Consider the following 62,690-nt stretch of genomic DNA (forward strand, 5'->3'; position numbering starts at 1 on the left):
ACAAAGCTCAGAATCTGATAGAACACTTCAAATCCTTCGTTTTGGTTACTCAAGCTTTGAAAACAGAGATCGGTAACGCCTTCGTTTTGCTGTTTGATTCTTAGAACAGTTTATGTAATTAGGGTTTTTCTCTGAAAATTATAGAATTAACTATCTGCAAATGATTTTGATACGAAATAAAATACGGAAAAAGGTTATTTATATTTACGGAATATTAGTATCCCGTTGGATCATTCCAGATATAAAACGGTACGTTTATTTGTAAAAACTGATCCAAACGGTATCGGTTTTCGGGATAATTATCCAATATCAGTACAATTTGTACTGCGGTCTTGGTCTCAGCGCCTGGTTACACGTATTACGAAGTGATAATTGTGATAGTTTAATAAAAAGCTCCCGTTCATCGAAATACGGGTTTTATTGATTTACCGAAACGAATATTGCATCGAAAATGTTGCGCAGGGACCCACGCAGGACAAACCGTACGCCGGATCGAAAAAGTCGAACCATGGAATATGCTCGGAATATTACAATTGGGTTAGAAAGGAGTTCTCGGAAGAGTTTCGGTTTCCAAAAACGTAACAACAGTTGATGTCGGTTGGTTCCCGTTTTTATAAAATAGATTTTAAATACTCGGAAAAAGATTTTATAAATTTCATATGATCCTTATAAATCCATAAATCAACATAAAAATAATTAGGAAGATATGACAATTATCTATGTTTTATTTTCGACATATAAAAATTAAAATACTCAATTAATATTATTTTTGAATATCCAAGTACAGATAACATTTAACAATTAACTCATAGAATAGATACTGAACTCACATAATAATTATTTAATAGCAAAATAATTACACGATATATCCCGGCTATTACAGATACTCTCTTAGCATTGCACTTTCTAACTCTCGAGTAAATCTTCCCACATTGTGGTTCTACCATCAAACTCTGACTAGTTTGATAACCCTTCTCCTAAGCACTTGTTCCTTTTCAATCTATAACCCTTCCTGGTTGCTCCATATAGGTTGCGTCTGGTTGCATGCCTATGCGCTCATATGCCCCTATTTGTCTGGCATCCGAATTATACTTCCTTAACATTGATCCGTGGAACACGTTATGAATTTGCTACATGTTCGGGGGTAGGGCTAGCTCATATGCTAACTTCCCAATATATCTTAATATATCCAAGGGTCCAACAATTTGTGGGCTTAGCTTTCCTTTCTTTCCGAACCTCATCCATCCTTTCCAAGGGAATACCTATAACAGCACTAGGTCCCCTACTTCCTATTCTTTGTCCTTTTGTGTCAAATCAACATACTTCTTATGTCTATCTTGGGCTACTACCAGCCGTCCTCTGATTAGATCTATTATATCCCTGGTCCCTTGGACTACTGCGGGTCCGAGCATCTTGCGCTCTACAACTTCATCCTAACATAAGGGAGATCGACATTATCTTCCCTCAAGGATCTCATAAGGCGATATCTCGATACTAACATACGATCTATTATCGTAGGAAAATTCAATTCACGTTAAGTGATCATTCCAAATTCTTTCAAGTCTATTGCACAGAATCTCATCATAGCTTCTAACATTATAGCTTTTGCTTCTCAATACCCATTATTTTCCAGTTCATAATCGCTACTATCTTCCGTTCCTAATATTATACTGGTTATACTTTTGCTCGTTAGCGTTCTATATCCTTTTAATAAATGCATAAACCTTAGTGTCACGAACGCGTTAGAATCGGAATACCACCGTACTTGGTACCACTTCATCTCTAGCTGCCTCCATCTTCAAAAGCTTGGTCCTTCATATAGAAGTAAAAGAATTTATTGAGAGATTATTATGATCATGAACACTTGTTATGTCGCATAGTTAGTACAGAAGGTGGCCAGCCTTTAGTACTTGACAAGCAATTAATCAACATGTGGTATCCTACTAGGCTTCTATCACACAGATAGATAGTCATTCGGCAATACCTCCCCTTCTGGAAGGGTTGTTCTTCTCAGCTTACGTGCAATGAAAAGAAGAGAAAAGAACGAACTGAAGAGAATTGTATATATGTAAAAATATACTGCCACAAAATATCTGTCTTGGAATCTACCTCTGAACTATAGAGGTTTGTCATAGGAGAACAAACCATATACATATATATATCAACATCAAGTATTATAGCATCGTATTTCATGCTCCTGAATATCTACTATTCCGTCCACCGTTCTATGGTCCCATGCTCTTGCTCGAGCTTATAAACAGTCACCTTTGAAACTCCCTCGACATCGAAAATCGAATCTGGGATTTCATTCTAGACATCATCGTTATTAGAATTCTATGCTTGCATCGCAACCATCCTCGAATAGTAATACGACCCTCTATTGATAAGAAGGAATAAATATTCAATAAGTAGATAACCGACTTAGTTAGTCCATAATGATAAATTATACATCACCATGACCCGATTAGTGGTACTCAATCTCAACATCCATTCTAATACAACTCTCACGGTTGTAATTGGCTCATTATTCAAAGAATCATTAATGCATTACTATAGTCCACCACATACCTACTATAGTCATTCGTTTTCCTTGGATCTTAATAGTTAATCATACGGAGTCCATTCCTGCCGTACCGAAATCTTCTAGAGAGGAAACATAATCTCCATTCCATGATTCTTGAAGAACACTCACGGCTTTAACCGTCCTCACTGTATTCCTCTAGCACGAGCGCCGATAATTTTCGTCTTACACTCAAAGTGTCGGTCACCTCATTGGCCTTTCCTAATAGTAATAGTTCCTTATAATCAATGTCATTTTAACCACCTTCAACTAAATTTTCTACCTTATTTCAAAATACTGCTTGTGTGAAAATGCTCTTCCTTAAGCTTTGGTGAGAAAAAAAAATATATCATAATTTTCCCATAATTTATTTCCTCGGTCTTTGAATGTGAACATTGTCACGACTGACTCTCGTTCATACTTTGGACGTTGTTAGATATATTTGATAATGTCATGGCTAATATGTTTTATGTTTAGCTTTCAGATCTTACTTGAACAGGATAAATCAGTACTTAACTGTTGATCAGTACTTATACTGGAAGTCAGGACTTAAGGATATCAGTACTTATGTTATCAGGAGATAATCATCAGAAGGTAGATATCAGAACTTAAGTGCTGAAGGACAATCAGATAAGGACAGTAGTTGATTAAAGGAAAGAAGATCAAGATAAACATAAGAAGAGATATGCATGAAGAAGGAATTCCGTAAAGAATGGAATACTTGGAAGAAAAGATATCTGATTGATATATTTTAGGAAGCAAAATTATATTCCATATCAATTAGCGATTATCTTGTAACTGTGTAGTATATAAACACAGACATAGGGTTTACACTATAAGTATTATCATTATTAGAGAAGATTATTCATTGTAACCCTAGCAGCTCTCGTGATATTTGTTCATCACTGAGAGGTAACAGTTCCATACTGTAACAGAGTTTATTGTTTCAATAAAGTTTGTTTTCTGTTACTTAAGTTCTTAAAGTTCGATTTGAGTGTACTATACACTGTATTCACCCCCTCTACAGTGTGTGTGTGACCTAACAATTGGTATCAGAGCCTTTCTGTTAACATACATACAGTTAAAGATCCAAACACAATCATGTCGGACATAGAAACTCCAACTAAGCCTACCAAAACTGAGGAATCACCAAGGACACAAATTCAGAGTCGGTATGAGACCATCAGAGTTCCCATACTGAGACCATTTGAATATCCCATATGGAAGGTAAGGATGACCATGTTCCTGGAAGCAACAGATCCAGAATACCTTGATAGAATCAAGGAAGGCCCTCACAAACCAACCAAGCTTGTTGTTGCAGTTGCAGGTGAAGCAGCAAAGACCGTACCAAAAGATAAGAGTGATTATACTGCTGAAGACATAGCATCAATTGCTAAGGATGCTAAGGTACGACACTTACTGCATAGCGCCATTGATAATGTAATGTCAAACAGGGTAATCAACTGCAAGACTGCTAAGGAGATAAGGGATGCTCTGGAAACAAGGTGTCAGGGAACTGATACAATTAAGAAAAACAGGAAGACAATACTCACTCAAGAGTATGAACACTTTGACTCAAAGACTAATGAGTCATTGAATGATTTATATGATAGATTTGTCAAACTTTTGAATGATTTGTCATTGGTTGATAAAGAGTATTATCTTGAAGATTCAAACCTAAAGTTCCTGTTAGCTCTTCCTGAATGCTGGGATTTGAAGGCAACGACAATAAGAGACAACTACAATCTTGATGAAACAACTCTTGACGAAATCTATGGAATGCTCAAGACTCATGAGCTGGAGATGGAACAAAGAAGCAAGAGGAAAGGAGGAAAGTCAAGGACAGTTGCTCTTAAGGCTGAAAAAGAATTCCCCAAAGCAGCTTCCTTAAAGAAAGACAAGGGTAAAGCTCTTTTCATAAAGTCTGATACTGAGTCATCAAGTTCTGAGAGTGATGATGACTCAGATTCTGAAAGCTTGCCTGAGACTGATACTGATGAGGAGATGATGAAGCTGTGTGCTCTTATGGTGAAAGGAATCACAAAGATCGCATACAGGAAGTTCAGGAAGGGAAAGAAGTTTTCCAGGAAAGGCATAAGTTCTAATAAGAAGAATTTCAGAAGATCTGAAGGCAGAGGAGGAAAGTCTGACAGAGGAGATTACACCAATGTTAAATTCTATAACTGTGGTGAGAAAGGCCACATATCTCCTGACTGCAAGAAGGTAAAGGGTGACAAAGGCAAGGCTCTAGTCACAAAGCAGAAAAGCTGGACAGACACCTCGGACTCTGAAAGTGAGGAAAACTATGCATTGATGGCAAATGCTGATAAAGAAAGTGCTGAGAGCAGTTCTGAAGCTGCTGAAACAAAGGTACCTCAGACTACTTATGCTTTTCATACTGATGATATTAATGATTTGAAAAGATATCTTAAAACCATGTTTGTTAGTTATAGAGATCAAACTTTATCATGTGAAAGATTAACTTCTGAAAATCTTGCATTTAAGAAAAGAAATGATTTCTTAGAAAAAGAGTTAGTCATGTTCCATCAAACTCAGAAGGATAGAGATGATGCTTTTTATGTTAGGAATGAAGTGCTAAAATTAAATGAATCTCTAAAAACTGAGTTAGAAAAGGAAAGAGAGATTATCAGGACTTGGACTAACTCTGGCAAAACAACTCAAAATTTGTTAAGTAGTGGAAACTGGAAAGAGGGCTTAGGTTATGGAGAAGATAAGAAAGATAAAGGAACTGAAGAAATTAAGTTTGTTGATAAGCAAAAGCCAAAGTTAAAACCTGTTAAGTTTGTAACTGTAAAGTCTGAAAATGAAAAATCAGAAGTTACAAAGAAATTAACTTCTGACAAACTAAAACAGGAAAAGACAGCTGAAGTGAACATAGGCTTAATGACAAAGAAGCAGCTTAAGCATAAGCTGAAAGATGTCAAGAATGCAAACAAGGTAAAATCACCTAGGAAAAATAGGAATGGAAAGGAAGGTGTGAATAAAAGCAATAATTATAAACCTGTTCCTGATGCTTCTAGGAAAACATGTCATAACTGTGGAAGTTCTAACCATCTGGCTTCTTTTTGCAGGAAGAATAAGAATATTAACTCCTTACCTTCAAAGTCAGGAGTTAAGAGTCAGTCTATTAGATATAAACCATAAAATCCTTGTTTTCATTGTGGTAGTTTATGGCATTCCATTTATACTTGTAAGGAATATCATAGTTTGTACTATGATTATTATCAAATAAAACCTTCTTTGAAGAAAGTTTCCATTGTTCCTTCTAGTGTAAATTCTGATTCAAAGTCTGATAGTGTAAGTTCTGATAAGAAAAATGTTAACATAAACTCTGATGCTAAATCCGCTGCAAATGTTAACAAACTTAATAAGGCCAAAGGATCCAAGCAAGTCTGGGTCCTTAAAATTAATAATTAGTGGTCTTTGTGATTGCAGGGCAACAGGAAAAATATTCTAGTTCTGGACAGTGGATGTTCAGGACATATGACTGGAAATAAGGCCCTGCTATCAGACTTTGTGGAGAAAGCTGGCCCAAGTGTTTCTTATAGAGATGGCAACATTGGAAAAACATTGGGATATGGCAATATCAATCTTGGAAATGTCATAATTAAACAAGTAGCTCTAGTCTCAGGACTTAAACACAACCTACTGAGTATAAGTCAAATCTGTGACAGAGGTTATCATGTTGATTTCTTTGAAGAACACTGTGAAATTGTGAGTAAATCTAAAGGCAAAGTTGTTCTGAAAGGATACAGGCATGGTAACATTTATGAAGCTAAGCTTTCAACAAGTACTGATGGTTCTGCAATCTGTCTGATGAGTAGAGCATCAATTGAAGAAAGCTGGAATTGGCATAAGAAACTCTCTCATTTAAATTTCAACAATATAAATGAACTGGTCAAGAAAGATCTTGTGAGAGGATTGCCAAACACAGTATTTGCTCCTGATGGTCTTTGTGATTCATGTCAGAAAGCCAAACAAAGAAAATCTTCATTCAAGAGCAAGACCGTGTCATCAATTCTTGAGCCTTATCATCTTCTACATGTTGATCTATTTGGTCCAGTAAATATCATGTCTATTGCAAAGAATAAGTATGCGTTGGTCATAGTGGATGAGTTCACCAGATACACATGGGTGTATTACTTGCATACAAAAAGTGAAACTGCATCAACCTTGATTGATCATATCAAACATCTGGATAAAATGGTCAAAGACTCTGTGAAAGTTTTAAGGAGTGATAATGGCACTGAGTTCAAGAATTTGATAATGGAAGAGTTCTGCAAAAGCCATGGAATAAAGAAGGAATTTTCTGCTCCTGGAACTCCACAGCAAAATGGAGTTGTTGAAAGGAAGAATAGAACTCTCATTGAAGCTGCACGTACAATGCTTGAAGAAGCAAAGCTTCCAACCTATTTCTGGGCTGAAGCTGTGCAGACTGCTTGTTTTACTCAAAATGCAACACTCATTAACAAGCATGGAAAAACACCATATGAGATGGTGAAGAAAAAGAAGCCAAATCTGAAATATTTTCATGTATTTGGATGCAAGTGTTTTGTTCTCAAGACTCATCCTGAACAGCTATCAAAGTTTGATCTAAAAGCTGATGAAGGAATCTTTGTTGGATATCCACTTTCCACAAAAGCCTTCAGAGTCTATAATTTGAGAACAAAAGTGGTCATGGAATCTAATGTCTCTTTTGATGACAAAAAGATTACTGGTCCTGAAGATTTCATTGACCATGATCAGCTGAGATTTGAAAATGAAGCCTCAAATTCTGATACAGAAAATCAGTCTAAGTCCTGATACTGTAAACTCTGATGGATTAAACTCTGATGTTATTGAAACTGTGGAGACTACGTCAAAGGAAGATGCACCTATGCAGGGGGAGCATACTCAAGATCCTACCACATCTCAAGAAATATCAGAACATGCATCTGGTTCTTCAAGTTCTGATTCGTCAAGTTCTGATAAGCCAAGTTCTGATAGTGCTGAAAATCTAAATACTGAAGAATCCAACTCAGAGAGCATAGTTTCAGGGGGAGCATCAGAAAATGAAAATGAAAATTGCATGGATCATGGGGGAGCATCAAGTTCTAGAGAAAACCTTCCATCTGCAAGGAAGTGGACAAAATCACATACACCTGATTTGATAATTGGAAATCCTGATGCAGGTGTCAGAACTAGAACAGGTACTTCAAATGAATGTCTTTACAATTCTTTTCTCTCTCAGACTGAGCCAAAGAAAGTGGAAGAAGCTCTTCAAGATGCTGATTGGGTGCAAGCAATGCAGGAAGAGTTGAATGAATTTGAAAGAAATAAAGTTCGGACCCTAGTGCCAAGACCAAAGAATAGATCTGTTATTGGTACAAAGTGGGTATTCAGAAACAAAACTGACAGTGATGTCATAATTACAAGGAATAAGGCAAGGCTGGTTGCAAAAGGATATTCTCAACATGAGGGAATTGATTATGATGAAACATTTGCACCAGTTGCTTGGTTAGAAGCCATAAGGATATTCTTGGCTTATGCTGCTCACAAAAAGTTTATTGTCTTTCAAATGGATGTGAAAAGTGCTTTTCTCAATGGAGAATTGGAGGAGGAGGTATATGTTGAACAACCTCCAGGTTTTGTAGATACCAAACATCCAGATTATGTCTACATGCTTGATAAAGCACTTTATGGACTTAAGCAAGCTCCTAGAGCATGGTATGAGACTTTAGCTCAGTTTCTTCTGGAAAGTGGATTCAACAGAGGGACAATAGACAAAACACTGTTCTACCTCAACCATGGAAAGGACTTACTTCTGGTCCAGATTTATGTTGATGATATCATTTTTGGATCTACAAATGACAAACTTTGCAAAAAGTTTGCCAAACTAATGCAGTCAAGATATCAGATGAGTATGATGGGGGAACTTAGCTATTTTCTGGGCCTTCAAGTCAAGCAGAATGAGGAAGGCACTTTTATTTGTCAAACCAAGTACACCAGAAACTTGCTGAAGAAATTTGGAATGCAAAATTGTTCCAGTGCATCCACTCCAATGGCCACTGCGACAAAACTGGATAAGGATACCGGTAAATCAGTAGATATTACTGACTACAGAGGTATGATTGGCTCTTTACTCTATCTCACTGCTAGTAGACCTGATATCATGTATGCTACCTGTCTTTGTGCAAGATTTCAAGCAGATCCAAGAGAACCTCACTTAACAGCTGTAAAAAGAATCTTTAAGTATCTTAAAGGAACAGCTGCTCTGGGATTATGTTATCCTAGAGAATCAGATTTTAAGCTAATAGGTTACTCAGATGCAGATTTTGCAGGTTGTAAAATTGACAGGAAAAGCACAAGTGGAAGCTGCCAATTTCTTGGAGGCAGATTGGTTTCTTGGTACAGCAAGAAACAAAAGTCAATTTCCACATCAACTGCAGAAGCAGAGTATATTGCTGCAGGAAGCTGTTGTGCACAGATTCTTTGGATGAAGAATCAGTTACTGGATTATGGGTTAACATATTTCAAAATCCCTATTTATTGTGATAATCAAAGTGTTATTGCTATGACAGGTAATCCAGTTCAACACTCTATGACAAAGCACATCAGCATCAGGTACCACTTCATCAGGGAACATGTGGATGAAGGTACAGTGGAATTGCATTTTGTTCCCACAGATCAACAACTAGCAGATATCTTCACAAAACCACTGTGTGAAGCTACTTTTACAAGATTGGTAAATGAACTTGGAATGGTTTCAGGTTCTTTCTCTAAATCTGCTTAGTCTTGTTCTGTGTTATCAGACTTTATGCTCAGTATTTACAGAATTAATCTCATTGTGTATTCTGTGCTTAATTGATAAATGTCCTTAAGTACTGACTGTTGTCTGATATATGTTTCTAAACTCTGATAAGTGATATGTCTGTTCAAGTACCTATTCAATCCTATGAGGATAACTGTGCTAGATACTGACCTAGTAGTCTTCAATAAACAAATGATTCCATGTAAGAAGTAATTATTTCAGTGGAAACCCTATGACACTAGCAAATTCTGATATTTGAGCTTAGTTAAGTTTACTTTGTATATCTTATTACTAAGTCACAAATTAGAATAATGTTACTCATCTGTTAAGTTCTGATACTAGTAAAACTGCTGAATGTACTAAGTGCTGATAAACCTCACTTATCAAAAGAAAAAGCAAAAAGATCAAAGAATAAAATCAGGTACTCCTTTGAGATCTAGAGTAAAAATGTGGAAGGGACGACCCAAGTGCATTGATGGTATTAAGTAAATATGCATTAGAAAAGCAAAATATTTTCTTGGTGACTTTTCACACTCTATGATTACTGGAGAAATACTCTGATAATAGCATAAATTCTGATAAACAGTCGTGACTCACTTACACTGAGAAGCCACTGTAAAATAGAATTTCAAAAGATGCATAAAATTAGCACAAAACAGTTGAGATGGACTCAAGCATGAACTCATTCATCAGTAGGTTTCAGGACAATGACAGCTCTTTAGCAAAATTTTAGTTATGCCTTATTTCTAAGATGTACTGAAGTGAATCAGACTTTACTCTTTGTCTGTTATTTAACTTAATGCACACACTAATCACTCCATATGAATGATGAAAATTTCTGTGGTGGTCTATGTTATTTTAGATAAACAGTCATTGTGTCATTATTGCACAAATTCTGAGGACAAGTTCTAGTTACACGTTCTGATGATTAAGTTCTGAAGTCTATAACTCAGAACTTGTATGAGGATTTACTAAGATGGGCATTCTTTTTTTTCGAGTTAAGAAATTATGTTCTGATGACTGTTAAGTTCTGGTATAGGTCTAAGTTCTGATTTCTCAGTCTAATCCTTTACTTGGCTTATCTGTGAATAAAATTTGATAACGGTCTCAGTTCGAACCAGAATATGTTGAAGTGGAAGATTAATAGTCACTATGATTAGGATTAATGGTATTCGTACTTGAACAGTCCATTGTTTCTTGTTTCTTGTGCATTTTAAACCATGATTCCTCTTTCCAATGAATGTTATTCTTTTTCAAAGTCTAGGGAGACGAGGTAGAATTAATTCTACCTGTCAGCATTCAATTTCTTTGCGTCTCCTGGCATTCTCTTGCCTATATAAGCAGCCACTTCACATCAGTCTTTCCATCAAATTCTTCTCACACACTTATCTTCATACTTCTTCTTTCAAAAACACAATGGTCAGATACAACATGTTTTTGAACTACCAAAACTTCAATATGGAGCTAAGCTGTGCCGAGTGGCAGCAGGAATGGCATGTCACAGCCATTCCTGAGGAGATATGGGACTCTGTCCCACAGGAGGTACTGACACACCTTCTGTTCTTCTATATGGACTTCCATCGCCATCTGGAGCGATTGGAGGAGGAAAGGCTGGAAGCTCTCCGCCAGCAAGAGCGAATCATCAGACTCGTCATTCTGTTTGTCGAGAGTAGGAAGAAGAAGATGACTTAATCTCGTCTTCTTCCTATTTTTCTTCATCATCAGCTTTGTCAGGCTTCTTAGCTAGGACTAAGGCTGTTGATTTTAGGTTTAGAAGCTTAGGGAAAATCTTGTATAAGTATTGATGTAATTTCCATTTCATGAATGTATTGTCTTGATATATTAATGAAAGTTGTTTTTACTTCAAGATTTTGTCTCTGAGTTATTTTATCTTGTGTTGATAAATCCTGATTGATATTCTGATGACCATATAAATTTTGTTTTATATTAAGTTCTGATTCATTTTCAGCACTTACTTATCTAATTTATCTTGGTCATTTTCATGTGATGTATTTTCAGAATATCACTGATACAGTGAAAAATAATTCAATCAGTGATAACGGTTTAAATTTTGAATTAAAACTGTTTCTCTTGATAAATGGAACGGTTTTTCCTTGAAACTAGGCAAATGGGTAAGTAATGATTCCTGTTTTCTCGAGCCCAGTAACTGTCCGTTATTACTGCATGTCTGACAGGTGTCCAACGGTAACATTTTTGTTCAGAGTATAAGTACAACAAAGAGAAGATTTCTTTAATCTTTTATTCTCTTCATATTTTATCTCTCTCCTTACTTTTACTCTCTTTCTCTTTATTTCTCACGTTGGTTTTTCCTACAGACATTAACTCAAACACCTAACAGGCATACTTGAATCTCATTTTTTTTTCACATGGCACCAAAGGATTTAATCATTGATGGAGCTAAGTTTGTCCCCAACAACTATGCTGCAGTTCTTGATCACACTGAAGCTCCATCTGAATTGCACTTTATGCAAGATCTTCTTGCACATAGTGAGGTTGGGTATGCATTAACACAGCCTGAATTCTTTTCAAGCCAACAAGTTCTGAGGTTTTGGAGGACTGGACTTTTTGATGATGGTGGTCAATGTGGAACTCCCAGTATTATCTTCCAAGTGGGTGAATCATCTTTTGTAGTCACTCCTGGTACTGTACGCAGGGCTTTACATCTTCCAGAAGATTGTACTTTCTCAATTCCAGAGGACTCAGTCCTTCGGGAGTTAATGGCTGAATTGGGATATGAAAAGAGTCTGACGAAACTTGGACAGTTGAAATGGGCTAATATCTGAAGAGAATGGAGTTTCTTCTTTGATTGCATCACCAAAGCTTTTGGGAACAAATGTTCAAATTTTGATGCTATCCCAATTCTGAGTCAGCACATAGGGTATGCTATTATTCATCAAACTCATTTTGATTTTGCAACTGGAATAATTGGTTTATTGGGGATAGGATGACAGAGAATCGAGATGTTATTTATTTTGCTAGATTCTGTCAACTTATTTACACTTATTGTACTGATGAACCTCATTTAGTCAGCACTCAAACCCCACATTTTAAGGTTGCAAAACGATACTTTAATGACCTGGTAAATGCTGATACTAAGAAAAAAGTGGTTAGACCATTACAGATTCCTAAGTCTGTAAAACAGATCCTGGTAAATGCTGATCCTGATACTTATAGATCTGTTTACTCTGATGTCCAACCAACTCCAAACACCCAATATCCATCAACCTCAGTACCTACCTCTCATTCTACTCAACCTACCCTCAGAACATATCTCAAATCCTATCTCTCCACTTCACAGCCTGCTCGACCTTCATCTTCAGCACCTACTGTGAAATCTTCATCTTCCAAGCCAAAGAGGACAAAGAATGTTCCTCAAACATCTCAAAAGAGAAGGAGGATTACATTGAGCGATGAATCTGATTCTGAGGAACCGGTTCCTGCTAGAGAACCTGTTGTATCTGAAGCTGAGAAAGAGATTTCTCAGAAGGATTCTGAAATTGGGGGTTCTAGGCTTCTCAAGAGGCTTAGACGAATGACAGTTCCTGAAACTCCCAAGGAATCCAAATCAACAAGGAAGTACAAGAAACAGAGGGCACAAAGGCCAGTTTCAGATGATGAAGAGGAAGCAGCTAAGGAAGGGGATCAGGAATCTCTGATCTCACAAGATAAGGAATTTGCTCCAGTCACTTCTTCTCCATCAACTCCATCTCAGGAAGCTGTATCTGACAAGGCTAACTCACCATCTGTGTCTCTTGTTGATCCAGGCACAAGTGCTGATATTGATGTTCAACACTTGGTTGTGTCTGAAGTATTTCTCTTAGAAGCTCCAACAGCAAATAATCCTTCCACAACACCTGTTACTGATGCTGTTCAAACTCCAGAGTTATCAACAACACCTTCTCTGCATCAAGATGCTAATGATCAGACTTTAGGTGAGCATCAGGATATGGCTGTTGATCAGAACTTAGTATCAGATCAGCAATTAGAGGATGCTGAAGCCTCCATTGCTACTCACACTGTTGTCTTATCAGAAGATACTGATTCTTTAAGTTCTGATGCTGCCAATGCTGGAGATACTGGTGATGCTGCTCCAACTGTAGATGCTGATGAAGCAGGTCCTTCAGGACATACTTCTCAACAGACTCTTCCTAAGTCTGAACTGGTAAAGAAGTTTATTACCGGGGCTGCACCAGTACCTTGGAGTGAAACTCCTGCAGGTCATGAGTGGACTAAGGAATGGAACTCAGTTTCATGTGTTCCAACTGCAATACATCTTGCTGAGCACTTGACTAAAGCTGATGAAATATTAAATTCTGATGATTTAAAAACCCAGCTTAGAGTCACTGCATTGAGTACTAAACATCTACAAGGTCTTCATTCAACTACTCATGCAGAGCTACACAAGATTTAGGAGAACTTTCTCAAACAAGAACAAGTTTGGAAAATTGATAAGAAAAAGTTCTTTCAACCTACCATTGACAGGATTGCTTATATTGAGAAAACTCAAGAGAAACAACAAGCTCAGATTGATGACATTCTGACAAATCAAGCTTCTCAGCAATCGCAACTTACTGAAATCCAATCCTCAGTGGAATTACTTATCTCTCTTTTACTACCTGCTGATGCCAAAAAGGGGGAGAAGGTAATTAAGTCCAAATGCAACACTAACAAGACACTGCAAGGAAAGGATGATGGAAATGATGATCAAGGATACTCTGGAATGGGTAGCGGTCATAGTCAAGGTAGAAGGTTTACATCAAGACAAGCTAGTCACAGGACAAGTTCTGATACTGGGAAAAGAATAAGTTCTGCTGTTGGTAAAAGGATAAGTTATGATGAACTTCTATATCTTGATGAGGAAATGTCAAGACAGTTATTTCTTCAAGAAAATCCAGGAATGGACTTGGAAAGTTTAAAGGAAGAAGAAGCTAGACTTAAATCAGAGAAAGTCACATCTAAATCTGAAGCTTCTGGTAAAAATTCACTTCCAAAACTCAAAGGCATTGTGATCAAAGAAAGGACACATACTGAAGCAACGTTGGCTAGATCACAACCACAGATAGATCCAAGATCCAAGGGTAGAGAAAAGGTTGGTGAACCTATCAAGGTTTATGTACCTCCTGAGGAAGAAGAAATTACTGATGAAAAGGATGATCTTGCTCTGACTTCAAGAAAAGTTCTTAAAACAACCTCTGACATGGCTCAAGTTGTTCAGAGTCAAGAAATTGTAAGTTCTGATATTCAGAAGAAGCAAGTAACCTCTGACAGAGCTCAAGTTAACTTGATATCAGAAAATAGATCAAAGACACTCTTACCAGGATTCACTAAAGCAAAACAGACTCAATCTTTGAAGACTACTGCAAGTGGTTTTGAAGCAAGAGTAGTTACTGGAAAGGAAGCTAGAGATAAAACTGGGTTGGGAAGTGCTGATGAAAGAAGAGTACACAACACTACCAATGATCCAACTTCCTTGAGTGAACCAGGTATTGGAGCAACTCCTGAGAGATTGAATCAACTGGAATCTGTACATATGGTTTACCATACCTACTTGAAAGAATACATCATGTTGTATTTCATGACAGATGGTAGGGTTTATTATATAAGACAAAATGCCATTCCATTGAAGTATTTTGAAGAATTGGAGCATGTACTTTTCTTACTTCAAGTGGATGACAGAATAACAGAGACTGCTGCAACCTACTTAAAAGAACAGATTCAGAGACAGAAAAGGCTTTATTCTGTTAAGTCTGACAGCATATATGTTCCAAAGTACAGAGATCACAATGGTGATATTGTTGATATGAAGCCTAATACTGCACAGATTAGAACATATCTTGGTATTAAGGGACTTGAATTCAATCCGGAGTCTGACAAAGCTTATGTCATAAGACTAGATCAGGAGTTGAGAAAAGCAAAGATCAATGATCTCAGAGCTGCAATCTTTCAAACTGGTGAAGATACTGCAGAGCTTAAAGATGTCAAAAGGAGAATGATTGATGAACTAAGATATGCTGAGAAATGTTTGTTGAAGAACTATCTCAGAACAACTCCTGACATCAGAGAGATCAGAAAATGATGAAGCCAAGTCGAAGATCTACAACTGCTTAAATACTGATATTTATACAGACTGAAGTTGTTATCAGAAGTTGAAATTGGTAAAAGCTTTAAGGACTGTAAGTTGTAGTTATCTAGTCTAATTCTCATGCATTTGTACTTAATGTTTTTGACATCATCAAATATCTGTTAAACTTGTATATTATGTTAATTTAAAAGTTGGGAGAGATTGTTAGATATATTTGATAATGTCATGGCTAATATGTTTTATGTTTAGCTTTCAGATCTTACTTGAACAGGATAAATCAGTACTTAACTGTTGATCAGTACTTATATTGGAAGTCAGGACTTAAGGATATCAGTACTTATGTTATCAGGAGATAATCATCAGAAGGTAGATATCAGAATTTAAGTGCTGAAGGACAATCAGATAAGGACAATAGCTGATTAAAGGAAAGAAGATCAAGATAAACATAAGAAGAGATATGCATGAAGAAGGAATTCCGTAAAGAATGGAATACTTGGAAGAAAAGATATCTGATTGATATATTTTAGGAAGCAGAATTATATTCCATATCAATTAGCGATTATCTTGTAACTGTGTAGTATATAAACACAGACATAGGGTTTACACTATAAGTGTTATCATTATTAGAGAAGATTATTCATTGTAACCCTAGCAGCTCTCGTGATATTTGTTCATCACTGAGAGGTAACAGTTCCATACTGTAACAGAGTTTATTATTTCAATAAAGTTTGTTTTCTGTTACTTAAGTTCTTAAAGTTCGATTTGAGTGTACTATACACTGTATTCACCCCCTCTACAGTGTGTGTGTGACCTAACAGACGTCTCTTATCTTCGGTACTTCTCGTTGTCACCAATCTCGACCCTCATTGGGTCGATCTATATTTTCTTATGGTTCAATACGTGCCCACCTGGAATTATTATAATTACGCCATATTTCCTTTATCAAAATTTCTATTCTTGAGAACTTTGAAAATTACCTTTCTCCTTGTAAAACCTCTAAGGTTATCCTTGAATCGTTCCTCCTGTATTCCCTAGATACAGGGTATATCAAAATACCATTTACTAATACTAGAACCATTGTCTATGTACTTCTGAAAAATTTCTCTACTGATCTTTAAAGGTTGTTGTTACCTTAGTCCTTGGTTCCATACTACCCAAACTCATAATGTCCCTATTAAGGGTGAAATGCCATCCTTTATGCATCCCCCGTGGTTCATCTCAAGCTATTGAGGTTATGTCCTTAATTCCACCTTTTAAAAAGGTACTTGTATCCTTACATGGATAAATCAAGTCATATATCCCTGATAAGGGTATCTTATTCAATCATTCCTATCTCGATAGTATATGCCTAATTTCACAATACCATATGTATTCAATGTGAACTTCTTTTTTTTACTAAATCCTCATTTACTTTTGTTGTTTATCTCAACAGTCATCTCAATGTTGAGATATCTTCTATACTTGGTGTCTTCCTTTTTGGGTATCAATTCACATGCGTTACTTACACTTCACATTCTTGAAGGTCACTTCCTTCATCCAATTTTCCTAATTTCTTACTTTCTTGTCTCCTCAGTCTATCCGCGTCTCATTATTTATCCTTCGAACTATCTCAAGGTTTCCTCGAATCCTCTCAACTTAAAGGGGATAAAATATATGTATCTCTTATGCCTTCAACCGTCAACTTTAACTCATGGTGAATCACCCTCATCCTGACGATCATATACTTTTCTATTTCTATTACTATGAGTCTTTAGGGTTTCCTCAAACCCAACTCCCTTATCATTCCTCAAACTCTATTGCCTTTATATTCCTTTCCACTTCAGTTTCTTTTTATTTTCCTTTCTCTTACAATCATTTCATGAACCCGCTAATCATTTACTTCAAACATCAAGTCGTTCTGGTATTTGTGTCCTCAGGATGAATCTTGCTAACTATTATAACTTAGATTCATAACTCATCATACTCGTCCACCTTTGTTCTGGCTCTAAAGCTTTTACACTATCTCTATAACCTTGGGAAGTACTTTCCCGAAAACAATTGACTGAACTTTAATCGGTTTATTATAACCTCTGGCCCCGTGTCTTTCTTCGCCTTTCACCAGCGAGTGGCCTCTCTCTTAGGAAGGTAAGTGACAAAAATAGTCTGTTGCGCTTCATCAATCATTTAGAATATAAAATCATTCATCTATTTTCTTTGGCCAAGCTCTTGCCTCGGCTAGGTCAGCTTGTTCCTTGGAACTCTGAGAGCTTAGTCACTTAAAGGTCCTAAAAGAATTTCCCACCGCATTGTTTCCTCAGGGTGGTGTTTGGGAATAAAAGTATAATTTTTGTTTAGGCAGGTCCATGAATTTCCCCATAGGAGTACCATCCCGGTTCACCCTATCTTGCTCGACTTCTGTTTTCTCAGTATGAAAAGTTTCATCCTTCTCCCATAATCAGGGTTATCTTATACGTTAAAATCCTTGTTTTCCATTTCATTATGTTATGGGTTCTTTCTTTCTTGATGGCGACCTCCCTGACTATCACATTCAGGGTTTGCCCAAAATCTTATTCCTCGAACTATGGCTTTCATCTAAGATCTCGTCCTTAAGCTCTTGAACGTTTGGAACCCAAATTCTGTAGGAATACCTCATTATTCCCTTATTATCTTTCTCGGTATTAATCTCTTCTCTATTTGTTGGCTCTCTGCCTTCATTCATCAATTTTTCTTGGCACAATATGATCTTTTCCAATAATTCGGGTTGTATTGCAATCTCAAACAGCTTTTCGGTACCAGCTCCGGTTACCTTCACTTCTATTTCCATTTTCTCAAAATCTCGTATCAACTCTCCCAAAGACATTTTCATCTTGAGTCTCTTCTTTATACTAAGGGCATTTAGCCACCATTTTGACTTTCCCTGGATGATAAAGAATCTCATAATCGTAATCCTTGATTAGCTCTAACCACCTCTTCTGGCGCATGTTGAGCTCTTTCTGCGAGAAAATGCACTAGAGCACTTATGGCTTATGTAAATCTCGCACTTCTCTCCATACAAGTAGTGCCTCCAATCTTTAGGGAAAAACTATTGCCACGAGCCCAAGCTCATGGGTGGGGACATCGAATTTTATATTCCCTTAATTTCCTTGATGCGTACGCGATTACCTTGTTGTGCTGTATAAGAAGCACCCTAATTCCTTACGCAAAGCGTCACTACACATCACAAAATCTCCTTTTCCATCCGGCAACGCCAAAATAGGGGTCGTCCCAACCTTCGCTTTAGTTCTTAAAAGCTGCTCTCGTATTTCTCTGTCCATTCGAACCTCTCAGTCTTACAAGTAAGTCGCGTTAAAGGGGCTACTATCTTTATAAACTTGAACGAACCTCCGGTAGTGATCGACCAATCCTACCTCTGGTAGTCGACCTAACCATGGTCATCAATTCATCAGTGGTCCTTTATTCATTCTTGTCAGGATCCTCCATGGGATCCTCCTCAGCAACTATCCCTTCTAGGACAACATCCTCAACTGCTACATCCTTAATATGAACATCATCCGGTCCCTTGTTAGGACGCTCTATCGGATCCACAATCTAATCTCCAATAAGTAATAAAACATCATCGCACTATTACTCCTCAACCTCAGGGTTCAGAGTCCCGCTACCATATACGATAACGAACTACGCTCCTATCACAATATTTATAAGGGTTCCCGTAAGGGTTTTAACTGTCAGTACTACGTTAGGTAGTCCGACTATGAACTTGGCAAGAGTTCTTATTATCTTAGTGAACTTATTATTTTAATGTCACATCATCTCTGAGGTTTATAACGCTTAGCTCTGATACCATTTCTGTAACACCCCCAAATCCGGGGTCGGGGATTCGGGTTATCACGAGTTCCATTTCCCTTATCCATACTTAATCTTAACAGTCAACCAACTACTGCATACTGTGACCCCACAATATACACACACACACACCACAAGTTATAGTCTCAGAGATGAATACCAAAATAACACAAGTCATTTTATTCCACAATTATAAACCATTTCACCTTAAAAAGGGTTTCTGAATAATTTACATATTCTTTTCCATTATTACAATTCATAAATATACATAGTCCGGTACATCAAAAGTTGAAAGCCTAGCCTATTGGTAGATCCTACCTCAGCTACAATGGCATCAACGCCTACAGGAAACTAGGGAATGTTTCATATCCGCTCACGAATTGGGAGCTTGGTCTTGTTCATCTTGTTTATCTGTTGTTGTGTGATGAAAGAAGAAAGCAAGGGTGAGCAACAAGCCCACCAAAATAATATGTATAATAATTAACAATATATGAGCATTCTCATAGTACTCATGAAAGTCTTGGTCAAGAAGAATTGAACCAAGTTGATATCTTAACGCGACCAAGTCACAAAATATTCAGTATATATGTATATATACTTTTCAAAATCTTGGAAGTCCTCTTCCATGCATAATATACACAGAGTTCCAGTTTATAACTGTATAAAAATATCTTTATAAGGTGATCTCATATATCTAACCTCGTCTCAATGTTTTTGTGAAAATCTTTGGCATGCATAAGATAATCATTAACCAGATATAAGTTGAAAAGATGAAGTTACAAGATACTCCAATATACTTATATCTTTTCCGAATACTACTTGAACTACCACCGTTCAAGGTATAATCAGTTTCAAAAGTTCATTACATAGATGAGACTACAAGATAAGATTTGAATAGATTCAATCTTTGAAATATCATTCAAAATAAATGAAGTTACGAGATACTTCATTAAGTCCCGATATATATATACACCTATATATATCTCATACTTTCCTTGGAAACCTCTGTTATGAAAAGTATAAACAGAGTTATAATATCCAATGAATTTGGAAAGAAGAAAACCTTGGCATAAACCTGATATCTTGCTGATCAGGAAAAGATACCAATAAGTAACCTTTTCTACTAGTAGATGGACGAATTCCCCACTGGTCATCACCCTGGCCGCATTAGGACCTATGCTGGACTGCCACTCAGCCACTTACGCATTGATGGACTCCCACTGAGCCACTTACACTTTCATGGACGCCCACTGAACATATGTTGCTTATGCCGACTCAAATAGATGGACTTACTTCCCGAACGTTGGGCAAGTAATCAAAATGTTTTCTCAAAACAGCAACCTTATTGCGAATATAAAATACACCACAGAGCCAGATCCCTCAGGTTTTGAGCGAGTATTTAAATCCCCTTTTAAAGGAAGATCTGAAATATAAAATGAGTTTTGGGATCCGCTCTAACTTTTAAAATCATTTTGAAGACTCGAAAACATTTTTAAGAATGTTTAGAATAATGCTGATTTAATAAAATAAATTAGTCCCGATATGTTGGAGAATATCTGAATATTATTATTTAAATAATATTCCCATAAAGGATAATCTCTATAAAAATAATTGAAGTAGAAGTTTTAAGACTCATACTTGAAATGAATAATAAATAAGCAAAGATATACTTATACGAAAGTACGATCTTTATTAGAATAATCAAAAATAAGTTTGATTATCGAAGCATTATTCTTTAATAAAATAAAGAATATTATTTAATAAAAGAAGTGGAGTCATAAGCCCTCGAATGAATATTCAAAATAATATTCATTAAATTAAATAAGCGGAGTCATAAGTCCTCAAATGAATATTCAAAATAAAATTCATTAAATAAAATAAAGTTATCGAATAAACCTTATTCGATTAATAGTTTTGAAAACTATATCTATATATATAAATATATATATATATATATATATATTATACTCGGGAACATCGACTCCCGGTTTAGAAAATGTTCACCTTTGGATCCCCTATACTAAGGGTATACGCAACTACTGCTTATCTTTAGCATAGGTATTATGCAACTTATAAGCATTTGAATCAACAATTAGATATCAAGATTACGAAATAGGCATGCATATAAACCATATCAGCATGCTCCAATATATCGCAAGATTTGCTAATAACCATCATGCATCTATCACAAGATAATGCATATACATATATACATCACAACAATAGTATAACGGGTAGAAAACTTGCCTGAGTGCTCCCGGACAGACTTAAGCTTAGAGTGGGTCCGATAACCTATGAACAATAACATAAGTCGGAATTAATCCCTGGTCGCTTAAGAAACTAGACTTTAACCAATTGAACCCTAACGTTCGCTTATGGTCACTCCTACGCTTAACGAATCACATAAGTCTTTTGAGTACCCTCGGCTCCACCATTTTTAATAAATTAACCATTAAGAATTTTAAGGCGATTCTTTTGCGAGTACTCTACCAACTGCCTAATCCACTTTATATAATTGTTTCATACTCCAATTAGTCATTTAAGGGCCTTAACCAAGGTTTCAAAGTAAGGCGAGGGGTAATGGTTCGTTCGTGAAATGTCGTTACCTAAAACGGTCGTTTCTCCTAAACCGTACATCGGATTCAAGCGAACCACATATCAAAACGAAGCTCGTAACATGAACTATCTAAAAATGGAAATGGTCAGAATCTTACAGTGAGTTCACAAGTCCTGAAGTTAAGAACAAAAACAGTCTAAGGTAAATCGGGCATTACGACGGCTATGTTTACGCGATTACCAAAGTTTATACCACTCCGATCAATCCACAATTCAACCCACAATCAACATTACAACCAAAATCCCTCCAAACCTCACCACATCAGTCCATTACTTCATGTTTTATCCAACTCATTCAATCACAACAAAAGCTACTAACCATACTAAGGTTCATTAACTAATAACCAAGATTCAACCATCAAAATCTCTACAAACTCAACCAAACTTTAAACAAACAAGCATCATGCTTCTCATATACTATATCAATCATAACCATTCCTAAATACCCAAAACTAAAGCTAGGGTTTGGAGTTTATACCTTCTTGAAGCTTCTTAACACAACACAAGAGCTTTGAATGCCTAAAAGAACCTTGATCCTTGCTTGTATAACCTTAAACTTTCATAAAAATTCAAGAAAACTAAAGTTATTTTTTGAAAGTTACTATTCACCATCTTCTTCCTTGAATTATTGGAAGAGATTGTGAAGTAAATGGAAGCTTAGATTCATGGGATAGCTATATCTATGTATAAGGAACCTTGGATAATTACCTCGTGATTTAACAATGCTTGGATCTTGGATTTTGATTTTTTTTCTCCTTGAAAATGAAGGAAGGCCGAGAGCTTTCTTCTTGAAATGGGAAAGTGAACTTCTCATTTTGTGTTTATGATATTTTGTTGGTTGGTTGCTTCCTTTGTTTGTTAATTACTTTTTACCATGGTAATTTTTGCATGGCCAAGAATCAACCAACAACACACTTCCTTTTTGTCATGCTTAGGTCATCATTCTTATGTCATCCAATTGCCACATGTCTTCTCCTTGTAGTGTGATGACATCATCATCCACTAACCTCTTTGATTAACCCTTAATTACTTGGCTAATGACCGGTTATTTGTTATACGGTTCGCTTAACTTTCGTCCTCGTTTATCATTTGAGAGATCATATCCACGATCTTATTACTTGGGTTCCCCTAAACCCCTCTCAATATTTTATATTCCTTTTATGATCCTCTCTTATAATCCTTGAATTAAAATCCTTTTAATCATGTTACCTTATATTCAATTCTTTCGGTATCTGGTGGATTTTCGGGAAAAATCAAAGTGTTCGAATTTGGATTCTGACGATCTTTACATACACTTATATACCATATAGAGTACTAATAAGATCTCAGAATATCAATAAAAGAACCCCTACATAGTGTGACATGAAAAGTTTTCTTATTCAGCATAATCAGCAAAATCACTATTCATAAGGGTTACAAAAAGTCCAAAATTTTTGGGGTTATTACAGATTTGACCTAACTTCTTTCAGTTCCTTCACAGAGTATCTCAATCTTTTCCCATATTTGCTTGGCAGTGTCACATTTGATAATGTTGTTGTACATCACATTGTCAAGTGACTCAATCAATATTAATTGCAGGCCACTATCCAGGGAAACTTTCTCCTTTTCAGGCTCAGTATACTCAGAAGGGTCTTTTGGAGCATAATGACCTGGAATGACCATATCACCATCTGTTGATTTTTCAACTCTAACCATAGGAGTGAAGGGCCCATTTTTGAGTATCTGAATATATAGTGGATTGGCCATCCTGATAAACAGCAATATTTTCTTTTTCCAAAGAGTGTAGTTAGCTTTGTCAAATGTAGGAATTTTGATGCTACTAATTTTCTATGTATTTATTCTTCCAAGATCTTTAATCTGTTTACTTTCAGATTTTACTCTGATACCACTTGTTAGGAAATGAATAACACACAGAGGGGGGGGGGGTGAATGTGTTTTACTGTTTTTAAGCTTTTCTTGAATCCTTTCGGCTTGGTTGAACAAAGTAAATTGAATCTTGTAATGAAATGTGTTACTGCAGAAATTAAAACATGCAAGAATAAGGAACACAGATCTTTTCAAAACTCACTTAATTTTGTATTAAAATTAAGAATATTTTGCTACAAAATTTCTAGGCTCTTTGGTGTTAAAGAGCTTAGCTTCTTTCTTGAGAGTGTTACAAGATACTATCTAAATTGTTACAACTGACTAAAGGACCAGTGTTAACTTTATAACTTAGTTAACTGCTGGTTTACGCAATGTACAATAAGACATACTATTAGCATTTCTAAACTGTCACTTGTCATTTCTATTTATAGAAAAGTAGATCTTCCATTTCTGGCTTAGCATATCTTGGTACCCCGCGTTCACTTTAATCTTCCTTTGTCAGTTAATCTTCACCATTGATCTTGCACATTTTTCAAGCTGCTTTTTGTAGACTTGTCAATCCAGCTGTTTGGATTGTTTGTTGATTGTTAATCTTGGATATTGAACTGATCTGCAACTTTGTATTTTGAGATTTTACCTCGAGATTTCCAGTTTAGGCCTATAGAAAACTTGACATCTCGATAAGTATATTGGCTTACCGAGATCTTTAGTACTCTATATTTAGTTTGGCTTGTAGAGGTCTTCAGTTCTCTATAAGAGAATTTAGGCTTTTTGAGATCTCTAGTCTTCACATCTTCACTTTGACTTATCGATAACTCTTAGTTCTCTAGTGGCTTCTTGACTTGTCGATATCTCAGAGTTCTATAGTCAAATTTAACTTGTCGATATCTCAGAGTTCTCTAGTAAATTTTAACTTATCGATATCTCTGAGTTCTTTAGTCAAATTTAACTTGTCGATATCTCAGAGTTCTCTAGTGAAATTTAACTTATTGATATCTCTGAGTTCTCTAGTGAATTTTGATTTATCGATATATCTGAGTTCTCTAGTGGAACTTGACTTATCGCTAACTCGGAGTTCTCTAATGAATGTTGAATTATCGATAACTCTGAGTTCTCTAGTGAAAAACTGACTTGTCGATATCTCCAATCTTCATGTCTTCAATTTGGTTTGTCGATATCTCTGAGTTCTCTATAAGCTTTCTAAGTTCTCTATAAGCCATTCTGGAGTTCTAGAATGACTTCTTTATAACATTAAATCTGTGACTTGTAGAGATCTTGACTTAGAGTATTTTTCCTAATACAGAATTATTCAACTCCAAGCTTCTTCATAATTCTTCTGAGGCATGATCTTCTTGATCTTCTTCCAGATAGAATTCTTAGGTTTGACACTGTTTATAGAATAAGGCTTCAGTCTGCTCCTTTGACATTTTTATAGACTTTAAGTGTTACAAGTACAAAATACAAATTAAGATAACAATACAACTTACTTAGGGTTGACAAAATGTCTTAGTCTTGTTAAAGTACCGGCATGTCTTTTACAACTTCTCTATAGGCCAAATTGACTTCTCTACAGGTAAAGTGACTTCTCTACAAGTAAGGAGACTTCTCTACATGCCAATTTGACTTCTCGATATAACTTGATCTGTGACTTCTTGACATTTGACTTGGAACATTTTTCAATCTACGACTTTATTCTCCACCAAGCAGTTCATCTTCATTCTGAGTCATGATCAGACTTGATATTCTTCCAGAGATTTATTCATAGCTTGTTGGCTATATACTGAAAAATACTCCAGTCTAGTCTATTTAAATAATTTTACAGACTCAAGAGATATCATTACAGATTACATAAAACTATAAGTCAACTAAATCTCAGGATTGTTAATGTGATTTAGTCTTGTTATGTTAAGGCATGTCTTGCACAATAAAGTCGAACCGCCGAAAAAATCGAAAAAAAGAGATTTAATAGGTTTAGTCTGGTCCAATTCGGTCGGTTTGATTTTTTTTTTGCTCAGCCTTAGCTACAGCGAGTTTCTATTTGAAAGAGTAGTGGTATTTACAAACCCAAAGTTTTCATATCAAAAAATAAAATGACATATTAAAAAAAATCTCCAAAAAAAGTCACTACTTTTTTACTAATTGCTCCCTCGTAAGTATAACGAGTATTAATTGGGAGATGGTCCTGACAACGGTTTGTCAAGGAACCGTTATGAAATAAACAAATTTTTAGCCGTTACATCAATCATTCAACACTTGTGATTAAAAAAAATAGCTACAAAGATCGTGGACATTGACCTAAATTAGACTTCTATTTAATAAGTGAAAATAGACCCTTTGCATTAACACTAATATGCGATTTCAGTTCCCAACCCCAGACAATATTCACGATCCGTGACGGGGCAAAAAGATAATTTTTCCGGACATGCGGTCCGTGCGACTATTTTTTAATCACAATTGTTGGATCAACCATCCAACGGCTAATCCCTGTAATTATTTTTGTAACCACAATAGTTGGATTAACCATCCAACAACTCAAAATTGTCGCATAACACGTCCCTAGCAAACATTTGGTAGGGACCTCATTTTTAATACTCCCTTCATCCCATTTTACTTGTCACATTTCCTTTTATAGAAGTCAAATTGACGAATTTTTAACCAAAGATTAAACTTTTAACCAAAGATTAAACATTACTCTTATATTATTTCAAAAAATTAAAATTTATATATTAAACTAGATTAAATCTATTTTCCGATGATGTAATTTTTTTTATTTCGTTCAATTATAAAATATTAATAAACTTTGGTCAAACTTTAATCAATTTGACCGGGTGAAAGTCAAATATGACAATTAAAATGGGACGGAGGGAGTAATGTATTATCAGTCTATTAGCAAAAACTAAATTTATGGTTTAGTTATAAAAAACTCTTTTGCATTAAAAAAAATAAAACACGGAAGTTCTTTTAACAAGTCCTGACTAATTAGCGATTTATGGAGGAGTCGTGGATCTCTGGTTAAACAATTTTGACACCTAGAACGTGCTTGTCGGTCATACAAACAATTTAGAAGTTTTAAATTCAATAAATCTAATTTTTGCATGACTTTTCTTTAAACATAATCGAACTAGCTAATTATTGATAGCGACATCATTATTATTTTAGTTCAAATGATAATATCTCATAGAAACTTTTTCATATATGTATAAAGCGTTCAGTGTAATTTTGTAAAAAGATCCCGACAAAATCGCAGTAATTATAAATTAGAAGATTTATTATATAAATAAATGAAGAAAAATATATATAACCTAGATCAATTCCAAATTTAGGAGGTGTATTCATTTCAGATTTTAAAGTATTGATAACAATTAATGGTTTTTAAAAAAATTTCGTTAATTTTACTTGTTCGTGGATTTTGACGGAGTTAATAAATAGATCTTGCATAGTTCTGATTTTGTGAAGTTTTCCGGAAATTCTTTAAAATTTCATATATTTTAAAGAGATTTCAAAAAATTAAAAATGAACTAGCAAATACATAAAAGTCCACCACCTTTTTCAAATAAAAAGAAATCTATGGAATTTTGAATAGCAGCAGATTTTGATGATTTTTTAAAAATTCAAATTGAATATCGCCAGATTTCAGCAGATTTTTTAAAATTTAAATTGAATACACTTAAATTTTTTTTAAAAAATTCTAATCTCTTTTTGAATACCATCAGATTTTAAAAAAAAATTCAAATTAAATACTTCTTAATTTTAAGAATCCAAAAAAATCTTTTCTTAATTTCAAACGTTTTATTCTTGTTACGTTATTTAGAAATAAGTAAATATTAATATAAATTTTATCACAAGAACCTAAGTTTTTTACTTTTTATTTATTTAATTAAATTAAATGCAGGTATATTTTTTGATCAAAGTAGGTCAAGGGTCAACGCTAGCTCCCCTGCCGGCATCAGCTAGTGTCTTTAGAAAAATGCATACACTTTTAACTCAAATCACATTATTCTTACACATACCTATCTATTTCTCCATCTTAGCACCAAAAACAAAAATAATCTATTTCTCCATCTTCCGGCACCGATGTCGGTGAGTAATTATACCCTCCTTAGCTTTGTATCTATATTTTTTATGCTGTATATATCTATTCCATCTGCATATCTATATATTGTTAGTTCCGATTAAGTTTGTTGTTGCTCGTATTAACTGCTGATATTGTAAACTAGGTATTAGTTTTATAGCTGCTCTGCTTATGAGATCTGTTTATTTATTTATTTATTATTATTATTATTATTATTTGTATCAGTTTTTTTTTTACCTGGTAAATGATGCTATTGCTTAGTTGCTGATATGTAACTGAATTGAACTCTAGTCTACTGGACACATATAGTTCTTAGAGTATGTTTGATATTAGGTTGTGTTTTGATTATGAGGAAAATGAGTAATTGATGATACGGTAATGTGTGTATTTTACTAGGTGTTTAAATATTTGGAATTTGAAAAATGGTAAGATGGTTAGATCGAGTGCATATTTCGTCAAATGTTCCCAATATCACAATGAATTTGAACGTGGATTTATTAGACACGCAGTTTTACCAATTTAAGTTGTTTATTTCCAATACATTGAAAAAGTTAGCTTCGGGTGCTTTCTCAATATTATATTCATTGTAATGTTGCATTGTTTGCTGCTTGGAATTCTCGATTCTCTGAAAGTTAATTGTTGAGTTATGGTAAGGTATATGCTGCCACTTTGTGTTGTGCGGCAATGTTTCTGTTTGGTATACTCGTATAAATATTATGTTAAACACTTCAACTTGATGAAATCAAATAGGTTTATTCATGTGTATTAATGATGTGAGGATTGAACAGGCCTTGTTTAGTTAATTGCACATACTTCATTCTACACCTCAAGTCGTGTCATCTTTGCAGATTAGAAGTGTAAAAGTCAGCAACGTTTCTCTAGGAGCCAGTCTGCAAGATGTTCAAGAGTTCTTTTCTTTCTCTGGTGATATCTTTTATGTTGAGATGCAAGGGTTAGTAAATTTGATGATTCAAATTCCTATTAAATCTTTCTAAGGTTCAGGGGGTGTTGTGACCTTAAACAATCATATGAAACATATGCAGTCATGATGAGCGATCTCAGGTAGCATTTGTCACCTTTAAGGATGCCGAAGGCGCAGAAACTGCAGTTCTCCTTTCGGTAATTACCAGTTTGATCATTCTTTTTTCAGAGCTTTAGCATTCTTACATTTTTTTCCAGTATGGTACTTTATTCGAAACACCTTTTGACATTGTCTATCATTCGGGAAAGGAACTCATTACATATTAAGATTTTAATGTATGTAGATAAGTTTATGTGCCAAATTGAGGTAGCATTATATCTTGAAGTCTGTTTCCGTCTCTTGTCCTTCATAGTTGAACACTTGAACCACCTCAAAGGGACATGTTTCTCTGAACAAACCAATGAAATTTGGATCTATGTCTAGCTTGCCTGGTTGGGACTTGGTAATATTGAAAAAAAAATGAAGACACTCTTGTATTAATTATAAGAGCACACACCACTTCCTAAGAGACAGATTTTGCCCCCTTCTTTTCATTTTGTTATTCAACAATTAATCTGGCAAGTTGTAAGGTATACATGTGATTGGACCTTTTTGGTTCCGGTATAGTTGCTTTTTGAAGTCTAGTTCACTTTAGTTGGAACTTCCTAAGATAGATACGTGTTTCAACATTTATGTATTTACGGAAGGGTACTTGTTACCTCATTTCAGGGGGCAACAATTGTTGATTCAACTGTTACTGTAGCTTTGGATCCTGATTACAAGCCTCCCGCTGCTGCTTTTGTTCCCCCTCCTGTAAGAACTATTTGCATCGTTAAATTTTTTTGTACTTAATAAGAATCCTAAGGTTAATCTTAGGAAAATTTCCTAAGGTAATGGTTGACTTGAGTCTATTATATTTAGGGCTTTTTTGAAAAATACCCAAGTCTAAAAACATTTTTGCAAAAATACTGTCATTTTTAAAAAAAAATTGCAAAAATACTTTTTAATTTGCAAAAATATTATTTTTCAAAAAAAATTGCAAAAATACGGTTTTTTGGCAACTAGAATCAACTGCATGCAACCTTTGACGAGTTTCTGCAATTACATGCAACCTTAAATCAACCAAAAAAACTTTATTCAACTAGTTGCATATCTGGTTGATTTTGGTATATTCCGTATTTTTGCAAAAAAAATCAGAAGATAGTAAAATCGCAAAAAAACTTAGAAAAATTAGTATTTTTGGTAAATTCTCTTATATTTATTATCAAATTGCTTACTTTCCTAATTCAAAGACATGTTAAATATATGGTAAGTAAATATTTAATAATTAATGATTATGGTTCCTTGTTTACATGTATTTGTGGTGATCTTAAGGAAAAGTATCCTAAGGTTAATCTTAGGATCCTTATTATCGTAAATGAATATATGTGGCCTATTAACCGTTCAACTTTTTTCAGGTAACAAAGAATATTACCCCAAAGAGTGGTGAATCTGCTATCAACAAGGCAGAAGATGTTGTTACTAGCATGCTTGCAAAGGGTTTTGTGTTAGGTAAAGATGCTGTTGGAAAAGCAAAAGCTATAGACGAGAAACATAAGTTGACTTCCACAGCATCTTCTAAAGTTTCCTCTCTTGACAAAAAAATTGGATTCACCGAGAAGTTAAGCATTGGCACATCTATTGTGACCGATAAAGTCAAGGAAGTGGATCAAAAGCTTCAAGTTTCTGACAAAGCAAAATCAGCATTTTCAGTTGCTGAACAGAAAGTAAGTAGTGCTGGTTCTGCTGTAATGAAGAATCGTTATGTGTTTAGTGGAGCAACATGGGTAACTGGTGCTTTTAACAAAGTTGCCAAGGCTGCTGGAGAAGTCGGGCAACATACTAAAGAGAAAGTGAGCATGGTTGAAGATGAGAAGAGAAGGAAGATGGTGGATGAGTATGCTCAAGTTCATTTATCAGAGTCCCCAAAAGCTTCTGAAGCCAGTGAGCACAAGCCTTCCAAGCCTGCACCAGCAGAAGGCCTGATCCTCTGATTCATTATTATTGTAAATATATCTTTTACCAAGACTCTGGATGCTGTTATCTTAATTCATTATTAATATCCCAGTCATCAAGAAAGTAAGAACTTCGTATGTAGAACACATGCATTTATATTTCTTTCAGATCGCGGCTTTATTTGGCACCAAGCTGTTAAGTAGTGTTGGGTGTTTAGCTTTTGCCAGAAAAATTGGTTACCAAGAGCAACTCCAATAAGTTAGCTATTCAAGATCTTAAACTAAAATTTAAGGAATTTTGTATAAAATAGAGTCCTAACAGCATTCTGGTGCTTACTTAAAAAATTAGCATCATCCACTCATGTCTTATTTATAAGTAACTATTAGTGATTTCTTACCTTTATTTTAATAATAAAAAAAATCATTTCTCTCTTCTTCTCCATATCAAATGCATAACTAGAGTTTAAATATAATATTAAAATATTACTAGAATACATTTATAAGAAATGTTGTTGGAGTTGACATACAATTAAAAATCCTAAAACACTAGCATTCATTTTTATAATAATATTTTTAAGTAATATGTTAGGACTCTATTGGAGTTGCTCAACTCCAATAGTATCCTTACCTATTCCTTAAAAATAATATAAATTAATAGGATCCTAATTATTTAAGACATTATAAGATAGCCCAACTCCAAGAATCCTTATTTTGGTTCCTTACTATTATTATAATATTAAATTCAAATAATATTCATATTTTTTAAAGAAGAGAGAGAAAAAGGAGTGTGAAAAAAAAAGGAAATGAATATTTAATTAATAAAAGTAAGATAGAGAATGATTAAGCATTCCTTATCTTTAAGGAAGCAAAAAAGGAGCTTAACTTTTTTAGGGAACTACTAGGATGTTGTTAGAGTTCCAATTTTAACTAGCATAATAACCCGTGAGAGGCACATGTCATTTTCTAGAGTTTTTTTATGCATCATGCAATTATAATGTTTGTAAAGTAACTCCAACAATATCCTTATATAGGCTCTTGGGTCAAATTTTGAAAAAATGAAGATAAAATTTCTCTCCAACAAGCTCCATGTCCCCCTCTATAACATTAGGAGTTTCGAATGCTTCCTCACTTTTAGGAGTGAATATCCCCTCGACTATTATTATATTATATTTTTCTTACCCGTTATTTTATATTTAATAAATGAATATAAACAGGGTAGTAAGTGTACGTTTAAAACGAAACGATTAAACTTAATTTGTATAATGCCTTTAGTATGTTTACAAATAAAAAGCTACAAATTAACATATATGTTGAATACAGAGTTGACCAAAATCTTGAATTTTATTTAAATAAACTATATGTATTGCTCTATATTATTACTAAGTTAACTACTAACTTACAATTAACTTACTCAATTTAAAAAGATAAAAAGTGCATAACTGAAGTCAGAATGACATGCAATCATAATATACAATAATATAAAATTTACATTATTGTTAATATTAAAGTTGATTTTAATGAAAAATATTAGTTTTTGAAATTCAACGTATGTATGTATGGGAAAATGTTAGTTTTTTATTTACACTACAGTTAACAAAGTAAGATTAAGTTATATGTGTGTGTGTTAGTATGTGAATTATTGTATGTTACATCTCTTAATAAATTATGATAGTTTCAATTATTTATATGCTAAATATCTAATTTATGTACATGTATAATTGTAACATCCCAGTCCCACATCGAGGAGATTTGGGACTTCTGTTCAGTTTATAAGGTAAAGTACTAATACTATGTGAACCAACAAATCATGATCATTTGGGGGCCTGTGGTGGGCTTGTCGTAACCCAAGTTGGCTGCACTCGGGACAATATGCTTCGTCTTATTTCATACTCGTAATCGGGACTTGACCTGGTTTTCGAAAAAGGCTCGGGATTTGATCCGGGTTGTCATATATGGTATCAGAGCCGACTCTCGAAAGTTTGATGCGTCAAGTTGCCGGAGGTGGGGACATGAAGGCTGGTGGTATTATCCCACAATGGCAAGAGGTCCGGAGGTGGGGAGACGAAGCCAGCCGATATTATCCCACAATGGCTAGAGAGGTACGATCTTGGTCTTATGGGATGTCTGTTCGGGCCTGACGAGGACGTCAGGAGTTTAAGTGGGGGAGTTTGTAACACCCCAGTCCCACATCGAGGAGATTTGGGACTTCTGTTCAGTTTATAAGGTAAAGTACTAATACTATGTGCACCAACAAATCATGATCATTTGGGAGCCTGTGGTGGGACTCGGGACAGTATGCTTCGTCTTATTTCATACTCGTAATCGGGACTTGACCTGGTTTTCTAAAAAGGCTCGGGATTTGACCCGGGTTGTCATATATGGTATCAGAGCCGACTCTCGAAAGCTTGATGCGTCAAGTTGCCGGAGGTGGGGACATGAAGGGTGGTGGTATTATCCCACAATGGCAAGAGGTCCGGAGGTGGGGAGACGAAGCCAGCCGATATTATCCCACAATGACTAGAGAGGTACGATCTTGGTCCTATGGGCTGTATGTTCGGGCCTGACGAGGACGTCGGGAGTTTAAGTGGGGGAGTTTGTAACATCCCAGTCCCACATCGAGGAGATTTGGGATTTCTGTTCAGTTTATAAGGTAAAGTACTAATACTATGTGCACCAACAAATCATGATCATTTGGGGGCATGTGGTGAGCTTGTCGTAACCCAAGTTGGTTGCACTCGGGACAGTATGCTTCGTTTTATTTCATACTCGTAATCGGGACTTGACCTGGTTTTCAAAAAAGGCTCGGGATTTGACCCGGGTTGTCATAATAATCATTATTAACATCCTGAGATAATTGATTACTTAAATAACATGCATTTATAATTATTCGAAAATTAAAATTATGTAATAAATAAATTGCTATAATTTATATATGGTATTCACATTATCACTGACAAACAATCCATATCTATTTTTTACGCAACTGGGTATCAATCATGGTTGTAACATAAAAATGAATTATATATTTTTAAGACTTATTATTGATATTCATGATTTTTTTTCAAGAATTCGAAAGAAAAATTGTATTTATATCGTATTTTAAATCGTTTTTAAGTTTCTTTCATTACGACTCTAATATTCCTTCATATAATAACTTGATAACATTTTATACTATTCTTCTAAAATTAAAAATTTTCATTTCGATAAAGTTTTATAAATATCAGTTGAACTGATTAATTACTTCAAATTATTGAACAATATATGTTTTTTTCCTTAAATAATATAAAACGTATTGAATCAAATGCTACAACATAGTATAGATATAACTTTTATTTGAATAATTCAAAATATTAAAATAATTCAAAATATTTGTACAATATTATCTTGATCAATGAATATTGTTAATCTAAAAGAATTCTTTTTAAAAAGTTAGTTTTTTTAAAGTGAAAAATGAAAAATAAATCGATTTAATATATAATCGTAGTTTTAACAAATCTAGTGAGATCTCATTTCAAATTTCAAATATTCTTAAAATTGAGACAAATCCCAAAAATAATAATGTGTTACCAGTGAAGTTAGTAATTTTAATATAGATAATCAATTGACTTGATCCTATAAAGACCTCAAACACATTAATTTATATTAACAAAAAATATTAAAAAAATTCACATTATTGGTAAGATATTCTCGCCGAACTTGTAATTTAAATTTACTAAACGTAGAATGTGACGATATTTTTCGGCTGGGTCATGTAGTCAAATTTCGAGTATTTTTTGAACAATGGGCCAAGTTCTAAAATGCACTGACTCATTATAATTCGAACTTATCTAAATATGTAATACCAATATAGATAATTTATATATAAGCGATTCTATATTCAATATTTTAAAAAATATATATATATATATACATTTTAATTACTTTTTATAATAAAAAATATGTTAAAAATATATGAGATATATTTTTAAACTAAAAAATGATTAATAAATAAGATAATAATTCATTTATGTACTATGTCTAATTTTATATCTGGAATTCAATTCTTTAAAATTAACTGTACAAATATTCAACTAACTATCTTTTTTTTGCGGAATTCAAGTAAATATCTTTAAATTTAAATAAAATATTCATTTAGTACACTTACATATTATATGTATAACAAAAAGCACATGTGACAATATAATATAGTGGTGAGAGATTGTACAGTTGAATGAAATAACTTGAGTTCGATTTCCACAAACCACATCATTTAGTTTTTTCAATGAGAATTTTTAATTTCATGAAATTATACCCTTATTCTCCTATTATATATAAAAGATATTGAATTTTTTTAATTTTAGATAAGAATCCTTTATAAGTAAAATGTTGTAGTTACTCAAATAGTTTAGTTCGGCTTGAAAACCCTGATTTTCTTATATACCTTAGATGAACCTATTAACTATTGCTTGAAAATTCTTCAGTGGGCCGATCTGTAATATGTGAATTGCTGGGGGCAATCTTTTTGGTTCTGGAAAATTTCTGTAATAATAGCTGGAAAATTCCCAAACTTATAGCCTACGCACCAAGAAGTGGCGCGACTTAGGGGTTGTATTTCCACTGTCAAATACTATTACAAAATAATTTTAATTTATACTCCCTTTGTTTTCTTTTATACGTCATTTGACTTTTTTGCGCACAATTTTAAGTTCATTGACCGCATAGATAAAATAATATTTTTTAAAATTTTCTTTTTTTAAATTAAAATTTTAGTTATATATTTTTATTCATAAAAAAAAATTAAAAATTATTCTTCTAACTATGCGGTCAAAACACTTAGAAGTTTGTGCACAAAAGTCAAACATCATATAATAAAAAACAGAGGGAGTATTACATAATGATCATTTTTTCAAAAATAGATGTAATATTATAAACATACTAAATAATCACAAATTAAAAACTTAAATATATGATGTATTAAATATATACTATTAAAAAAATCAATTTATAAGTGGGTAAATCATATTTAGTAATAAATTACATTTATATAAGATATTAATAAATTATAAATTGATATATACTTAGAAATGTAATGAGTTAAAAATATAATTATATTGGAGTTTTAACCAAATACCGATCACCGATTATATTCAGGTAAGATCGTTTTATAGAAAAAAATATGAGACATAATCTGAGCAGGTATATACGTGCTCGTATACGGCATCATATTTTATTATGCTATATTTTTTATGCTAGATTTGATCATATTCAAAATATATATGACACATGTATAATATTTTGAGCCGAATATAAGTCGAGATATCAAATAATTCGGATTAATTTACCGCCAGACTTTTATACATTCATTTTTCATTTGTATCTTAGTCTTTCTTACCTATATTCATTATCATCACATTGTTTTTAATTCTTAGTCAATTGTACAATTTAACTATATGTGTAATTTTATCACATTGATCCTTATACATCTATATATAATCAATTTCAATGTTCTTTTTTTGAAAACTTACTGCCAGTGAAAGTGAAAGATTCCATGAATCATAGTATACTCGTACTTTTTTGACATGTAATTTTGGTATTAGAAAGAGAGACAAAAAAAAAGACCCTTTGCGGCTGAAGTGTTATATTTTCCTCCCTGCCCGAGGTGAGGCGGTGAGCATTTGTTCCTCTAAAAAATGTTGACCCCATTCAACCCCTAGGGAATTTGAACCGCTAATAAAAATAAAAAATCCCTTCCTCTCTACTTAGTAATCACCGTGCCAAAGTTTAAAAACAAAAAAACTACTTTTCTATTTCTCAAATGATTCATACAATCTCCCCCAATTATTGAGATGGCAGTGAGATTCTCTCTCGGTCTCCTTTTACTTGTGTATTTCATCTTGCATGCAAGTATTGCTCACAATGATCCAGTCATACAAACTATGGAGGAATTTTCTGGGTACCCACCGATTGAAGAACCCCCAGTTGTAGTCTCAGAAGAAGCTCAACATAACCAGGTATAACTATAACTTCTACTTACTAATATTTTCTTTTGGATAAGAAGTAGTTGCATATATTTAATCTCTGAAGAAGCTCAACAATACCCGGTATTACTATAACTTCTACTTAGAAATGATGTTTTTTGGATAAAAAGTAGTTGCATAAATTTAAATACTCGTGCATGCGTGCTTTCACCGGTGGCGGGACTTTCAAATTGTACTTGTGTTAGAACTAGTGGTGGCCAAACGGGTGTGCCGGACGTGCCGTGCCGGTTTTTTATCGGGCCGAGTTGGCTATATCTTAATTCGTGAACAACACGTCTAGATATACGGTTCGTGGCGGGTTAGTGCCGGTTCGTAAAAGTTGAACTCGTGTGTAGCTCGCGGTTTATACGAGCTGAACGGGTCAGGAAAGAGTATAAATAACAGACAGAAAATGGGCGCGTGCAGCAGGTTATTGTTTACGGGGCGGGGCGGGGCGGGGCGGGGCGGGGCGGGTTTACAGGACGGGGCGGGTTTAAGCAAACAATACAAGTATACAACTTGTAACTGCAGAACCTGATGTCATGATTGCAAGCTTTTTTAGATATATATTTGTGCATATTTTAGTTATAGTATTATAACAATCATAGTGATAATTGTCTCATTTTTATTTTATATTTAAAATTATAGTAAATATTCATCTGAACTTTACCTGCTCTGTTAAGCTACAAAAGTAATAATAATATTATTATTATTATTTGCGGCTAATAATAATAATAATAAATAATTATGTTAAATATTTATCTTTTTTAATATCAACATGTGTTAAAATAAATAAAAGAAAAGAGGACGGTACCTCTATAAATTTTATTAATTAAAAAAATATTACAATTGATTTGAGATGACTCCTCTCTAAAAAACGGAACAAACCGCATTTTACATTTTGAACAAAATACAAATTAAAAGAAAATTAAAAAATGCAATATTAAAATATTCTATCATTTTACTATTTCATTTATTCAAATTCTTCTTCTTCTTGTTCGGTTGTTGACATGCCTGATTCCGATGATGTGTCCATTGTCATCCAAACCTCTTCTTCTCCATCCGAGTCGTCTTTTTTCCTTCCTTGTTGTCTTTTCGCGGCTTGATCCCAATCCTTTTTGCAAACACATATTTTTACCACATCCGGCGATAGACTTGATCTCTTCTCGTCCAACACTCTTCTACCGGCACTGAAAGCGGATTCAGAAGCAATTGTAGAGGCGGGAACTACTAAAATGTCCCTCGCAATTTTAGCTAACACCGGAAATTGGTTCTCATGATTTTTCCACCATGTTAGTATTGAAAAATGCTCATCTAACTCATAATGATAAGAAAAAAACTCTCTAGTCATGCTAAAAGAAGTTGTAGGTGCAGAAGAAGTAGTGGAAATTCTACACTTTTGTTTTTTAGTTAGGATATCCCTCACTTTACTATTGAACCTACTACTACTATTACTAGTCTTAGGTAATTCAAGATTTGGAGTTTTGGGAGTATATACATCTATAAGACGATGTAATAAATCTAAACAATTAGTTACATAAAGAATATGATTATATGAAACTCCTAACACCATGTAATAATGTTCTAGGATATTTTCTAAACCTTCTTTTCTAACACCAGGATCTAGAAGACATGCAACACCATAAACATAAGGAAATTCAGTAAAATATTCTATCCACTTAATTTTCATATCAACAACAATTGAACCAAAATGTTGATCTTTTTCAAATTCTTTTAAAGTAGTAACAATATTAACACACTCAACAATAACATGATGTGCATTTGGTTCGTAAACGTAAGAAAAAATCTTAGTAGCATGTGCATAACACTCAAGCAAATCACGTACCTTAATTGCCAATGCCCACTGAGATTCATCAATTAATCTATCCTCCACTTGGTTTCTTGGATCAGAATTATACAACTCCGTGATAACTACCTTATATTTAATTGCATCACATAGTAATTTATAAGTTGAACCCCATCTCGTGGGACAATCAATACCCCACTTTTTGGGTAGTAACCCGTTTTCTCTACATAATTTTTTATATTGTCTCTTTAATGTGTGTGCTATACGTAAATATTTAATTATTTTTCTAATGGGTAATAAAAAAGTTGTTATTTGTGAAATCCCCTTTTGTGCTGATAAGTTAAGTATGTGTGCACAACATCTAATATGCAAGAAAGCGCCATCTAATACGGTAGGAATATCTTGTGAAATATAATAAATAGCTTTATCATTTGCCGAAGCATTATCCAAAGAAATCGTAAACACCTTGTGAAATAAATTAAATTCGTTCATTGTTTCCACTATTCTTGTTTTTATGTTATAACCGGTGTGTGACTCATCCATAACATCAAAAGCAATTATTCGTTTTTGTAAAAAATATTCGGAATCAATCCAATGAACCGTAACACAAATAAATGGTTCACCTTGACTTGAACTCCAACAGTCAAGATAGAATGAGAGAGGAGAGATTGTGAGAGTGAGATAGAATGAGAGAGAGAGTTTGTGGCCTGTGGCTGTGGAAAAAAAATGAAGCTGGTGCAAATTTTATAGGGAGAAAATTTTAGCCGTTGGACTTGAGAATTAAAAAAAAAAAGACGTTAGAGGCTCAGGTTTACGTTAAGAAAAGAGACTGAGTTGCAGAAGTTGCAGGCATTTGTTTGCAGAAGTTGCAGACTGAGTTGAAAGGGAAGAACGCGACAGCTTTTGAACGTCCAGGCGCGTGCGTGCCGAGCGGGTTCACGGGTTCACGGGTTCACGGTTCGAACGGGTTCACGGGTTCACGGTTCGAACGGGTCGAACGGGTCGTACGAATCGAGCGGGCGTGTCGGGTCTGTTTCGTGCCGGTTAACAGTGTCGTGCCGTGCCGATTATCGAATCCTGAAAACTGAACCCATAAACGACCCGTTATTTTTTGCGAATTGTGCCGAGTTTGATTCGGCCCGTTACGAGCTGAGTTGATACGGTTTTTTTGACGAGTCGGGGCGAGCCGGGGCGGGGCTAACCGCCCGTTTGGCCACCTCTAGTTAGAACTGATAATCATGCTTTATACAATGAACTTGAATTGTAAATGTTAACAATCTCCATTGACAAACTTAAACTCTGTATACAAATCTTCAAGATCAAGTTTTATAATTGTGATCTTAAAATGTAATAGTAACTCACTTACTCTACTAACAAAGAGAATGTATTTATTCTCATTTCTAGATCCAGAGTCTTGTAACAAACTTTTAGGCGGGAAGAGACTTGCCAGCTAATTGCTAGCTCAGCCTTAGCCATACACCCAAGCCTAGAGTACTCGACTTGCTATTTACTAGACTAGACTTGTTATTCAACATCCCCCTCAAGTTAGAGTAGAACAACTCCTAACTTGGACAAAAGAACACGCAAATGCGCTGAAGCTAAAGCTTTAGTGAACAAATCTGCTGGTTGATCATGAGAAGCAATGTCGTGAGTAGAAATCAAACCAGTCTTGAGTTTGTGACGCACAAGATGACAATCGATTTCAATGTGTTCAGTGCGTTCATGAAATACGGGATTAGAAGCAATATATAAGGCATATTGGTTGTCACAAAATAATGGAACTGGAGTAACATCACAGATTTGTAGTTCAGATAACAAGGATACCAACCAGTAATTTCACACACAATATCAGCCATACTGCGATATTCAGCTTCAGCTGAAGACCGAGAGACAACATGATGTTTCTTGCACTTCCAAGCAATGACCGTCCCTCCAAAAAGAATGCAGAAACCTGTCAATGACTGACGAGTCAAATGACAACCACCCCAATCAGCATCACAGAATGCAGTCAGAACTGGATTAACTGTGGCAGCATAAAACATGCCTTGAGTGGAAGTGGTTTGTAAATATCTGATGAGCTTGAGAGCAGCATGCCAATGGATTGATCGAGGTAAATGCATATATTGAGCTAGAATATGCACTACATAGGATAAATCATGACGAGAAATGGTTAAGTAGATAAGTTTACCCACCAGTCTTCGATAAGCAGATACATCTTGAAGGAGAGGACTATTAGAGTCATGCAGCAATTCATGATGCTGCTCAATAGGAACAAGGGACTGCTGAGACTTGAGATGAGCAAACTCAAGAAGTAAATCAGATGTGTACTTCTGCTGAGTCATAAAAATACCATCCTTATTCCTGGTTACTTGAAGCCAAAAAAAGTAATGCAATGCACCAAGAGCTTTGATTTTGAAATGAGAACTCAAGAAATCAGTTATCTGAGCCATAAGAACGACGTCACTCCCGCTCATAACCATATCATCTACATAAACAAGTAGATAGACAACAAAAGATTCCTTAGAGTAAACAAACAGACTGGGATCTCCTATAGTCTGAACAAAGCCAAATGAAATTAAGGGCAAGTCATATACACTTCTTCATCTAATAGACCATGCAAGAAGGCATTTGTTACATCAAGTTGAGAGATATCCCAGTTTTTCATAGCTGTCAAAGCTAACAATAATCTGAAAGAGGTCATCTTTGCCACATGGGCAAAGGTTTCAAAGTAATCCATACTGACAGTTTGAGTAAACCCCTTTGCAACTAACCTGGATTTATACCTGTCAACTTTACCATCTGACAAGTATTTGACTTTATAAAGCCATTTACATCCTACAGCCTTTTTAGAAGAAGGTAAGGGAACCACCTCCCATGTCCCATTGGCTTCCAAAGCAGCTAACTCTAAACTCATAGCTTGGCACCATTCTGGAAGATCAACAGCTTCCTTATAGTGTTGAGGTTCAGAGATTTTATCAGCAATAGAGACATTTGAGATCAAATGAGCTGGTAAGCCAGTATAATCATTAAACTTGACTGGAACTGTCTTCTGTCAATGGGGTCTAACCACAGGAAGCTCACATGAAGGTGTAGAAGTTCTGATAGACTCATCAGAGCAAGAAATATCAGTTGAACTAGAACAGTCAGTGTCTTGCACTGTTGCATCAAGGTGGGAATCAGACAGAATTGAGGTATCTCTAAAATTAACATCAAAATCAGGATGTAAGGGATCATTATCAACAAAGAAAGATGACTCAGGAAACAACAAATGTGGAGACTGAGCCTTTATAGTTTTAAAAGGAAATACGTTTTCAATAAACTTGACATCCCTGCTAACAACTGCCTGTTTGGTAGTAAGATCAAGAACCTTGTAACCCTTTTTTTTCATACGGGTAACCAAGAAAAACACCTTTAAATGACCTAGCAGCACATTTATCACTTGATTTTGGTACCACAGTTGCATAACACAATGATCCAAACACTTTTAGCCGCTCATAATCTGGTAGAGAGTTAAAGAGTACCTGATAAGGACTTTGATTATTCAAAACTGCAGTTGGTGTTCTATTGATTAGATATGCTGCTATAAGCAGACAATCTCCCCAGAAAACGATAGGCAATCCAGCATGAAACCTAAGAGCTCTAGCACAATTTAGCAGATGTCTGTGCTTTCTCTCAACCAGACCATTCTGTTGAGGAGTATACACACAGTTAGACCGATGAATAATGCCAGCAGCTTTCAAAAACTGATTCACCTCCTGATTTATAAATTTTGTACCATTATTTGTTCTTAGAACTTTGACTATTTTAGCAAATTGATTTTGAATCAGTGCTATAAATTCTTTGAGAACAGAAGGAACAGTTGTTTTATTTGGTAGAAGATACACCCAAGTAGTTCTAGATTTGTCTTCAACTAATGTAAGAAAGTAATTACAATTTCCATGAGTTTTAAACCTATAGGGACCCATACATCTGCATGAACAAGTTCAAACAACTCTGAACTTGTAGAGGTACTAATAGGGAAACTCAATCTAGATTGCTTAGCGTAATGACAACTATCACAAACACCTAATAGTTTGTCTGAACATACTGGGTAACTGAAAAACTATATCAGTGGGTACATGACCCAATCTATAATGCCAAATATCCAAACTTGACTTATTAGTTGAAGTAGAAGCAGCTACAGTCTTCACAACAATGTTACTCTCTGTCTGATGTTTCCGTAAAATGTCATTTGTCAGCATATACATCAGCATATACAGTCCATTCTCCTATTTACCAAGTTCTAGAGGTATCTTCCATGTATGATCCTGTACATAACAAATATCAGTTTCAAATACTACTTGATATGAGGTATCCTGCACCAGTTTTGAGATAGAGAGAAGATTATATGTAAATGAAGGAACACACAACACATTTGTAAGTGTAAGATGAGCACTAAGCTTAACATTCCCAAAATGAGTAATGTCAGCAGTTGCTCCATTTAATAGCTGTAAAGTAGCAGTGCAGGGTTGAATGTCTTGAAGATAAGACATAAATGGTGTGATATGATCTGTAGCACCAGTGTCTATGATCCAATGACACTGGTTTGTAGCCTGAATCACACTATAAACTTGAGGAACAAAGTGTCTGTTATCTGTCATTTGAACAGTATTCACCGAGTGATTAGAATTCCAGCTTGGACCATCATTTAAGGGAACAGATGCAGTATTGGATTGGTTTCCAGATAGAGACTGTTGTAGCATTTTGATCAACTGATGACACTGCAAATCTGATAGATTGAGAGGAGGAGATGAATTAGAGTATTGAACTCCTGCACTGATAGATGTACTAGTAGTGGTTGTATTTGCAGTTATGACATCTTCAGGAGAATGAACCTAGAGCTGGCAATTCATTCGTTTCGTGTATTTTCGTATCGTGTACTTTCGTGTTTCGTGTCATGAATGTCTAACCCAAACCCGAACCGTTAAGGATTCGTTTCGTTTTGTGTTCGTGTACCTTCATTTCGTGTCGTGTTTCGTGTAATTTAAAATTAATAATAAAAATAAAGATAAATAAAATATATATTTAAATATTAAGTTTTTATTAGTCGAGTTTTAAGTTAATAAGTTATAAAGACTCAAGTTATTCAATTATTATGAAATTTAAATTTGAATCTATTTTATGTATATATTATATGTAAAATATTATTGTAAGATATATGTATTCATATAATTTTGATAAATTTATTTAAATATTTATTTATTTCGTGTACTTTCGTTTCGTGTCATGTACCCAAGTGTAAACCCAAAACCGACACTAAATTCATCCGTGTACTTTCGTGTTCATGTATTTTCGTGTTCGTGTACAAAAAATGTCAAACCAAACCCGTTATTTTCGTGTCGTTTTCGTGTCGTGTTATCGTGTCGTGTACGAAATTGTCGGCTCTTTATGAACCACAGTAGCAACAACTGAGTTTCTAGGAGTCAGATTTTTAGGCTTTGGCGTTGGTTTTCCAAACAATCTATGCCAACTGGGATAACCATGAATACAATAACACTTCTCCTTAAGATGTCCACTCATGTGACAAAATTCACAGATAATTGCTGCATTAGAACCTTTCTTGTTGACCTGAAATCTTGCTTGTAGTTTGAAAGGATTGGACTGAGTTTTCACAGACATAGCTACATTGTCATTAGTAACACTCACAGCATTATGAATGTTTTTCTGATTCTCCTCTTGAAGAAGAATAACATAACTCTGATTTAGAGTTGGAAGATGCTTCATAAGCAAGATCTGGCCTCGAATTACAGTATATGTATCATTCAATCCCATGAGAAAATGTGTAAGTTGAACATTTTGCTCACTTTCAATCAGCTTTGCATTCACTTGACAAGTACACTGAGCACAAATACATCTAGGTTTATTCACAACACTATCAAGCTCATCATTAATAGTGCGAAACCTTGTGAAATATCCAGAAAGTGACAGAGAACCTTGCTCCAGGTGAGATAGTTCTTTCCTCAAATTAAAGAGTTTAGGCACATTACTCTGAGCATATCTGACTTCGAGATCTAGCCAAATATCTCGAGCAGTTGTGATATACACTATACTATTTCGTATATCCACAGAGACAGAATTCAAGAGCCATGAGGTCACCATATCATTACATCGCATCCAGTGCATCAAGAGAGGTGCATTTTGTGCAGGTTTAGAACAAGTTCCATCAACAAATCTGTATTTTAGTTTTGAGGATAATGCAATAGACATAGATCTACGCCACTGATTGTAATTAGATTCAGTTAATATAACAGCGACAAGTTGCATTCCTGGATTATCTGATGGATGAAGGTAGTATGGATGATTACAATCAAAGGTTGAAGAGGTTGAGGTGGAACCTATGATAGCAGTTGAGTATGATGCAACTGTAGGCATGATATACTAGATGCATGTGAACTTTGATCAAACAGATTGAATGCAATTAAATCGATTGAGATAGCAGATCAGATTGCAGAGTGAACTTACACAACGAAGATGTGATTAGCTATACGTGAGAATGAAGAGATTTTCAGAACGAACTTACACGAAAGTTATGTTTTGAAGATCAGCAACAAGAGATTAAACAAGATTGAGAGAAAGAGTGCTTCGATTCAACAGCGGAATTTTGAGTTCTTCAAGGCTCTGATACCATGTTAGAACTGATAATCATGCTTTATACAATGAACTTGAATTGTAAATGTTAACAATCTCCATTGACAAACTTAAACTCTGTATATAAATCTTCAAGATGAAGTTTTACAATTGTGATCTTAAAATGTAATACTAACTCACTCACTCTACTAACACAGAGAATGTATTTATTCTCATTTCTAGATCCAGAGTCTTGTAACAAACTTTTAGGCGGGAAGAGACTTGCCAGCTAATTGCCAGCTCAGCCTTATCCATACACCCAAGCCTAGAGTACTCGACTTGCTATTTACTAGACTAGACTTGTTATTCAACAACTTGCTAATAACACAGAGAAAGAATTAGATTTTGATATATTAATTTTGGGTTAAAAGAGTCAGGATTCAGGAATGTATAAAGAACATGTTGGATTATCTCTTTTCGAAGATGCAACATTTGGAGACCTTTTTCTGCTTGCTTTACTAATTTTACTTTGCATATATATGTTTTAAAGATACCATGTAGTTCGTAGTAATGCCTGAAATCAGATGCAACAACTTCCCCGGTTACTGTGTTTTTTAACTGCAGATCAGAATTGTTCAAGTTAGGAATCTTTCCTTGTGGGCCTCAACAAGATCCATCCTGATGTTCTTTTCCTCTTGCGGGGAAATTGAGTATGTTGAAATGCAAAGGTTTGTGCAATGTGAAATGTTCTTTCTTAGGTTTAAGCATTCCTTTCGGCTTTCTGCCTTGTGATAACTCATGTTCTCCTATATTTTCTTAGCAGTAAATCTGAGCAGTCTCAGATAGCTTTCGTAACCTTTAAACACTCAATTGGAGCAGATTGTGCCATTATGCTTTCGGTAACTTAAACTTCTCAAACACGGTAAGGATAAGATTATCCAATAATAATTCTGCACCTCTCCTAAAACAGGTTCTGTGGTTCGTCATATAACTGGTCACTTCATAATCCTTTTAAAGATAGATTATCCAATAATTATAGTTATACACCTCTCCTAAAACAGTTTTTGAGTAAAATTTTAAAGATAGATTGTCCAATAATTATACTTCTTTTAGTCTTCACAATATGCTTCTATAGTGTGGAATCTGTAGACTGTGATATCAATTTAGCACAAGACTTGTCATCTATTTGTAGTAGTAAATCATTATTACACCTGTTTTAGCTTACACACATAAGCACATTGTCATTGACAGGAGCTCATAGTAAGAGTTAATGACATGATAATGGGAATATCATGTTTAACTTGTGGACATCGAGTCATTTTGCAGTATCAATGATTAAAATTTTGGGGGACCAAAAACTGTCTTAAACAGCAGTTCTTCATTGTTATAAGCAAAAAACACAATGAGGGTACTGTATCCAAGTCAAAAATGTTTGGGGGGCGTAATCTGCTAACACTGAATAGGAGCTCTTGGGAGTCATTAGACTGTTATCCACAGCAGGCTTTCAGGGACTCTCGTGTGTGTGTTTGGGGGGGGGGGGGATTATATAGCTTGGCTGCGAGGTATAGGAACTCGCTGTAGGACAAACCCTGTTGCAATTGTTTGCTCTTATTCATGAAGAGCTTTTTTGAAGATACATTTCCCTCAGAAATTGTAATAGAAGGGTTGAGCAGTTGCCTTTAATTTAAGTATGTTCTGCATAACAATTTCCATGGACAACCTTTGATATGCTGGACGACACAAACAAATGGCTACTTTCTATAGACTTACCTTTCCTTGTTATGACACATTATAATATTCCAGGGTGCAAAGTTACTGGACCTGACAGTAATTATAACTCTAGCTCCCAGTCGCGAGATTCCAAGCACTGCTTCATCCCCATATCCAGTAAGGATTTAAAATTTCTTGTGCACATTAACCTCCCAGATTTCGTTCTTAGAATTCAAAACCTACTGCAATTTGAATTAGGCAACAGGAGAGAAAGCTACAGATGAAGCTGAATCTCATCTCTTAACAACAAAGGATGTATTTAGTAGCATTTTGGAAAAGGGTTATGTTCTAGGTAAAGCATTTGCTGTTGGAACTTCTGACAAAGTCCAACAAGTGGAGCAAAACCTACAAGTCTCCAAGAAAGTTAAATCAGCAGTTGCTAAATCTGCTGTATTGAGTAACCAGTATTTATCTATTGGGGCTTCCTGGGTAACAGTTGCATTTGACTCGGTTGCCAAGGCTGCTGCAGAAGTTAGCCAATATGCCAAGGAGAAAGCAGCAATTGCAGAAGAGGAAGAGAGAAGGAAAATAACTGCTGAAGAGGAACAGACAGTTGCCAAAGCTGCTGCAGAAGTTAGCCAACATGCCAAGGAGAAAGGGGCAATTGCGGAAGAAGAACAGATAGGGAAAATGACTGCTGAAGAGGAACAGAGAGTTGCCAAGGCTGCTGCAGAAGTTAGCTAACATGCCAAGGAGAAAGCCGTTATTGCGGAAGAGGATCGGAGAAGGAAAACGACTGCTGAAGAGGAACAGAGAAGGAAAACCATGTAGTACCTTGTTAAAGTTCATGCATCCAACCCTTGTATTTAGAAACTTCCTTTACTTCAGCTCTTTTGCGAATGCCATTTACTGATTGTGTATGTGTAGCTTACAAACTTCCTTGGATTCAGCTCTTTTGGTAAATCTCCTTGTCGCTTGTGCAAATGAAGTTTCGCTTGGATCGGACAAGAAGGAACTACTGATTTCTCTTGTTGGCCATTTTCAAAAGATTATTGCTAACAAACATCTTGAGTTGTAGTTTACCCAATATCATTCATTTTTCTTTCTTGTTTCTAAGTTAAAATGTGCCCGTTTTGCAAACGACTTGAATTTGCCAATGTTGGATGAAAATTTACTAGAAACTTTTAAGGTGCTGAGGAAAAAATTACCATATGATGAGAACTTATGGTGTTGAATAAAAACTAGTCATTGCCTTAACAATTAAGAAAATTAAGTTTTATTAAATCACAAATGAGCAGATGATTACAAAAGAGAACAGGCTGTATTGTAAACAAAAACAGAACATTATTTCTAAAGCTCATTGACGGGACTGGATTTTGAAGGCATGGCAAGACCCAATAATTTGATTAGATAGGGTCAAGAAAAAGAGCAAGAGAGACAATCAGGTAGTGACAGTGTATATATACTAAGGGCCGTGGTCCCTGCCTCCATGGTAAGTTGACTGCTGTGTGGGTTTTGGATAATCAATCATTATGTAAAGAAAACGTTAGATGTTTGCATCTTTAAAATTCTTCATCACAAAATCTGAGTTTACTTTGGGCATCACCTCTACTATCTTAAAGTCATTCAGTTATATATTAAAGGTGTTTGATTCCGCTATCTCTCGGATAATAAATAATTTCGAACAAAGAGGCATAACATGGAGTATTAACTATGATCAAGCTAATAATTAGTAGAGGCGGCATGTAAACAAATTGCTTATGTGTGAATATGTGAAGCAAGATGAATGCAAGTAATTAGTAATGTAATGTGTTTGTAATAAGCAAATAAAAAAGGGGAAAAGAACCAAGTATGTACGTGATATATTCGAATTACTGGCTATTTGCACCACTTTAAGCTTAGGCGTCAGTAACGGTCCGAACAACACAGTTGGACTCCAATTACCATCCCTCTTCTGCAATTCATCATTTTAAAAATGAAATTAAAAATTTATTTTTTACCAAGTGGCACTTTCTTTAGCAAAACAACAATGTACATGCATTCTTCGATGGCAGCAAAATTAGAATTCCACGTGCGAACATAAAACGGTGAAATTTGAAAATAAATAAGAACAAGCTTTTAAGATTTATTATATTTTTATTAGGCGAATCCAAATTTTATGATTTTGATCAATATGAATGAGAGAGAGAGAGAGCAGAAAACACGGACTAGATATAGCCGAGCTTCCGGTGAAGACGATTATTAGGACTTTGCTTGTTGTTATGAAACTCCTCCTGCAAGTTCCTGCTGTTTCGTAACGCCAAAACACCGCTCGCCGACACTACCCTCATATCGTCAATCTCCCTTGAAATTTCTACATATACAACCATAGTCAAACACTTGTATATGCAATTATAGGAAATACATACAATTTCAATACAATCCGCATTTCAACCTACCCGTGGCCTTTGAATTCCGATTAAAGTCTTTCAAGTTATTAACACCTACAACAAAACACTACAAAATAGTTACAAAATTTACCGTTGATTTAATTACTGAATTATATATATATATATATATATATATATATATATATATATATATATATATATATATATATCGCTGATGGAATATTTTACACACACATATTATATTATGTAAATACCTTTTTGAGAAGGATCGTGAGAGGTTAGATAGAGGATGAGAAAGCAGAAAATGATGAGCATCGGAATAATATGAACGAGCTTTTCTGTCGATTTATGAGGCTTTTGGGACTTCCGGAATTGTTCGTCGTCGCCGGCTACGAGTTGAGAAGCTAGCTGTTGCTTTATTTTGAAGTCGTCTGTAGTGAGTAGTTCGATGTTATCATTGTCTCCATTGCTGTGGAGCTTCGAGTTTGGGGAGCCTAGGGATTGTCGGTGCATTTTCCAGAGAGAGACCAGAGAGAAAGCGCGTGAGCCTAGAGGTTTTCACTTATCACTTATCACTATTATGGATTATCAGGTTAACCTCTATATTAGCATCTCTCTTTTAAGTTTTAAATGGTGGGCAACTCTCCTGGGCCCTGTTTGTGTACTTTATGTTACTCCTTTCCTCCCGTTAAACGATATCTCTTTTGATTTTTGTTACTGTTCACGATAAGCGATTGTCTACCAATTTACATCTAAACTATAATATCAAATATAGTCATGAGTCCAATTTACGTCTAAGCTATAATATCAAACACAGTAATGAGTGATATCATTGGATTCATATTTATCACTACTTTAATACAGTGAAATTTTTATATTTAATACTAATACGAAATTAAAGATATTAACAATCAAAAGTGTGCATTGGCAAACGTGTCCAACACAAATAGGAAACGTTTTTAGGGACGGAGGGAGTAGAATTTAAGTACCTCAAGTATAACTAGAATTAATATTTTTTAAATTTTATTGTGAATAAAAATTATAATTAAAATTTTAATTTATAAAAGATATTTAAATATATTAATTTTAACTATAAGATCAAAACACCTAAAGATATGTGTCAAAAATTAAAGCGTAAATTATTAAAAAATAGAGGAAATACCGTAGTTTGTAAATGCAATTCGAAATTACTAAATGGTAAATTCATATTATTAAATAATCTCTTCATTCTTTGTGTTTAGTCCCTCCTGATTTTTTATTTACAAAAAATATATATTATTAAATAATTTTTTCATTTTTTTTCTAAAAAAATTAAATGTGTAATAGAACAATTTTAAAAGAAATAAGAATATTAATCATTCAACTTAAGTGACATTTTAACCCGTTTTTTTGCTGAAGATCGTCATTTTGTAATAATCTTGGTATGATATTCCAGAGTTAAAAAGCCTCTTATGTTTTAGAATCAATCTGCACTAATATTTATTGGTTTCTTGTTCTTCCATTCCACCTGTTTTCTAATTATTTTGTGTGCAATATACGTACACGCATTTTTTTAATTATATTTTTTGGCTTGTCAAATCTTGCATACAATTACATGATGCACCCCTTAACCATAAAGTAATAATATCATAATGTTAAAATAATATCGGCTGGCTGAAAACTTCTTCCAGCCGGTTGTATTGTGTCTAGCATACTTCTTGTACATGATTAACTTTTGTAAAAACGACATAATTGATTGATTAAATAGGGCCCCTTAATCTAACTTTTCCTGATTGTTCTGTCAATCAGCTAAGAGAGTTTTACAAAGACGTGTTTTTCTTTACTAATCCTAAATAAAAAAAACGCCCCAAATGTTATTATTGGGTAGGGAATGATCATGAATGTCAATTTTGAAAAATACGGTCTCAAATATTATTTGAAAACGTAATATTAGGTTTTGTTTTTTTATTAAAGAAAAACGTAAATGTGTTTACCTTTTTTTTATTATTTTTTTAACATCTAAAACATGATTTCAATTCATGTTTTTATTGTAAGAACATGAATTCAATTCACATTTTTGAATATTTTTTACTGTAAAAGCATGAGTTCAATTCACGTTTTGAACTTTTAAAAAGTAAAAAAAATAATAATTAAAAACGGCAATTCATATGGAGTTAATCTTCAAAACCAATTTCGAAGCTCCGTTTTGATACTAAAAACAAAAGCTGAAATTGTGTTTTGAACTTCTAAAAAATAAAAAAAATAGTTAAACACCACACACAACTGCGTTTTTAGCGAATAAAAAAAACGCAACATGAAATTTTATTTTAAAGAAATAGTGACATTTGGGGCCAATACCCTCCTAAATCCATGTCCTTCTTAGCAATTAATCATTGTCTATTTAATCAATATTTTGATTTATTATTAATTTCAAAGTTGACTGAAATTTTCATTTTTAATTATTTTTTAATATATTCATCTCTATACTTGTCTATTCGGAAAATTTAAAGATAATTTTATAAAATAATAGAATTTGACAATAACTTAATTTTTTACAACTATTTATGGGCCTACATTAAATTTTAATTCATCAACAACATAAAATCATAAATTAAAAAAACAAAATAAAAAATGCACATATACCATGGAAACATCCACACAAATATAGACAAGGGCGTAGCCGGAAACTCTATTCAATGGGGGCTAAAAAATTTATAAGATTATAAGATAGTAGCTCATGTTACAATTTTTCAGTATATATTTAACAACATTATTATTAACGGTCTATCTCCTATCATGTTGTTAGGAATATATGTGTATTAGTTTGATGATAAGTTAAACAAAACACTTAAGTCGAAATCTAGTGTTTGTAGCCTCAACGGATAAGACCACTTTGCCTATCCGTTGATGGAGTAGCTTTACTTAGAAATAAGTTTAGTATTGTAGCACATTTCAGTCTCAGCATTTGAGTTATAATTCTTAGAAGTTGTGGGAAATTATAAGTCATGTTGACTACTAGTGGATATGCAAATAGGAGGGCTGATTGTAAATATTTCATGCCTTGTAATTTTGTATAAATGAAGTAGTATCAACTGATAAATTAAAGGCCTTCAACGGATGAGAAACAAAGCTTCAACGGATATCTCTAAAGCTTCAACGGATAACATTCATCAATGGATGAATGCTTCAACGGATAAAGGTTCAACTGCTAAAGCATCAACTGATGTCACTAAAGCATCAACGGATAAAGCCATCAACGGATGAAAGATTCAATGGATGCTCAGTTCTGTAGCAGTTGATAGTGACAATTCATAAGCTGACAGAGGCACATGGGTTGACAGAGACAATTGAAATGTGGTAGCCTCTTGGAGGAATCAAGAAAAAGCAGCATTTCCATTCTGGTGCAAACAAGGGAGTATTCAAAGATTCATAGATTATCTTAGATTGTATTGGATAGAGAAATGAAGAAGAAACATGTGAAGGACTATTTTATAATTGTATTTTATATTTGTCTTCACTTGAAAAACTTGGTGATATATAAACCAAGTTGCAGCTAGTAATTAGGTGTGAATTTTCAAGAGCTGTTTAGAAAAATTCAGAGAGAAAATCATCTACTTTGTACTAGGAAGCAGCTGTGAATAATTCTTTGTATCACAGATTTTCTGAAATACACATCTCTGGTGGAACAATAAATCCACCAGAAAAGTTTTTAAAGCCTCTATGTTCTTTACATTTATGTTTTAAATATACATCTGTCTGCACTTGCTTAAAGCAATTCACACACATCTGTTCATCATACACTTAGCTTTTGAAACTGCTCAAAAGTTGAAAAAGTTTTGAGATTTACATTCAACCCCCCTTCTGTAAATCTCATTGTTAGTTCCTTGAGAATAACACATGTATATTAACCTCTCTTTTTAAACATAAAAGATAAATTTATGTATGTTTTGCAAGTTATATAGTCAAATACAATTTAAACGGGATCAAAAATGTTAAGTAGGGTCAAAATAGTTACTTTTAGGGGTCAAATATAAAATAAAATTAACTTTATATCTCCCAAGATAAGGCCTATATGGGCTCGCCGGAGGATAAAAGAAGACGAGTAAGGGACCCCCCTTGAATATAGACTATATGCACATAGGCAGCAGTCAAGCATGAAAGTGGAAAAAAGGGGGCAAGGGAAGCGGTCGGGATGACATGGCAATTGACATATGCAGAGAAAAAGTTTTCATCCCTCCAATATGAGATTTTAATTTTATTTCACCAAAAAAATTTAAATAAGTAGAGTATGGTTGGAACTGGGTTTTTGAAGAAATCTCCAAAACCTTTTAACACTATTTTCATTCAAAAGTTCATTTATGAGCTGAAAAATGAATTATGATATTCATTTTTGGGACATAATTTTATTTTTCATATCCATAATAAATTATGAGAATATTAGAAGAAGTTGAATATGAATCCTTCTATGTAAACCCTGATACCATACTAGGGAGTAGGTTTAAAAATTTAAGATATTAGATAGAACATTTTTTGAATTTTATATTAATATTTTAAAAATATAATAAGTAATAAACCCATTTTTTCTACAGCACATTCGCTGGGAAAAGAACATGTAAGGGAATCATTTAAAAGCGAACTTGAACCGAAACTTTGCCGACAAGTTTATAATTTTCTTCATGTATTTTCCACACTTGTCAATTGTTCAAGCGTTCCGGGGACGGTCCCTGGAAAATCCTTATACAACAAACATAATTCTGTTTGTTGGATGGTTCATCCAATGGCTGTAATTAAAAAAATAGTTATAGGGATTGCGGATATTGTCCGGGGTTAGGAGAAATTACCTTTTTACCCTCTTATTACGGACCGTGGATATTGTCAGCGGTTGGAACTTGATGTTAATGCATGGGGTACATTTTTATTTAGTAAATAGAAATTTATTTTAGATCCCAACCCCAAACAATGTCCGCAGTCCGTGAAAGTTAAATTTCCGGGCCGCTGATAATGATTGTGGTCCCTATATGTGTTTTTTTAATCACGGCCATTGGATAGTTGATCCAACGGATAAAAAGCCGTTTGTTGTATAAGGGCTCCCCGACAAACTGTTGTCAGGGACCCTCCCCTTATATTTTATAGGCCCTCTTTTGTTTGATATCACGAAACTTCCCATCTCTCTTGTTCTTGTATTTTTACTTACAAACATGCCTTTTGCAGCTATAAATTTATATTAAATAATGTTATTCCTAGAGGACTAACAATGAGATTTACAGAAGGGGGGTTGAATGTAAATCTCAAAACTTTTTCAAGTTTTGAGAAGTTTATTAAAGCAGTGTGTTCTAGATGAACAAGTGTATGAATTGCTTTGAGCTAATGCAGACAGATATATATTCAAACACAAAATGTAAAGAACACAACAAACTTTAAAAACTTTTCTGGTGGATTTGTTGTTCCACCAGAGATGGTATATTAGAAAATCTGTGTTCAACAATGTTGATCACAGCTGCATCCTAGTACAAACTAGATGAATTTTCTCTCAAGATATTTCTTAACAGCTCTGGAAAATCTCTCTCTAATTACTAGCTTCTTCTTGGTTTATATATTACCAAGTGTACAAGTGAAAAACAATATAAAATTACAATAGTAAAATAAGTTCTTCACTTGCTTCTTTTCCTGTTCAATCAAGTACTTTGTTGACTATTGCAACTTTGTACTAAAGAAGAACGGCTGCTTTTTCTGTTGATCCTGAAATTCGGCTACCACATCTCAGTTTTCTCTGACAACCCATGTGCCTCTGTTTGTAGGTACAACTACCACTTATCAACGGCTAATTAGCAGAACATCCGTTGAAGTTTTCATCCGTTGATGACTTCATCCGTTGAAGGATGTTATCCGTTGAAGCTTTTAGAGACATCCGTTGAAGCTTAGCTTCTCATCCATTGAAGGTCTTTAAGTCATCCGTTGATACCACTTCATTTATACAAAATTACAAGGCATGAAATATTTACAATTGGCCTTCCTATCTGCATATCATCTAGTAGTCAACATGACTCATAGTTTCTCTCAACTTCTAAGAATTACATTTTAAATACAGAGACTGAAATATGCTACAATACTAGACTTATTTCTAAGTAAAGCTACACCATCAACGGATAGCCAAAGTGGTCTTATCCGTTGAGGCTACAGACACTAAATTTCTACTTAAGTGTTTTGTTAAACATATCATCAAACTAATGCACATATATTCCTAACAATCTCCCCCTATTTATGTCTATAAGAATTGTAGACATAAATTCAGGGTTAACTTGATGATAACAAAACACTTAATAAATATTTGAATTGAAACTAAGTAGAAATATAAAAGTGCTGCAAAAGTGTATGTACTAGGAGGTAATTGAAGATTTACAGTATTTCCAAGGGTGCTCCTCTAGCCTGAGCAAATCATCATTTTCTTCTTTGTTCCCTGGTTTTCTTTCCTAGCCCTTTGTCATTTTCCTCAATTTGGAGTTGGAGTTGTCTGAAGAATTCAGCTTCATCTTCATCACTGATATCCAACTTAGATTGCATTTCCTTGAGAGTTTCATTGCTGGCAATCTTGAGTTGGTCTTCAAGTCTGAAAAATCTTCTGACTCCTTTGTCATCTCTAAATTCCATCAACCAATGAGGTGATTTGTGAATTTTAGTTCCCCTTTCTTGTATGAGTAAGGTTCTGGGCAAAGCATTTGGTTCCCTCCAAGTCTTCCTTATGTTGGCAATCTTGTTGAGAATTTCAGTCTTGGCTGTTCTGGTAAAGCCAGAATCCTTTTTGATGGCTGAAAAGACTCTGATCAAGGTAGAGTAGCCTTCATTTAGAATCCTGTAGAGAGGCCATGTTCTTTCCCCAGCTCCCTTATATCTGAACACCAATCTCTCTGGTAGTTGTCTGTAGGCAGCTATTCCCCTTACTTCCTCCAGCTCATCCAGATAGAGATTAATGTCTGAAGCTTCTTTTATGTCACAGATGTGAACATAATCATCTTTAGAAATGGGTGGCTTAGGGTTAGGTTTTTGTTTTTGAGTGAATTTCTTAGAGGTTAGGGGAGGTGTAGATTTAGATTTTCTTTTCTGTTTCTTTGGTAGTGGTAGAGTGGTTAAAAAGGTAGGCAATGTGATGTTGTCCCAATCAATAGGTTCCTCTTTTGGAATGATTGGTTCACCATGGATATTTATAGAGGGATCAGCAACAAAAGGTTCAGGTATGGAAGGTAGTGGTTTAGATATAGATTTGGTATCTTCAGGGTTATCTTCACTCCTTCTGTGTGCCTTGGCCTTTCTTCTGTTTCCCTTCTGCCATTCCTCTCTTTCTTCCATATTTTCACCAAATATGCTCCCAAGAACCTCATCTAAGTTAGCAATCTTTTCTTCACCCCTGACTTCAATTCCTTTCATTTCTTCAACTCGGCTTGACTTTAGCTGTTTTTCAAGCTTTGCTTGTGCTCTTTTGTCAGCCTTGAGTTTTACAGCTTCTTTCTTCAACCTTCTGGTTTCTTCCCTTTTAGCCTTTAGAAATTTGGGATGTCCTTGCATCACACAGATACTCTTTCCCTCTCTATAGATAAAGGCCATGTTCATTCTCTCACCCTTGTCCTTGGTCTCCTTCTTCTTTATGATGCTTGCACTTAGAATTTTGTCTCCATCAGGTTTTGGAAGAGGAAAGTCTACTTCCTTTATCTGAGCAAAGTCTAGGGGATTCTTTGTGGAGTCCATACTGGATCTAGTGTTAGGCTTTAGAACCATAGGTTTTAAATTCTTGAAAGAAGTCTCTCCAACCTTATTTCTCCCTACTGGCTTGAGCTCCATGTTGATTGGTTGAATCTTTGTGCTAAATTTCACAGATGTTGATTTATTTTGTGTAGAACCAAACACCAATTGCAACCTTTCATCAATTCTCCTCCATTGTTCTTTCATTTGTATTTCAGCTGCTGCTAGCTGAATCAAATCAATTCCATCAGGTTTTCCCTTGATTTGAATGATTGGAGAGGTAGTGATGGCAGGAACTAGCACTTTAGATATCTGAATCTTTGTAGAGGGCTCTCCTTCCCCTTCCCTTTTATTCTCCCCCTTTTTGTTATCATCAAGGAGAGGGGTCAAGCCTTGTGCTTTTGCCAGCTGCATTAGGAGATTGGTTTGAGATTGTTGGTTGAGAAGAAGGGTGGCCACAGAATCTTCAATTCCTTGAACTCTGTCTTCCAACTTGGCCAGCCTTTGTTCAGTAACTGATTCCTTTTTCAATCTCGAAACCAAGTCCTGCAAAGTACCATAGGGCATGACTGAATCCAATTTTTCTGAAGTGAAGGATTTCAAGTCAGCAATATCTTTCCTGAGATCATCCAGACTCAAATTTTGCTTTACTTGCTGCAACTTTATGAGATGCAGTGAGTCCAGGTGAGCTTGGAGGATAGCCTTGATATTTGCATTTGAAGTGTTCTGAATGGCCTGTTGAATAGTGATGATTTGTTTGACCAAGTGGACATTGAATTCACCTGTTCTATGCTCCTTAGTCAAGGCCCATTCAGGTAGATTAGGAATGGAACTAGGGTCTTCATCTCCCCCTATGTTCATGCTTCCATCAGAAGAAATAGAGTCATCATCATCAGAATTTACTCCAAATTCCTCAGATGGCTCACCAGCTGTAGAAGGCATCCTGTTAATAGCAGCTTTATCCCTTTGAAGAGATTCTGTTGTGTGCACTAGATGTAGTGTCCTTTCTGCCTCCTCATTGCCCTGAGCAGCCAACATTTGAAAGGCTGTCACAGGATGAGTAAAAGTGTCAGCATCCAAGGAAATGTTATCAATTACAGCTTTGTAATGTTGCTGAAATTGTCTTTCCTTTTCAGCATCATCCACAATCATTGACTCATGAGCAATGGCTGGTTCCACCCTTGTATCAACTGTACCTGCTTTTCTCTCTTTTTCTCTATGTTCTTGCATCAGGGGCTCCCCCTGGCTCACACATCTCACTCCCTCACCTTCACCTTCTAAGGTGGTACTCCACTCACTGACTTTTGCCATGCTGGAAGAAATAGCATGCATTTTTGTGCTCTCAATCTCTCCTTTTGCCTGGGAGCAACCCAGCCTCTCACTCAAATTTTCACTCCCTGCCCTCAATCCTAAAAGTGATTGCACAGTATTCATGTCTTCTACACTTGGAATCATTTCAGTTATTTGTGTAGAGACTATCAACGGATGTGGAATATCCGTTGAAGTTGAAACTGTTGTTATCAACGGATAACTGCTGTTAAGCTTATCCGTTGAAGAGCAACCACTTGTCAACGGATGAGTGATATCCGTTGAAGAAGGAAAAGAAGATGAAATTGAAAGTGATATAACTGTTGAATCTGTATAGATTGATTTGATATGTGTTGATACAGATCCTTCAATTATATCTGAAAGAATTTGCGGGTGATCCAACAAATCATCTAAAAGATGATGATCACCTGTATTTGAGTGGGGCTCCTCCCTGAGTTGTAAAGAGGGAGAATCAGGAATTGATGGGAATAACATATCCACATCCAGAGATGGTGAAGAAGTATTTGGTGATTGATGTGTAGTTATTGTGAGAGAATGGGGCTGTGACTCCACATTTATTGGAGTCACATCAAACTGAGTTTGAGAAGGCACAGAGACAGATGGATGTATCTGTGCAGTGTGTGCACCCTGTGTAGAAGATTGGGTTCTAGCCTTCTTCCTTCTAATAAAAGCTTTTGTAGGTGAGTGTTTGGCTTTAGTGTCCCTCCCTCTTTTGTTCTGTGTTCCTGGTTGGGAACTCTTTTCAATAGTAACATCCTTTTGGGAGGATGCTACTAGGGATGTGCTAGAAACCTTTTCAACCACCACAGCTTTTTGAGAAACTGGGGCTTGGCTAGCTTGGGAAGCACTCAACTCTCCTTCCTTATCCTGGGGGTTTCTTTGATGTTCACCCCTCCCCTCACCACTCACACCCTGTTCACTTCCCTCAGGGTTAATGGTTGTTGTTACAACTGTTGTCTTTTGAGAAATAACAGAGGTGGTTTTCTTTGTCTTGGATTTTGAAAGTTTAGATTTGGTGACCTTGGTAGAAATCTGTTGGGGCATTGACACAGATTTCATGGCCACACTAGAAGATAAAGAAATAGAGGGGTTGGAAGAAGTAGGAGTTGTAGAAGCAATTACCTCACCTACCTGGGGTGCATTCATGATTGGTAAATATACCAATTGCACACTGCTGTTGAGATCCATTCTCAATAAGTCTGCAAGAACTCTTTTCTCTTGTGCCCAGCACTTGAGTTTATTATTCTCATTGATAATGACTAAATTTTCAGCAACATGGTTAGCCAATAACATAAAGAATCTAGCATAATAGATGTTATTAGGTCTATTAGCTTTGTTACCTAATCTAGTACCTAATTCTAGCATCACATAGTTGCTAAAGTTAAAGTACCTATCAGAAACAAGCATATAGAACATATTAACAAGAGATGAAGTTATGGCATCAAAATTACTAATTTTCCCAGAGAAAACCTTTATGAAGGCATCCCCAAGAAAACTCCATTCTTTCCTAAGGCCTTTTCGTCTAATACCCCCTAAATTAGCAGAGTTAAGAGAGTAACCTATGGAATCTAACATGCTGGATACATCACTATCAGTGTGTGGTGTCATGGCATTGTTCTCAGGTAATTTAAAACATGCTTGTAAGTCATCACAGTTAATACAGTGATTTTTACCTTTGAGAGTGAAGGAGATAGTCATATCCATGGAGTTGAACTCAGCAGTTGTCCAAATCTCCTCAACTACTTCACAGAAAATCATTGGGGCTTCCAGCATTGCATAGCTAAGTTTACAGTTTTTGATGAAGTCCATCATTTTGTGATAATCTGAGTGGGCTTCATTCTTTTCTACCAGAGCTATGAAATTGTTCTTCTCGTAGATGAACCCAGATTGAGACATAATCTTCACGACTGGTGCCATTGTTGTGAGTAGAAATTGCAGAGAATAACTTGAAGGTTTTGCAGAGAGAAAATGGTAAATGCTTGAAATTCTAAGAAAGCGTAAAGTAATAATGAACAATCAGAAGGGCTTATATGTTTTCAAAGAAAAAGAAATAAATAAAGGATTAATCAATAAATAGGTGTTAGTGAATTTCAGCCGTTTAAGAATAAACTGTAAGTATTCTAATAACTACCTTTAAAACCAATACATACAGATGTATGTATGGTATCAACGGTTAAGAAAATAGAATCAACGGCTGTGAAACACCTCAAACGTCTGATGTGACATTTCAACGGATAATGTAAATTGTCATCCGTTGAAAGGTACTTCAGCTTTATCCGTTGACGGATAAAAGTTCCAGAGATATACTTGTCTTTCAACGGATAATGAATATCCGTTGATAGAGTAATTTTGACTTTCAACGGATAGGGAACATCCGTTGATGGAATAAACTTTGTTAAAAGTCAAATTTGTTCTAGCAACTAATATATTTCAGGCTTCACTTCAAATTGCAAAGAAGACATGAATTTTAAGAGTAATTAAGCATACCTAGCTCACTTACCAATCTTGTGAATGTTGATTCATCAAGTGGCTTGGTAAATATGTCAGCAATTTGTTGTTCACTTGGAACAAAATGTAGTTCCACTGTACCATTCATGACATGCTCCCTGATGAAGTGGTACTTAATATCAATGTGCTTGGTCCTTGAGTGCTGCACAGGATTCTCTGTTATGGCTATGGCACTTGTGTTGTCACAAAAGATAGGTATTCTATCAACATGAAGTCCATAATCAAGGAGTTGATTCCTCATCCATAACATTTGAGAACAGCAACTTCCAGCAGCAATGTATTCAGCCTCAGCTGTAGAAGTAGAGACTGAATTTTGCTTTTTGCTAAACCATGATACAAGCTTGTTTCCCAGGAATTGGCAGGAGCCTGTTGTACTTTTCCTGTCTATTTTGCAACCTGCATAGTCTGCATCTGAATAACCAATTAGATCAAAGCCAGATTCTCTAGGATACCAAATTCCTAAATTTGGTGTACCCTTGAGATATCTGAAAATTCTCTTGATAGCAATTAAGTGAGACTCCCTAGGATCAGCTTGAAATCTAGCACACAGACATGTAGCAAATATTATATCTGGTCTGCTAGCAGTTAAATATAAAAGTGAACCAACCATGCCTCTATAACTTGTAATGTCCACAGACCTTTCAGTCTTATTTAATTCAAGTTTGGTGGCAGTGGCCATGGGAGTTTTTGCAGATGAACATTCCATTAAGTCAAACTTCTTTAAAAGATCATGAATATATTTAGTTTGACTAATGAAAATTCCATTACTAACTTGTTTAATTTGTAAACCAAGAAAATAGGTTAGTTCTCCCATTAGGCTCATTTCATAATTACTTTGCATTAGCTTAGCAAACTTTTTACAAAGTTTATTATCTTTAGAACCAAATATTATGTCATCTACATAAATTTGAACAAGTATACTAGAGCCATTAACATTTCTAAAGAAGAGAGTTTTATCAACAGTACCTCTAGTGAAGTGATTCTCCAAAAGAAATTTTGATAATGTTTCATACCAGGCTCTAGGTGCTTGCTTCAGTCCATAGAGTGCTTTCAACAGATAATACACATAGTCTGGAAAATTTGGATCTTCAAATCCTGGAGGTTGACTTACATAGACTTCTTCCTCTAATTTCCCATTTAGAAATGCACTCTTGACATCCATTTGATAGACTTTGAAATTGGCATGGGCTGCATAGGCTAGAAAGATTCTGATAGCTTCAAGTCTTGCAACAGGAGCATATGTCTCATCAAAATCTATTCCCTCTTGCTGAGAATAGCCTTTAGCAACCAATCTGGCTTTATTCCTTATGATAATGCCATTTTCATCCATCTTATTTCTGAATACCCATTTTGTATCAATAGGACTCTTGTTCTTTGGTTTGGGTACCAGCTTCCAAACTTGGTTTCTCTCAAATTGGTTTAGCTCTTCCTGCATAGCTAATATCCAATCTGGATCCAATAAGGCTTCTTCCACTTTCTTAGGTTCCTCCTGAGATAGAAAACTACTATACAGACATTCATCTTGAGTAGCTCTTCTTGTTTGCACTTTAGATGATGCATCACCAATGATCAGTTCAAAGGGATGATTCTTGGTCCATTTCCTTTGAGGTGGAAGATGAGCTCTAGATGAGGTGATCTCAGTATTGTCATGATGTGAGATAGAGTTTTGATTAGTTGAAACTCCCCCTGAGTTGTTGGTCCTTTGCAGGGAACTTGGAGTTCCATCAATTAATGATGTAAATTGATTATCAGTTGATGAGCTATGATCAACGGATGCTTCATTAAGTACTTCAACGGATGATGCACAATGTCTTTCAACGGATGCT

General features: G+C 35.0%; 2 protein-coding genes across 3 annotated transcripts; one reads left to right on the forward strand and one right to left on the reverse strand.

The window, feature by feature from the left end:
- Positions 1–27,722: 27,722 nt before the first annotated feature.
- LOC141666254 (binding partner of ACD11 1) lies at positions 27,723–30,973 on the forward strand. The gene is made up of 5 exons (XM_074472249.1): positions 27,723–27,858; positions 28,699–28,802; positions 28,894–28,969; positions 29,541–29,624; positions 30,269–30,973. The coding sequence occupies exons 1-5, from the start codon at positions 27,853–27,855 to the stop codon at positions 30,842–30,844; spliced, it is 846 nt and encodes a 281-aa protein (XP_074328350.1). The 5' UTR covers positions 27,723–27,852; the 3' UTR covers positions 30,845–30,973.
- A 15,919-nt stretch (positions 30,974–46,892) lies between these two features.
- LOC141666255 (uncharacterized) lies at positions 46,893–49,910 on the reverse strand. Of its 2 annotated transcripts, XR_012552191.1 has the most exons (5): positions 49,569–49,910; positions 49,363–49,407; positions 49,133–49,277; positions 47,759–48,878; positions 46,893–47,664 (listed from the first exon to the last, which is right to left on the reverse strand). XR_012552191.1 is itself a non-coding variant. In XM_074472250.1 (4 exons), coding segments are annotated over exons 1-4 (450 nt in total). In that variant the 5' UTR covers positions 49,828–49,910; the 3' UTR covers positions 46,893–48,877. The 2 variants fall into 2 exon arrangements, 1 of the variants encoding a protein (XP_074328351.1); XM_074472250.1 differs by having other exon boundaries at positions 46,893–48,878.
- Between the last annotated feature and the right edge of the window lie 12,780 nt (positions 49,911–62,690).

Source organism: Apium graveolens, chromosome 6 (assembly GCF_009905375.1).
Source record: "Apium graveolens cultivar Ventura chromosome 6, ASM990537v1, whole genome shotgun sequence".
Classification (NCBI taxonomy): Eukaryota; Viridiplantae; Streptophyta; class Magnoliopsida; order Apiales; family Apiaceae; genus Apium; species Apium graveolens.

Coding starts and splice junctions, on each gene's coding strand:
- LOC141666255 (XM_074472250.1), bottom strand. CDS start 49,827: ATGCACCGACAATCCCTAGGCTCCCCAAACTCGAAGCTCCACAGCAAT. Junction 49,408..49,568: donor TCACGATCCTTCTCAAAAAG/GTATTTACATAA, acceptor GTTTTGTTGTAG/GTGTTAATAACTTGAAAGAC. Junction 49,278..49,362: donor TCGGAATTCAAAGGCCACGG/GTAGGTTGAAAT, acceptor TTGTATATGTAG/AAATTTCAAGGGAGATTGAC.
- LOC141666254 (XM_074472249.1), top strand. Junction 28,803..28,893: donor TTTTATGTTGAGATGCAAGG/GTTAGTAAATTT, acceptor AAACATATGCAG/TCATGATGAGCGATCTCAGG. Junction 29,625..30,268: donor CTGCTTTTGTTCCCCCTCCT/GTAAGAACTATT, acceptor AACTTTTTTCAG/GTAACAAAGAATATTACCCC.